The sequence below is a fragment of the Equus caballus genome, chromosome 27 (genome assembly GCF_041296265.1).
Source record: "Equus caballus isolate H_3958 breed thoroughbred chromosome 27, TB-T2T, whole genome shotgun sequence".
NCBI classification, from domain to species: domain Eukaryota; kingdom Metazoa; phylum Chordata; class Mammalia; order Perissodactyla; family Equidae; genus Equus; species Equus caballus.
The window spans coordinates 39,558,453-39,630,541 of record NC_091710.1 but is presented as its reverse complement, the minus strand read 5'-3'; positions in this window follow the sequence as shown (position 1 = coordinate 39,630,541).

Here is a 72,089-nt window from a genome sequence, read left to right as displayed (position 1 = left end):
AAGAGGACATTGATGATCGTATATTCTTTGAAAGAAGCTACTGTGTCAGGCGCACGATGCTGTTTCCCATGATCCTTATAATCCCAGTATTTGCCAAAGGTCTTACTTGAGATTTTAGCTCCATGATACATTTACGAGTATTGAAGGATTAAAAAAAGGATTTGGTGATGAAGTAAGTGTGGGAGGCAATCTATCAGTTAGGGCAGAGCTTCTCACACATCCACACTAGTAAGCCATGGATTATAGGAGAGTGACGAGATTTGGAATCCCTTAGCCGTTGGGGGCCCAAGTAAAGCATTGTGAGGCTAGAGACAGATATGAACAGCTCGACTTATGTATCCCAGAATGCGGAACAAATTGTGTTCCTTTCCATGAGTTCCAGAAAATGGCTGGAAACATTGAGGTTTTGGTTGCAAGAAGCAGACATTATCTCTTTATAAGCTGGTCAAAAAAGGGAATGTATTGTTGATAGTACCAGCAAAACTGCACATGATGGGCAAAAATACACATTTTCAAAGGGCATTGGAGTTGTTTTAAAAGGAATGAAGTCCAGGTGGTCATCAGCATCCAGGGTGGCACTGTTCTGTGTTAAAGAAAGGAAAACAGGATGTTGGATGGTTGTTGGTAGTGGTTTTGTTTCGATTTGATTAAGTTTGATTGTTTATTTTACTTAATTTTCTGAATTTTTAACCTGCATTATAAATCATATTAGAAACGTATATAGATTTTCTATACTTGACCAAAAGCAATAGGTCTACTGGACTTTTATTCACAACTCAATTTGAAGAACTAAAGCTCTACAAAACACATTTTGGTAAGTTTGTTTTATAGCTAAATTGACTTAAAAGACTTATTCTTACACATTTCAACTGCATCTAAATAAAATATAACAGAGAGATGTAGGAACACAGTTAATTTTGACAAGCAGTTGAAAATGATCGAGAGTGAAGTTGGTAATGATCACAACTTCATTTTTATATTAGTTAAGTTGTTTTTTTAACTCTGGTGAGAAATTAGAGTAAAAACGAAAAGAGATGAAAACCATAGGTGTTTTCTCTAAGCATAGTCACTGGTTAAAAATGGAATGATTTAAATCTTTTAATTATCTGAAAGACTACCAGAACTCAGATGCCACCTGTAACACCCAGCGTTTTGAACATATATGAAAGGTAAAGAACAAACACTAGTAAGGTGGAAACTTATTTGTGTTCGTTTATATTTCTCTCCTATTTTCCCATCCAGGCAAATGTTACCACCATCCTCCTAGTCGATCAATGGAATAAACATAATTTTGGCAGGTGCTCATCCCCCAAAATCAGTCCAAAATCAACTTCTGTTGATTCCACCTCCAATAACACTTTAAATTCATCCAATTCCCTCTATTTCCACTTCCCGTCCTGGTTCAAACCATTATCATCTGTTCTCCGCTTCTGTGATGGTCCATTCACCAGTCTCCCACTGCATCTTAAGTCTTATTTTACAGTAATCTCTAAACAGGAACCAAAATCAAAAAAGCAAATAATAGACTTAAATATCTAACTGCTGTAAAACTTTCAATACCATTCCAATACTTTTTAAAAATTAATATCAGGACTTCTTGCTATGACCTATAACACCTGTTGCAATCTGGTCCCTGTTCTATCTCCAGCTTCAACCTGTTGCCCTCTTCCCAGAAGACACAGCAAGTTCATTCCCACTTTAGGGCTTCTGCACATGTTCATTAGGGGTTTAGAAAGCTCTTCACCTGCTGCTTGCAAATCTTGCCTTTCTCCATCATCAGGTCTCAACTTCAATTACTCTTCATTTGAGAGTTTTGACCAAGAGTCAAAACAACTCTTTCGCTTCCTTCAGGCCCCCAATATTCTCCATTAAAGTACCTACTTTGTTTCCTTCATAGAATTTCAGAATATGTAGTTTATATAAATGATTTTTTATCACTTGTCTCCGATAGTAGATGATGCATTTTATGAAGGCAGATATTGTATTTGCTTTATTGATAACCGTGTACTCTGCACCTAGCTACTTGCCTTTCATCCATCAGGTCTCAGTACATATTTGTTAAAGGAATGATTATTGTGGGTTGTCCTTGTAGGGGAGGAGGACATTTCCTCTCCCCAAATGTGGGTTCGTCTGGCCGGAGAACGAATTAAATTCACATGAGACATAATAGCAAGAGAAAATTAAACAAAGCTTTAGGAGGAACCATGGCCCCGGGCCTTTCTTCCTGAAGGAAGAAAGGGCACCGAAGAAGTGGGGTGCACATAGTGGTTATATACCCCCAAACAGGGTGTTTCACATGTGATTGAAATGTCCCTCCCACGATAGTCACAAGATTGCCCTGTCGGCACAGCGCTTGATGGACACAGCAGGTAGTGGTCTGCTGTCTCGGTGGGCGTAGCAGGAGGCAAGTCTATGTCTGGAGCTGGGCGGTCACAGGTGAGCACAGCAATCAGTTCCTAGCCTAAGGAAAGATACTTAATCCTTAAAAAATGCCAACGTTGGGAGGGGGAGGGAAGTCAGTTACAGGAGGTTACCAGACAAGCACAATAAAATGCAGATTTTAAGTCCTTGCCTTTGGTATTGATTAAGAGATTTTAGAGAGAAAGTCATCTCCTTTCTTCTTCCTGGTACAGAGAGGGAGGCACATTTTACAGATAGAGATTTACCTTACAAATGTAAATGTGCCCTAACAAAGGGCAAGTTCCATTCCTCAGAGCCTCCTTCCCTGTCCCAGTTTATCAAAAGCAATCAGCCTCAAATAATCCTGATGCCAAAGAGACATATCTTGGGGTGGCCAATTCCAGGTCCCCACATCCTCACATTTATTCTTCAAAAGAGAGAGGGTCTTTCTGGGTTCCTGGACTCAATTCCAACATATGTGCACAGGAGTGGGCTTCCCCACACACCACCAAGCAATTCTTAGACACTAACAGGGCGTCCAAGAATTCAACTCAGTTCTGACACTATCTACCTGGAGATAGCATCGGGTTCCACAGGTTAAGGGCTTGTCCTACAAGACTACCCTCCGCCCTACTTCAGATGCCGGTCACAAGTCCAGGTTGTCACTATGCTTCAGACCAATTGACTACATGGGGCTGGCCCGGTGGCACAGCGGTTAAGAGCGCACGTTCTGCTTCCGCAGCCTGGGGTTCGCTGGTTTGGATCCCGGGTGCAGACATGGCACCACTTGGCAACCATGCTGTGGTAGGCATCCCACATATAAAGTAGAGGAAGATGGGCACAGATGTTAGTTCAGGGCCAGTCTTCCTCAGCAAAAAGAGGAGGATTGGCAGCAGAAGTTAGCTCAGGGCTAATCTGCCTCAAAAAACAAAAAAAAGACCAATTGACTATAAACCAGAGGTTCCCACAACCCCCTCCTCAAGTTTAATCAATCTGTTAGAGCAGCACACAGAACTCAGAGAAATATTTTACTTACTAGATTACTGGTTTAAGGTTATAACTTAGGAAAAGCCAGATGCAAGAGATGCATAAGGCAAGGTACTGGAACGGGGAAGGAGCTTCCATGCTCTTTCAGTGAGTGCCACTCTGTGTGTTCACCAACCTGGAAGCTCTCCAAACTCCATCCTTTTGGTTTTTTATGGAAGATTCATAACAGAGGTATGATTAAATCATTGGACATTGGCAATTAATTAGACCTCCAGCCCCTCTCCTCACTCAGAGGCAGTTGGGGGAGGCGCTAAAAGTCCCAACCCTCTAATCACATGCTACATAAACCTGGCATCCAGCCCTCACCCTTAGGTGATCTAGGGGCATTCCAAACGTCACTTCATTAACATAACAAACAACACCATTATCACTCTCATCACTTAAGAAATTTCAAGAGTTTCAGGAGCTCTGTGCCAGAAATGGGGATGAAGACCAAATATATACTTATTATTATAAATTGCAATATCACAGGGGGCTTCTTACCTTACTGCTGCTCCCTGTATCCCCTAAAGCAATGAAAAATCCTGACAAATGCCTGTTCTGATTGTATCACTGACTCAAATGAAGGCAAAGAGGATTTCTCACTAGGTGTTAAACTCCAGAGGAAAATGAGTTGTGTGTTTCTCCTCATGTTATGAGGTAGTAACAGTGGCCGAAAATACTTTGGTGCTCTCTTGATTTCACTGTTAGAAGTCATTTCCAAGGAGCAGTCCTCTAGGAAATTATCACTTTACTCTGCATTCAGGTCATATAAATGTTATGTTACAGCTACTTTAAAATATCTTATAGGAAAATATGGAATAAAAACCCAGTCCCTTTCTTGTCTTCCCTCTTGGAGTGATGTTGACTTTTACACCTTTGACAGCATGTTCTTTCTGCTTTCCAAACAGCCTACCACCATTCAATTAAGAAATCTTTCCAGCTGGCATAGCCATTAAGTATTTGCATTTTTCTAAATGTTTTTCCGGGATCTTTCTCCAGCCCCAAGGTCTCCAGTTTTTACAATATTGCAATTTAAATGTGAGTTTCTTTTGATAGCCTCGAGGTTAACAAAAGAAATAAAATGCGCATTTTTGTTTGAGATCACACTTTCAAAGAGTATGTGGAAAAAGAGCAAAGAATGTGTCTTGAAATTACTCAGTAATCATTTAAAAAAATGCTTATATTTAAATCACGGTTTTGGAAGACATTTATAAAAGAAATTCAATTAACTTTGGTTATAAATATTCACGTAAATTGTGAGATGTTGGTAAAATACAGAATACCATTTCAGTTTCCATTAGAATATAATAATAAAGTTTTGATATTTTACATAAATTTGATGCTGGGGACATCTCTTTTTTTTTTTAATTTTTTTTTTAAAGCTTGGCACCTGAGCTAACAACTGTTGCCAATCTTGTTTTTTCAATTTTTCTGCTTTTTCTCCCCGAATTCCCCCAGTACATAGTTGTATATTTTAGTTGTGGGTCCTTCTAGTTGTGGCATGTGGGATGCCGCCTCAGCATGGCTTGATGAGCGGTGCCATGTCCGCGCCCAGGATCCGAACCAGCGAAACCCCATGTTGCCAAAGCAGACCGTGCGAACTTAACCACTCGGCCAGCCCTGGGGACATCTCTTCCTATCTAGGAATCAAACATAGATGACAGAATAATATAAGAATGTTGAAACATGGAACAACTAGAAATTTTACTGCTCATTAATAAATAATACTCACCTTGATGATTTTATGAAATAATATTGAAACAGTTTTCTATAATGTTTATGAAACTCAAAGGTTTGATCATCTGGGGGCGCAGTAGTAAAATTACTATGAGAGGTGAAGATTTGTTGATACTTCTCTGTATAGCGTCCTGGGGCTGCTGTAACAAGTCACATGAACTGGGTGGCTTAAGCAACAAAAGCTTATTGTCTCACAGTTCTGGAGGCTGGAAGTCCAAGATCAAGGACTGTTGGGTGCTTCTGAGGCTGTGAGCGAGAATCTGTTCTGATGTGGATTAAGGCTGCCCCAGCTAGAGAAGCCCAAGGTGACCCGGCCTACATGCCAAACTATATGACCCAGTGGACTTTTTTTTATGGTACGAATTAGGACTGCCCCAGGGAGAGAAGCCCAGGGCATCCTCACCTACATGCCGATCTATATGGCCAGATTCGTATCTAAAGTTATATGACCGCACAATAACCAGACCCCATCTGCACTGAAATCATTTAATGACTTTTTACATCATCTTTTCTTTTCTCCAGTAAAAATAAGTCACGTACCCATGCCTTATAAAATTAGCCCTAACCCTCAACTCGGGGCAGCAGCAGGAGCTCTGCCTGCCCATGGGTCCTGTCCCCATGCCAGCGGGGGCAGCAGCAGCTGCTCTGCCTGCCCATGGGCCCTGTCCCCATGCCAGCGGGGGCAGCAGAAGAGGCAGCAGCAGAAGCTCTGACTGCCCATGGGTCCTGTCCCCATGCTATTCCACACTATTCTCTAAATAAAAGAGCACTACTGCCAGATCTTGAGAGTCTAAGAAATCTTTCTTTCGACTCCTCGGCTCACCGACCCCGCATCATGTTCCACGCCTCTTGTCCAGCTTCCAGAGGCTTGCTGGCAATCTGGCATTTCTGGGCTTGTAGAATCATGGCTGCGATCTTCACGTGCCTTCGTCTTCACATGGTGGTCTCCCTGAGTAAGTGTCTGCATGCACAAATGTCCCCGTTTTCACAAGAACTTCAGTCTTATTGGAGTAGGGCCCACCCTGACGACCTCATCTTAACTGCAGTTAAGGAATCAACTGCATTGGCCTGATTTCCAAATACCATAAGGTCACATTTTGAGGTATCAGGAATCAGACCTTCAGCATGTGAATTTTTATGGGGGCAAAATTTAACCCATAACCATTTACTATAGGTTAAGCACTCGCCTTTCATTACTTCATTTAATCCCTACACCAGCCCTACAGAGGTGTCATTATTTCCACTTTAGCGTAAACAGAGACTTCAATAGGTTAAATAAATTATCTTCAATAGGTTAAATTAATTTATCTGGCATAAATAAATTATGCCAGATTCAGGAGTCAAAACCAGACCTAACTGATTCCAAGCTCCGTGGCCTTAGAATGACATTTTGAAACTTCTAAACAAAATACTACTTTCAAACAAGTTTCATTAATGATGTATGTCTGAAAGTAGCAATTTATTCTCAAAAAGTCATTATTTAAAATGATGGTGGTGTTTATGATATTGTATACGGTGACAGTTTCACAGGTGTACACTATCTGCAAACTCATCAAGAAACAGACACTAAACATGTACAGCTTTTTGTATGTCAATCATACCTCATTAAAAAAATATTGTACTATGAGGGACAACAAACGAAAATAATTAATAGGAAAAAGAGGAAAAAATGACCAGCGTAGAGAAATGTCGTGTAGATATTTAAAAAGAAATGTTGCTATTTATCCCTCATATTTTTTCTGATGGTTTCTCTGCCACATAGCGATGAATAATAAGTAGAAAATAATATCCAAACTTGATTTCCCTAAGTCATAACTCAAAAGACACTTATGAAACAAAGACACAGGCTTATAAAACCCCACCTCTAATCCAGGTGGCTCTTCTGTGACTTCATCTTTGAAATTTTGGACAAGATGATATATTCCTTTGGGATCAACTTTCTGTGTGGAGCAATATCTAACATAACTCATTATAAAGCTTTTTCAAGTCATTAAGTTCTATTATAAATATATAGTATTCATGCCTTCCACTATGCATAACTTTGCTTGATAAAGATCATATTATGTGTGTATGCATATACAAATTTGATTTTTTTTTTTTTTTGGTGGGGAGGTTGCAAACAACATTTTGATTGCTTGATTTACTTTACCTATATTTTTTTCTCATTTTTTTAGTCCTCAAAAATCCAAACTAGGGCCAGCCCAGTGGTGTAGTGGTTAAGTTCACACTCCTCTTTGGTGGCCCAGGGTTCGCAGGTTCAGATCCCTAGTGTGGACCTAGCACGGCTCATCAAGCCACACTGTGGCAGCATCCCACATAAAATAGAGGAAGATTGGCACAGATGTTAGCTCAGCGACAATCTTCCTCACACACACACACAATATCCAAATTGGTAGCCTAACTCCGGAATGTTCCCTCAAGCTCATGGCTCTGAATATTAAACCAACATACTTCCCTGGCCCTATGTTAAAATTTACTGAAAACAAACCAAATTAAGCAAACTGCTTGCTCCAAGAGATACTTGCTCTTGAGAGAAAAGATTGAACCCACCAAAATAGCTTGCTTATCAAGACTAATGGCTGCTCTTCAAGACTCATTTCCAAACCCTTCCTTTACTGTGCCCACCAGTATAAGCTTTTATATCATGATTTCTATCCAATTCCAGTGATTTTCAAGTCTTTGAAGAACTGCTTTAAAAATCACACCTCAGACCTTTGAACAATGTAAATATCTTCTCCTGACTTTCCCCTTTGGAGACAGCCCCCACCGCCATGTCAGATTGGTGTTCTGTTTTACTGCAATACGTGTAATGAACTTAATCCTTTTGTTACCAAATTTTCTGGTAGTCTTTTGTAGAGCTGATAGTCCACAACTGAGAATAGAGCATCTGGAAATATGTAAACTTTGATTTGTAAGAATGGTGGTGGTGGTAGAAATAGTAGCCATGGTGGAACCAACTGTAGACAAAGAAACCATATTGGCAATAGTAAGTACTTCACATGCTCCCGTATCGAATGAGGATTATGGGACTCAGACAAGCCATGCAATTTTTCCAAAAGAAAAAAAATATTGATTTGATATATGTTTTCTGATTCTCAAAATATGATACATCCAATAATTTGAAATTTGTATTCATTCTTCTAGACTCTTAGGAGACTGTTACAATTAAACTAATGACAAAAATATATGTGGGTTCTTAAAGTATAGAGAAGTCTTTTATTTTCTTTCTTTGTTTTAAGATTCTTAGGAAAAAACTTGTGAAATAAGTAAACTTACGCCCATTTTAAAAACACAAAATGCAAGACTCAGAGGAATCAAACAAGTTCATTCAGGTCCTATGTGAATTAAATCCTTCAGATTCAAAAGCTCATGCTCGTTATCCCATGCCAGACGGTCCCTTCAGTACGACAGAGAAGCAGCAATTTACTGCCTGGAATGGTATGTTATTTAATGCACTGTAGCACTTTTTATAAAATAGAATAGCTCATTACCACCCTTGTACATTTCATTATATCTTAAGATAAGTGTAGCATTTTCGACATATTTTTATTAGCACTTATTTCATGGTGAGATCGTTTGTTTCTATGTTTGTTTCCTCAATCCCTGTGGATAGAGGTTGCATACCAGTCAGTTGTATATTTCTTTCACTGAACGATGTCTGGAAAATAGAGACACAATAGGGAGACATATATATCAGTTGAATGAATGAATGAGCAGGAGTTCTGAAACTCCAAGTGCTTAATTATATAGTTCATTTATTTTTTAAAAAGAGCTCTTTGAATATTTTATAAATGAAATACAATACTTACCTAATTAATTTTTTCAGATTGCTTTTCCTTCCAGTGAGCTCGTGTACTTTATTCGCTTTATCATGGAATGGTCTTTTGTGATGCACATCTTACTTGAAAGGAAACTAGGCCCAAGCAGGGGATCCGTAAAGCAAGTGTGTTATTCACTACAACAGAAGGGACATATCATAAATCGTAGTTCTGTTTTCTGCTGAAACCTTCAGAGCAGAGTACAGGAGTCCAGTTCATTTGTAAACTGAGCATAATGAAATATTCATGATGGTTCTAAAATTATTCTGTTTGTGAAGCAACTATCTCAACTCTTGTATGTTTCGTATGAACTTTACGGCATAATTCGGGACAAGAGCCTATAATATTAAACAACTGGAGTCTCTCGAATAATGAGAAATGTCATGTGTTCCTGTTGAAAAGTAGCCAGACACGAGAAGCGGCACCTTGCAATTGTTTTAATAACCAAAAGTGGCCTAAATCTCTGTCCTACAATTTTTCTGTCTGCCAATAGGAGGTCCAAAGAGTTTTATGGACTCTAACCAGTAAACCAGGCTCATTGTTAGACCACTCCAACTACTTACACCCTTTGGCATCCTTCCTGGCACAAGGGCACCATGCTGAGCCTCCTGTTGCCTCTGAGGGCCTGTAAAAGACTTTCTTGCTTAGTGGACCATGATTATACACACTAGTGTTTTTGTATCTCTTGAGTTCAATAAGGGACCAGAATCTTTCTTAACATTTTACTAATACTTATAAACTTGACTTGCCAAGCCCTGCCTGTTGAATCCTAGGCAAACGGGTGGTCTTGCTGATGTGTGCTGTTAAATAGTGCCAAAGCTCTACTTTGGCACTCTCTACTGGAGAGCCAGTTTCTTCCGAAAGTAAACTACTAGCTTAAGAAAGTGTTCCAATTTCTTCAGGTCACCACCTATAATTAACGCACTAATGGTGCCCAAGTGAAAGATTGAAAGCAACTGGCAACATGCTTAAGTAGCAACTTGGAATCCTAAAATAATACATAAAACCCTGCCTCTCTGAATCTCTTAAATCACTCTCAAAATATTTTCTACTTCTCTCGTATCTCACAAAAGTCATGTAAGACTCAGGAGGTAGATGATTATTTCATAAACGAGGACACTGAAACCCTTTTCCTAGTTGTAATCTTACATACAGTGTCTCGATTTATTTGTTGGGGGCAATTTTTATGATTATAAAATTCTTGCATGGACTTCAAATATTAGAAAAATAGTGAAAAAAAGAATAAAATAAAACCTTAATCAACCCAAAAAGAGATACACAGTAAACATGTTCATGCTTGTATATATTTATACATTTAAATATGAATTTTTAGTTGTATATACAACTACACTTAATAACATACCTTGAGCAATTTCTGAAATTCAAACTCATTTTTGAGAACTTGGTATTTAATAGATACAACATACTCTTACTTAATTCAAGCAATCTACTTTTAATTGATTTGCTGCAGGAATATTTTTGCAAAGAACTCTTTGTGCTTAACTATCACTATTTCTTCCTAATACTTTCCAGGGAGTAGAAATAGTGGGTAAAAGTTATGTACATGTAATATCAAGAGTCTTGATTTCATCCTTATATCCTTAGAAGATTATCCTTAGAAAGATTGAAAAAGTTACTCTTCCACTACAACTGTATGAGAATTCCTGTCACTGTGCATGTTGCCAGCTCTGTATATCCCCGTTCTTTTTAATCTTTGCCAGTCTCATAGGTAAATAACAGTAAATTGTTTAAATTTGCACATCTTTGATGATCTTTGAGATTGAACATTTCTTTTTAAGCATTTATTGGCCACTTATGTTTTTTTGATGTATTGTTTATTCACAGCCTTTAGTCATTTTACTTTAGAGCATTTGTATTTTTCTTGATGAGCTTGTCAAAATGCAGAAATATGGATTGTAGGTTTTCCCAATTAAGACTGTACTTTTAAGATTATTTCGGTTGTAATTTTCATATCTATGTTTGCAAATCCATCAGTATTTATTTTGATTATTCCTTTCTTTTGTGTTTATGTTTAGGAAATCTTTTCCAAGAGCAAATAAATGTTCACTTAGACATTTTTTTCATCACTTTTATGGTTTTACTTTTACATTAAGTGTATATTGGCTAATTGGACAGTTAAATATATTTAATATAATACAGAAACAATATAAACATGCTTGTCCAGAACTACTTATTAGTTGATTCATCATTTGAACATTCATTTAAAATGACATATGCATATTAAATGGTCTATACATGCATGGGACTCTTCCTAAATTTTTTCTGTGTTCCAAGTATTTTATGTGAATTCTTACACCATAAGCACGATTTTATAACTATCATAATTTTAAAATATCATACAGGATATTTCCCTTCATTCTATTCACTCTACATTTTATCTATTTTTCTATCCCACTGTTATTCCATGTGAATTTAGAATCATCTTATAATATTAAAAATAACAATTTATTGGAATTTCAATGGTATTAAACATATTCAGTATTCTATGAATTAATAGCTATGTGTGTTGGACTTTTAAATCTAATGTGGCAAATTGATCTCCAATTATTCCAATCTTATTTTTTTAATTTTGTAGTTAATTTTTTTAACAGTTTCATAATACCCTCATGTTCCTTATTAAGATTATTTTTAAGTATAGCTGAAGAACGTTCATCCAGTCTGTGGTTTTAAATAACATTTATATATTGATTTCATTTTGAGATGGTCTTCATCATTTAAAAAAGGTGCTTTGGACAACTCATTTATGAAGAATTTTAATCATAATGAATATTATCTTTCTCTTTAAACAAAAGCTTTTTTGGCATCTGTCTAGATAATCATAGTTTCTCTCATTTGACCTACTTTTGAGAGGGTTTGTGTTAATAGATATCTTAATCTGGAACCATTTTAAGATGAATTCAACTTCATCATGCAAATCATGTGAGCTTTCTTGTCAATGCTTCATTATCAGAATTGCACTAGTTTTATACGATAAATCAGGAATGTTTCCCTTCTTTTTCTACTTCAGAAGAGTTTATAAAATGGAAATTTTCCCTTTCAGTAGTAGAAAATTCATTATTCCTAGAAGAATGCTCAGCTCAGAAAATTTTTCAATAATATGTTGATTCATCTTTCAGTTTCTTTCCTTGGCATTGATCTATTGAAGCATTCTAACACTTCTTGAATTATTTTTAACAATTTTTATTGCCCATAAATTCATCCATTCTGTTAACATTTTCAAGTAGTTTTCTGGTAGATAGTATTCTTTCAAAATTTAAAGTAGTGCTGGAGATTTATTTTTTAGGATTTAGTGTTGGATGGTTGTACATTTATTTTCTGGATTAAATGTGTTTTATTTATTATTAAATTTTTCAGAAACAACCAATTCTTTAACTTATCAATTCCTCCATCTTCTCTTTTCTAATTTATTTACTTATGTATGTATGCATGTATGCGTGCCTGCACTTTTGGATATGTTGTATAGAGAGGCTGTAAGGAACACTGGAATGAGGCTGAGTTTGAGATGAGCAACATCACTTGTGAGCTATGTGACCTTGGGGGGTTGCTTAATCTTCCTATGCCACAGTTCCTTAATATGCAAAATAGAAGAATAATGTTGCTTATTTTATGAGGCTATTATGAGAAGTGCATGAGATAAGACATGCAAAGCAATTTGAATTTATCTGCCATAAAATAAATCGTCAAAAAACTTGCAATCATACTTACCTTACTCCTGTTTTTTAAAAAGTTATTTTTCTGACTTTTAAATTTGAAAACTTACTTCAATTTATCCTTTCTCATGTCTATTCCTTCTTAGTTTAGATCACTCTGTTGTGTCTTCTTTAAGGTCACCAACTCTAATCCAGCCCCTTACTGTCAGGTAGTGCTAAGCACTCATTTCTGTGCATCTTCATTATACAGTATTCATACTTGCATTGCACAAGTATGTGCAAAAGTTTATTCCCATTTTAGTAAAAAAGTTTATTCCTTTTAGCCTTTTAGTAACTAGAAATAAAATATTTTAGCAAGGGTTTTAGTTTATTCAATTTTATGGGACTAGAATTAAACCTAATTACTCATATATAGAAATACCCTGAATACACCCTTGGTTAAAGGACCAATGATTTGCCCTACTCATTTAAGATGCAAAAATAATACACAAAAGTGATATAGATATGAACAAAGTGTAATTATTTTATAACAAATTTACTATTTAACTAAATAAAATTAAGGTTATCAAGTTGAAATTTGGTATAATTTCCTGGTGAATATACAAATAGATGTTTTATGTTCTTTTAAGAGCCTTAATTTCAAAATGCATTAAGAAATACTGTTATATCCCATATCTCATCTTTTACTCATGTCAGAGCAAATGGCTATAAGTTAGGAAAATGATTTATGATGGTCCCTCTGTGTCTCTCAGAATGAGGTTCTCAATATTCCCCAGCCAGATTAATTATTTGTGTTTGGCCAAATATTTATACAATTCAATCTTGTCATTTTTTTCTCCAAATAATAAATTGGGCTTTTAATATTTGCTGGTGTATGTTTGGACAGCTGTCTGTTTGTAATTTTTTATTAATAGGAACATTGTCCAGAATGTTTAATATCTATGTTTTGATTTAGCTGAGCCTATGTTACAGAAATTAAATAATAAATCTTAGATAAAATTTTCAACCACTTATTTACATGTTTTTTTACCTAATTGCCACTGAAATGCAAATCAATAAAAACAGCTGTAACATAGTAAATAAATGCAGTGGTACGGATTAAGCTATTTATGGGTCATTGATGCTGGTCACTGAGTTCTGATGAAGTATTGATACCTTACTATCAGAGCAGATGGAAACTGGAATATGTATTGCCTAACTCCAAAAAATACTTTTAACTATGTACCTTTAAGATTATATCAATTATAATTGTTATCAATATATAACTAATATATATCAATATAACTTATAAATTATGTTATAAGCTCCAACTAGTTTAAGTCACTTTTCCTGTAGAAATATAGAGCTACTCATTTTGCATCCCAAAACACTAAGTGAAACTAATAAAATTCTCTCATATCCCACTGAATTTTTGGAAAGTTTTTATATAACAAAACAACCTACAATTATAAAACGCTACTTATTAGAACAAAACAAAAACATGGATGACTCATGTTTATAATATTGTACATGAAACAGTCAATGTCATATAATGACAAGATCATGAATTAGGAGATGTCTGGAGTATCAGTTAGGTTCATCTCTTCTTAGTCAGATTTATCTGTTTTCTAAGAAAAAGCAAAATTGGTTCATGGATATCTTCCTAGGACAGTAAGTGAACTCCCTCTAACAAGGTTCAGAATCCACATAGCTACTATATACTATTCTTATGGGTTGGGATAATAGATACTACGCTACCTCTGGTATATCTTTCCCCTTCTGTCAGAACAATACAAATCTCAGGACTTAGACTACATCTTGGATCTTTTAATTCCCCAAGGCAAGCTACTCACCCAAATTCTCTTTTGGCAAAATTTCATTCTAAGCACTTTCTGCAATCTCCTGCTCCACTCTCTTTGAGCTTTGTGTTCCACTGAATGTTAACAACATATTGTAGACTCTAAAAATATATAAAAATATAAAGTAGAAAACGGAATGATCCATTGTCACACCAACAAGATAAATCTTCTGTATCAGACAAGGTTCTTAGTTGCAAACAACAGCATTCGTTTTTATTCCTTCAAGTCAGATAGTAATTCATTAAAGAATTTTAGATAGTTCCCAGAGTCAGTGGGAGGACTGGAGAAACAGATTGGCAGCTCTGCTCTCAGTAAAAGTGATCAGAAGTACTCTGCAGAACCATCCTTTTGTGAAAACAATTACTATGACTGCAAACATCACAGGCCGCTAATGAGAGGAATTCTTTCTGCAACGACCTCTAGCACAGCATCAATGCCATTCTGTGTCAGGAACTTCATCTTGTAACCCCTGTTGCCCACTTCCCTTACCTGCTGGAGACAGGTAGTTTTGAGGCCACTCACAAAAGCAATGTGGAAGCTCTATTCAGAGCATGGTCCATCATTCTGCTCTTTCTAGTCATGACACAGAGGGCTATCTCAGTTTGTCTAATGACTGAATCCATCAAATGGTATATCATTATTTAATTGGCCCCCCTTACTCTTCCCAACTGTATTTTTGTGTGTGTGCCATTGAAAACTCTTGAAATAAACGTTGCTGAACATACATTTGGTGTATTTTCCGAACATATTTCAGTGTAAATTCTTAGCAGTGTAATTGGTAGGTCAATGGGCACATATATTTTAAATTTTGAGAGATATTGCTAAATGCTTTCCAAAGGTTACACCAATTAATATACACACAAAATTTATGATCATGGATGCTTTTTCATACTTACAAACGTTTGTGTTAATATGATATACAGACATGTTATTTATTTTTTCTAAAGACTCTTTATTTCTGATTTTTCTATTAGATTTATTAGCATTTTTCATGTATAATTGTTTAAATAAGGGAAATTAACTGTATATTTGTCATATATTTTCAGTTATTTCAGTTAAAGGAATTACCTATAATTTACTTTATGTAAAAAATGAAGTAGACTTCCAGTTTTACTTTTTTTCCTCCCAAAAGGATCGTCAATTATCCCAGTCTCATCCATCTATCACTGAATAATCTATGATCCCTTATGAATCTAAGATGACACATTTAAAATGCATTTTTCTGAATGCTATTTTTTTAGCTACCTGTATTTTTCTTTTCTGGTATCAACCTTTTATTGTTTTATAGCAAACTTTATTTTGTCATTATTGTCTATTCTCTATTATCTATCTTGGCCCATTTCCTCTACATTTACTGTGATTATCTCAAACCATTCCTCTCTCTTTTTTTTTTTAAACATGTACTTCTGCTTTCTTATATATATTATTTCTGCAGTGACGTTATTTTTCTTTCTCAGTTCCTAGCGCTATAATCCTCCATTTTCACCGTTACTTTGTCAGCATGTCGTTGATAATCTTTTTCTGCTGAATCTCTATCCACATGTATTTCATCTAAACTAAAATTCACTCGAGGTAAGATTCTTTTCCCTCTTCTCTTGGTTTGTTTTTTTTTCCAGATGGGTTTTCCCTCTTTATTTGACTATACTTTTCCTTTCCTCTTAATATTTTTGGCTATCTACAATTTCATTTTACTTCTTTTTTTTCACATTTAATGTGGAGAGCTCTTGTATTTTGTGTGACTGTAGGATGAACAAAGTTTCCCTCATTTCATTTCCATCTTTTCTATTTCATCCGAGAATTGCATTTCTTTTCCTTATGTTAAGGTATATGTATATTGTGTGTTTTTCATTTTTTTTTTTTTTTTTTTTTTTGTAGCTAGAGGGCTTAAATGTCCAAGTTGAAGAGCTCACCTGGGATACTGGAAGGTCTGGTTGACCATGTCTGGTTCTGGTCATTGTGTGATGACACAATGGAGGGCATGGTGGGTAGTCTATGGGAGCTAGGAAACACCGAGTTTCTTTTTCTTTCTTTGGCCACATTTTTCACAAGGTCGAACCCTTTATTTTCTTGATTATTAACATTTTTTCTTACTAAAATCTAATTTGGCTCAATTTAATTACATTTTAGGGAAGCAGATATTTTGACTTGACTTTAGATTCTTAACCAGTAAGTCTCTCTTACCTTTATTTTCAAAAACTACCACGCTACCATGAAAGGGGATTAACAATATGCAAAAATAATCTAGCATAAACAACTAATTTGTCTGGCGAGAGAAAACTAATGTGACTGTGCTATATGAGGTAGAAAAAGATCATCACTACATTACGTTTAAAACTATATGGTCCTTACACAGCTTCTTTGGACCATGACATAAATGTTCTTGAAGTAGTATTGTTTTGACATTCGCACAAAAAATGAACATAAATTTCTTTTTAATTAAACTGAGTTAAATAGCAGTTCGCAAACGAGGATATATTTGCAACAAGTATGAAAGTCAAAGAATTAGAATTTTTAATACTTGGGGAGTTCACTCCAATGGATAAGAGAAACACCAAAGGGTATGGGTAGACAATTTGGGAAGGAGGAAAAATAAAATCCTACAAATAACAGGGAGTGATGTTGGGTGGGTTCAAACTTATTAATAACCAAAGAAAGGCATGCTATTCATCTATTAAACCAGCAAAATAATGAACTTGTGATAAAGATGAAACATATTAAATGAAATAATAAAAATAATGAAATTGTAGACCTAAGAAATTGAAGCTGAAATAGACATTCCCAGGCACTGCAGGAGAGAATGGGAAATTGTACGAAGTGGGAGGAATCTATTGGTAAAATCAGCTACTATGACATGCTGGACACCAAGGATGGGGCAGTAAAGAACACAAACACTGTCCCTGATGTCATGGGGCTACTAGTGGGAAGACAGACATGAGGTAAATGTTAAAATAGGGGAAATGCATTGCAGATTAGAGGGCTGTAATCTAGTCTTTAACAATGTTCATATATTTTCACATAGCAATTAAAATTATAGTAATTTATCCCAATATAAACCTGCAAGCAAATAGATTTTTATGCATTAAGGGCTTTCATTGCACAGTTACTATTCACAAAGTGAAAAACTATGAAAAACCAAAATCTCCAACATCTGAAATAACTGCAAACTACACTCTAGTACAAATATACAAAGGAATAAGACATAAGAATTAAAAATAATGTATGCAATGCTGTAATGCTAATTTTTAGCAAAAGTAAAATTTTCAAGCACAATATTAGCTCTATCACTTAAAATATATATAAATAGAACAAAATAGCTGAATAAATATGAAGCATGTTGAAAGATGATGATGATACATCTTCGTTTGTATATACTTGCAAAGCACAAGATTCTTTTTATACAATAAAATTAGAATAAAATACAAGACAAACAAAATTACAGGCAATTTATTTTTATTTTCTCTTTATCATTTGGTTAAATTTAATTTTTTAAAAATAGGCACATATGAGATGATACATTATTTAAAAGACACACACTGATATACAGTGGAAAGAAGATGCTCTTGCCCAGTCTTCCAGCCACTTCGTTTGCCTTTGCGTTGGAAGGAACACTCTCCCTCCTCACCAGTTACTTGTGCATCTTTCCAGAGATATTCCTTGCATATATAAACCTATATCTCTAACATACGTGTATAACATTTACACATTGGTTGGTATTTGAATCAGCAGATCTCCATTATAAGAGGACACAGGGTTGTGCAAAGAGGAAAAGACACGGAATCAGCATACTCAGTTGTGTTAGTTCTACTACCTAGAACATTCACCAGAGTGTCAGATCCCTTCAGGTTTCATATTCCTTACATATAAATAAGGAAAATAGCCCCTTGCCTGCCGGTCTTACAGTATAAATAGATCTAATGAAGTATGGACAGTGGTGCAGAGCAGTGTTTCTGGAGCCATAGTACTTGAATTTACTGCATCCCACACATTTCCATTTACTATGTGGTTATTAGGATTATGTTGTTAATTTCCAAATGTTTAGGGAATCGTTTTTTAGATGTCATTATGAAAAAGACCTCTAGGTTGATCTTTTTTGTTCCTTCCAGCACTTTAAAGATGTTGTTCCATCATATTCTAGCTTGCATGGCTTTTGATGAGGCAACTATTGCTATTCTTATCTTTCTTTCCCTGTACTGAATGTCTTTTTATTTTTGGTTGATTTTAAGATTTTATCTTTATAAATAAATTTTAATCACTTTTATAGTATTCTTTGTTTTGCTTTTGTTTATTTTGTTAGGATTCCTTGAAGCTTCCTGGATCTGTGGGTTTATACCTTTCATCAAATTTGCAAATGTTTATATAGTCAAAATATTCTTAATATTTTTTCTAATTTGTACATTTTTCTATATTATTTCTCAAATATTTTATTTTTTTGACTCTATTTCTCTTTTTTCCTTCCAGAACTCCAGTTATCAGAGATTACTAATATTATCCCACAGATCACTTATGTTCTGCTTATTTTTGTTCAGTCTTTTTCTTCTCTCTGTGCCTCATTTTGCATAGTCTCTATTGCTGTATGTTCAAGTTCACTAATTTTTTTCTGTAATATCTGATTTGTTATTAACTTTAATAAAGTAAAAATTTTATTTCCCATATTTTACTTTTTATTCCCAGGGAATATTATTTTTTTCACATCTTTTATTTATCTTTTCATTATGATTATGTTTTCTTTTATATCTTTAAACATGTGCTTTTAAAAAAATTCTTGTCTCATCATTCTTCATCTTATCTTCTCAGTATTTGTTTTTACTTAATATTTTTGAAAAAATTTAGTAATATTTTCCTATTTCTTTTGATAACCAAAAATTATTGTTGGGATTCTGGACATTGTAAAATTTCATTGTTGAGTGGCGAATTTTAGTGCTTTTCTTTAGAGTTTTGGATAGGCTACTTGCAGATACTTTGTGTGTGTGCATGTGTGTGTTAATTTGAAGATGAGTCTAGAGTAGACTTTACTCTAGGGCTAGTTTAGCTCCACAGCTAAAACGTGATGCCTGGGGTCATTCTTAATGTTTCAGGTATTCATCAAGATAACCATACTCTAGAAGACAAAAGAAAATTGAATGATTCCCAGCCTTATGTGAGTTTCTGCAATGGTCCAATTTTAGCTTCCTGGCAATTGCACTTTCTCTTGCAGTAGCTCTTTTTCATATAGAGCTTTATTCTATACTTGTAGAGATTAGTATTCAGGTGCTCAACAAAGTCTTGAGAAGACCCTCAGACAGAGAAGTGGAGCAATTTCTCTCTTTTGCTTCTTCTTTTTTTTTTTCTTCTGGTACTAGGTTTCATACTTTCTGGCCACTATGTACTCCCAAGCATTGATCACTGCCTTCTTAATTTAGGAAAACTGCTGGACTCTTTTTGGAATGACCTTGTTTGCACTGCCATCTGGAAATAGCATTCAGAAAAAAAAAAAAAAAAAAACCTTTGTTGATGGTTGGGATTACCTTGCTAGTTTTCCTTTTATTAGGGATAGTAGCCCTGTGCTGCTCATTGTTCAATGTCTAAAAATTGTTGTTTTATACATTTTGTCCAGCTCTCTGTTTTCTGTTGTTGTTTTTAGTTCTTTTCTTAATGAGAGAATAAATTCTGCAGCAATTGCTTCTTCACGGGCAACTCCTACTGCCTAGATTTAAATCCTGACTTTGTCACTCAGCAGATGTATGAATAACCTGGGACAGATTATTTAACTTCTGGCATCTGTGTTTTCATCTGTAAAAGAGGACGCATAATAATACTTTACAGGATTGTGATGATTCAATGAGTTATTGTTTGCCAGTTTCTTAGAAAATGTCTGCTGTGTTGTAAACATTGCCCTCTATGGAAGGCAATAATTGAAGCTTTAGGTTGAGCAAATGCAGACGCTGTCACTGTCAACATGGAGCATCAAAGCTAATGTGAAAAATGCTACAGTGAAACATTCAACTGTGAAAAACGCAACAATGGAGAAGTATAATATGCTACTAGTGACCATAGTATGAAAGGCTTCCCTGAGGACTTGATATTTGAGGTGAAATCTCTGACAAATTGATATTTGAAGTGAAATTTGATATAACAAATTACCCTGATTCTCCCATTCTTTAAAACAGGATATTACAAACTGCTTTGCTTTTTTTAGTTCTGTATTGGATTTCAGTGGGTTATTCCCTGCAGTTTGAGAGTTAGATGCAGTTTATTAAAGTATAAAATAGAAGATATTCTTCTTGAAATGTTGTATATTTCCTCAACACATTTGGATGACATGAAGGGCAAAATATCTACATTCAAATAGTATTCAATGCTTTTTTTTCTCTAAAACATCAGCCTGGCAGCTAAGTTTTGTACTTTAAATTCTATGAACTTTTGTTTACTATAGGTAGCTTTTAAAATGTCTAGTAAGGACAATTTGATATTTTTTTTACAAACTGGAAGATACGTTTATACTCTGGTGGTTTACAAAATGATCATTCTGTCAGTCTTTATAAAAGCCTATAGGCATTTCCTTGAACTTTATAAAATGTTGGTAATTGTTGGTGCTTGTTCCCAACAGGTGAAAATTGAGTTGGTGCTGATTCATGGCAAATTTATTCATTGTCTCCATTTCCTAGACGTTTGATCAAGTAGGTGAAGGATTTGTTTAAGAAAGGAGTTAAGAAAATATGGGAAGGTGTATTACTGTTCATTTTGGATCTCGAAAACGATACATAGACCAAAAACCCTGTGGACTTACTAAAAGCGTGAGTAAAGAGAAGAGTATAATTTATATGTTTCTTCAAAAAAGTTTTATGTAACTTTTACAATGACTTTTATTTTTCTATCAGTTTCTAGTAAACGTTTTTTTAGTTTTCCAATAAGTGGTATCCAGACAATTGTTTAAAAATGCTTATGGAATCATGGGAAAAATAAAATCTTTACTTTGTCTTCTTGAAGAAGACACATTTTCTTTGAGGAATAATATGCTTTTGTCTCCATCAAAATCTTCACTGCCTATAAGATGTCTAAACAAACTTAATTACTGATCCGAGGGCATAATTTATTTTCCAATGAAGTAGATATGATTTTATTCTGTCTATAAATGAGTTAGTAAGATTACATCTATTTTAGTTCTATATAATTTTATATAACTGCTATATAACAAAAAGGAATGACATGACTTTTCCTTCTTCCTCATAAGTAACCACTGACCTCAGGGAGCTTGTTCATCTTCTCCACGAATATTCCTATTTTTTAAATTTTTATGTTTATATCCATAAACAAGTAGAAACTTTTCCACCTGGTTAACTTTTCTATAAAATCATCGTAGTATATGTGGCAATATTCAACTTGATTTTTTGGTTATTCAACTTTCTTTTTAAAACTTATCCTAATTCAATCCACGATTTACCCACTCTCATGTTACTTATTTTAAGATACTTTTAATTTTCACCAATATGAACAATGGTATAATAAATGTTCTTCTGGAAATGTTTAGAATTCCTCTGAGGAATAAATCTGGAAATGTAATTGTTGGATAACTACCGGGTTACAGATTATGAACATCTTCACTTTACTAGAAATGACCAAATTGCTCTCCAAAAGTTTTGTACCAATTGATGCTCTCATGAAGAGTTTGAGATTTTCTATTTCTCCATATTCTTGCCATCACTTGTTGTTACCAACATTTGCCAACCTGTCAAGTATAAAGTAAAATAACATTTCAAATGCATGCTCCTGTAGCTTTTCTATCTGGATGCTATTATGTGCTATTTATAAAAGTTGCAAATACCTTCTACTGAGGAATGGCCTTACTTTAACCATAGTATGGTATCTTATTTTAGTAACAAAGATATTAACTTTTAAATTTTACTCAAGATTTTTAGTTTTTATATCTTTTAAGAAGTATCCATTTATACCCAAGATCACAAAGATATTATTCCATATTTTCTTCTTAATTTTTTTGTAAAGTCATGTATCACATTTGGGTCTTCAGTCTGGCTAGAATCAGGCTGACTTTTAGAGTACTATAAGAATCTGGTTTTATGTCATTTTTCTCTGCATAACTAAATATGCCAAATTAATTACTTCCTTAATCTTCAATGCCATCTCTATTGTGTCATGTTTCCATAAATGCTTTCTGTTCCATTGGTCATTTGCTTATCCCTGTGCCAATACTACCCTGAAACAATTACCACCATATTTTAATGTCTTAATATCAAGTAGGAAAAGAAATCTATTAATTCAAATTGCCTTAATCATGTTTTATCTTCTACCCTAAATATCATTTTAAGATCAGTTTGGTGTGTGTGTGTGTGTATAATTTTATATTATGTTGGTAAGACTGACATATTTACAGTCTTAGTCTTCATGTTCTTTAATGTGGTACATCTGTACCCACATTCAGGTCGTATTCATTGCCTTCAATAATGCTTTGGAATATTTCCATAAAGATCTTGTCCATTTTGTTAGATTTATTCCTAGGTATATTATAACATTTTCTTTCATGATGAATAGGGTGTTTTCCAATGTATTTTCTAATCAGATTCTAGTGGTACATAGAAATGTTACTAGTTCTTATATATTCGTCTTGTATCTATCAATACATTTCCATGATTTCTAATACATACTCTTACACTCTTCCTCTGGAAAACTAGGTGGGTGTTCAACCTATATTTAAATGATCGATAGGAGGCGTAGGAGGCAATCAGGTTCTTTCTCAAAAAATCTGGGACACTGCAAACTGTTTACTGCCAATCCATATCTGGAGATTAAAATAAATGGTTGACTCTTAAATGATAGTTCCTCAGTTTCTAAAATATGGTAGATAGATAGATAGATAGATCAACTTTCTTTCTAACAAGCATTGCATTATATCTGTCTACACATGCAATGGAGTAATAAAATAATGAGACTGTGAGTGTTTGCTTCACAATGATGTCTGTAAACATTTATAACAGTAATGCCACCATTATGCAAAATATTCCTATAATTCATCTTTTAGAAATGCTTTTAGACAATTTGTAAGACATGAAAAAATCTATCTTACTAATACATAAACATAAATATTGCTTTTAATTATAAAGAAGGACAAAAATGTAAATAAATAGACATCTTTTTATCTCATCTGTTATTAAATTTCCTTGGTATACATAGAATATATCATCACTGTACAATGTTGATTAAAGATGAGTCTACACTTAATGAAAGCTTAAATTACATGAAGCAAAAACAAGCAAAACTTATCATTATAATGGTGAACTTGTCAAAAATCTCCTTGTGATAGTAACATATGTATATCATAAATAAATAAGTCAAGTAGAGGTATATTAGTAAAGATATAGAAAAATTGAAATTAAAATTTACAAGTATGGCTTACTTAGTGGCTATCAACACTTATGCCAAAGGTGAAAATGTTTTTTTTCTTTTCATGAAAACATGGAACATTTACAAAAAGTTAAGCAGAGATTTAGTCATAACAGAAGGGTCAACACATTTAATAGAATTGCTATAACACAGATCCTATTTTCTGATCAAAATGTAATTACTACAAAATCAGAAATTATAGTAAGAATCAATAATTAAAAAGATTACTGCACATACATTTTTAGAAACTAAAAATAAAAATGCACTCAAATTGACAGCATAAAGAAAATGGCAACATTGAAATTGTAAGAAATAGTAACTGAAAAGCAATGTAAATCTTACATGACAAAGTGAATGGATACAGTCAAAGCTGTACTGGGAGGTAAATTTATAGTTTTAAATTGAGGTTAAATATTCAATTCAAGATATTAGAAAAAGCACAGCAGAGTAAATCTGAGAAAATTGAAAGAATATTATAGAAATAAGACAGAATTTAAAAAGAAAAAAGAAGTAAACTTTGTACCTTTAGAATTGCTTATAAAATAGACAAACTTCTAGAAAGACTGATCAAGAAAAAGGGGGGAAAAATCCCAATAATTTATAGTATATGTGAAGAGAGTGGGAGAGAGAGAGAGAGTCTTGTCATGAGGAGGTGTTATCTGTGAGTGAAGGTAGGTATCTACATGCATTACCAAATGTTCTTAGAACTGTTCAGTCTAAATTAATTTAAAAGTATGTTGGAAGGACTCAGAAAGCCTCTGTGGTTGGAAAGAGTCATGATGACAGTAAGATACAAGTACTGAAGGTGGCAGATTCATAAGCCTGGAACCTGAGTGAGGGGGATTTGGAGGGAATTTTAATGAGTTGGAAAAGCTACTCCCTAAAAGATTTAATTTAGAAGATTGATGAGAATTTGTAATTGAGCACGATAGCTTGGAAGGCATATCACCCAAAGCTTCTGGCATTCACAGAGTTTTGGACTGGATAAATGCCTCTGGGACTTTTAACATTGGAGAGGAGGCAGAGAGATGGAGTCTCAAAGCCTCTACTTCCTACTAACAGGGCAATTTGGGATTCGGGAGTCACTGTAATCTAATTTTATATGAATAGGGTTGGCTAGTGGATGCTATTGGGCCCGGCTTAGCATTTTATTCCCATCTGCTGTGAGTGTCCTCTGATAATTTATAGCTATCCTCTTCTCTAGAAGATTGCCATTATCCCAAAGGGATCCATCTCACCTGCTTACCCACACACCCATCCCACTCCCACCTCCTGGACCAACTTTGGCCAATAACTGATTGCCGTGGGTGTGAAAGGTCAGCCCTCCTTCTTCAATTGTACTTTCTCTTCCACTGCATTGTAAGTGGCAAACTGAATTGGCATGTGCATAATTGTACTTAGGGGTTTCAAGCTGGAGTTAGGTGTGAGCTGAGACCACATCCTTTTTTAGTTTCCTGGCTTATCCTACTTCTTTCGCTCCCTTCTCCTGAAAGAACCTCACTCACTTGTGTAAGAATCCTATAATGTAGGTTTTGTTGTTTTGTATTTTAATGCAGTCTTGACACAATTTTGAGGCCCTGGCTAGAGGCCAGTAAGTTCTTCTTCTTGAGCAGCTGGTTCAGTCCACTCCCCAACCACCTCCGTTCTCGGGGTCTCGTAGTCGAGGCCACAATACACACCCCCTAATCACCCCAGGGCTAGGTACCAGACAACTGGGGATTGCTGCCTCTATGTTCCAGATCCAGCTGAAATTATTCAAACTCGCCAATCCTAAACCTGTTTACCCTGCCTTATCCTTTCCTTGCTGTAGAAACCACAGTAAAGGCTCTTGTCCTCAGTTCCCTTTTCTCCCTCTGCCTCATGACCAACCCGTGCTTCTCCTGAGTGGCCCCATGTGGCTGTGTTCTCCCATGGAACTGGGAGTAAGGTAATATGGTTAAAACCAACACCATCTCAGGTTCTGCTTCTAGGAAATACACCCAGGACAGGTGGAAAAGTCAGGGAATATCGAGATTTCATATACATTTTAGAAAAACCTAGAGCCTCAGAGATCATGAAATTCAGTGTTTTTCAGTGGGGGACTACACATGTGAATCACACACTGGATAATACTGTCTGTTTTAAAGTGTGGACGTCCATCTCCTGCTCCCAGAGATCCAGATTCAGTGAATCTGTGATGAAGCCACAAGTAACTGTATTTTTAAAAGTCTCCACAATTTTGTGATACAGTGCCAAGGTTCAAGACCACTGATTGACTCCCTCTTCTCCCATTTTATACTTGATACATCTATTTATAGATTCAGTATGTTGACGTACATTAGAGGCAAGCAAACTACAAGGCTTTTAATGATATTTTTCTTACCCTGAGAATTCCTTCTATCTTTTTCTTTTCTTTTTTATCTTAATCAAATTTTAGTTCTTTCACTCATTTATTTGACCTTGGGAAAATTACTTGACTACTCAAAATTATTTTGTCTTTCTTAATTAAGAAATTATTAATTTAATTAATAATTTAAAATTATTAAAGAAATTTATAAAAGAGATTATTTAATTTTAAATTAATTTTAGTAATTTAATAAAGAAATTAAGAAATTTAAATCATTAATTTAATTAAGAATTTTATTAAGTGATTACTAATAACAATAAATTAAGTTATTGCTATATAATCTGCAAAATCTTATAGAGCATAGAGAAAAAGTATGAAAAGTGAAAATGTCTAGACAGCAATTGTTACATGTTAAGAACTCAACATATTTCCTTCCTTCCTTCCCTCCTTCTTTCTTTTAAATTATCCTTGAGACCAGTTGAAGATATTTGGCCATGGGGTTTATGTGGCTAACTTGCCTTGATGTAACAGCTTGTGTAATACATACTCAAGTATCTATCATTTTGATGGAAGTTCCCTACTTTAGAAACACTTATCTTTGAATTATAATGAAACAACATGAGGCTAAATAATAAAGCCTTAGGGGAACCAAGACACATAAAGCCCAGAATTTTAAATAAATAAGGTTTATTGAACATTGAAAACAAATATATTGGCCTTTCCATGGAGAATACTTTATCCTTGGTTGCACTGATGATAAATATCAACAACACAAATAAGATGTAAATACACGTTCTTAGTCTGCAAAACACCAATTTTATTTGGCTTACAGCTTTGATGTTGCAATGCTAGTGTTCACTGACATTTAATTTTTGGTGTAATATTGTCCCAACCGCTGCCTGCCTTTACACTATATAATGCAGGCTTTTGTCGAAAGTGGCTTTGAGAAGTCTTTGGGGGCATTAGTTAATTTTATAGCATTTATAGGAAACAAAGCCTGGTGAATACAGAATGAATATAACTTATTTTTAAGTTTTCTTAGGAAAGATAATTTTGTGACACTTTCTGAAACTTTCTTACTCTCCACTCCCATGTATATTTACTGAAAAAAGTTTTGGGCAGGTTGGCCCAGTGGCTCAGTAGTTAAGTTTGCATGCTCCACTTTGGTGGGCCAGGGTTCACAGATTCAGATCCTGGGTGTGAACCTATGTATCACTCATCAAACCATGCTGTGGCAGCTTCCCATATACAAGAAAACAGAGGAAGATTGCCACAAATGTTAGCTCAGTGACAATCTTCCTTAAGGAAAAAGAGGAAGATTGTCAACAGATGTTAGCTAAGGGACAATCTTCCTCACATCAATAATTATGATAATTATAATTGATAATTTTTTTCCAAGAAGAGTACACTTATTTTATCAAGCTACAATTTCTTACCCAAATTGTATTTGTATTCTCTCTCTTTCTCAATGTGTTGCAACTGATTTGTAATTAACATGATGCATAATTTTAATATGCTGTGTCAGATTATATTTTCAGATGACAGTTGCAAGAATATCTGCCATCCAATATGCTCTTTGTAATGCGATCTTTCCACTAACCCACCAACAGGCGAAGTCTATTTCTTTATTCCCTGGAATCTGTGTAGACTCTGACTGCTTTGACTAACAGAATGAGGTGAAAGTGATGTGTGACATTTGAAGACAGATGATAAGAAGCCAGATCCTTGTATCTTCTCTCTGGGCCACTTAGAATGCTTACTCCTGGGAAATCCCCTCTTGGAATATAGCCTCCATGCTATGAGAAGCCCAAGCCACATGGAGAGGCCATCTATGGGCACTCAGGTTGACAGCCCTAGGTGAGCTTTGAGATGATAGCCAGCACCACCTGCCAGCAAGCCGAGTGAGTCTTCTTGGACATAGTCCAGCCTTGAGATGACTGCGGCCCTGACCAGCACCTATCTGCTCTTGTATAAGAGACCTCAAATGAGAACTACACAGGACTGCCCAATCAACCCAGAAACCTGACAGATGATAATAAGTTGGTTTATATTAATACATTTTGGGATGGTTTGTTAACCACAAGAGATAACAAACAGATGCTTAGAATAACCTATAAAATAGTCCAGGCAGAATCCATGATTGACTCACCCTTGCAGATGCCACCTTCTCCAACTCCCCAAACATGTCATTGTCACTAAAGAATTCTACAAAACGTTTTCATATAGTTTCTTGTTTATCATCTTATTTTCCTTTCACTACCTCTGTCAATATCATTGGAACTGATGACTTCATTTCTGATTTCAAATACTTAGGAGTCAACCCTATGACGTTCTCCATCCTTTCCTAGCTCTCCATTTTCTACCGCTGCAGTAACACCCAGAGGAAGGACGTCCGGTCTTCCTAGGAATGTGACGGTACTGCTTTATTTAATTGTGCTCCTAGTTTAGACTAGGAAGAACAAACAAACACAAAGCACTTGCTGGGGTGGTGGCGGGCAATCTCGAGAATACTTCTCAGAGGTTAGTCTGGCTTCTCTCTCTCTGCTCTGAAAGTAGGAGACATAGAAATTAACTTTTCCCTCTGTAGATTCTCCAAAGCACATTTGGTAGCCGTTTTGCAGTGGGAAGAATAAATGTGGAAAATCTTAACAGCCCCAAAAGTTTATAGTTCATTGGGAAGTGGCTACGTGAAAAGCCTACCCTACTCTACTAGAGGTTCTTTCAATGTGGTGTGATTGTAAATGAGAAAAATGAAATGAGACAATTCAAGCAACTATTTTATCACAATGTGAGAAAGCTGCACTTATAGCAATATCTATGAACAAAATGAAAAATGAAAAGATATAGGTTTCACTCAATTATCTTTTTTAAATTAAAAGTTTTTTTATATTTCTTTTTTGTTCATTTTTTAATAGATTGATAACAGTCGTTTATGCATAATACTCACCAATGATATGGGCAGTGTCTGTTACATGATCCTAACTATTTAGAATTCAAGATTATTTTCTGATATATGAGGAATTAATGAATGGAGAATGTACACAGAAATGGTATTTGAACAAAACGGGTCTTGCACATGTGCCTGTATTCTTTCTACTAAACTCTGTGGTAATTATTTTATTTTAAAATAATGATCTAGTCAAATTAAATAAAGGTTTTTTCCCAGACATCTTAAAATGTCATTAAAATAGTGCTTTATAGAATTTTAAGGTTGGAAGGAATATGATTGGCTGGATTTTTTGTCATGACGATGGTAGAAATATCTTTTGACTAGCTAAAGACTAAGTAATTGACATTTTTGAAAAATTAAAATTATACTAAAACATATTTGATCCATGGCTCTTAATTCCATCTTAACAAAGTGACAGCGTACTTGTATTAATTGGCACTTAACTTTGGTTAGAGAAAATACTTTTCCAATTCTCCCCTGTAGCAGCTCTGAGGATCTTATCTACACTTTTGTGAAGTTATCCGTCTGTTCAGTTAAACGCTGGATTCCTTCATTTACCTGAGGGACGCCTCCTAAGGGACCACTGAAAACTATTTCTCGAAATCCGGAAAGCATGGTGAGACACTGTGTCCATTTTCAAAACAACAAACAAAAAGTAAAGACAATGTGCTAAGTGTAATTATTGCTGCTGGGGAAAAAAAAGTCAGCTCCTCAGATGGGAATGAGAATGATTTCTGTGAAAGGATTCTGAGATTTTTTTTTTTCTGCTTCAGGTGTCAAATTATTTTCTTTTGTCCAATGTAGTTTGCTATATATAATGATTCATAGGTTAGTGGTCATTTGATCGACATATGTAAAAGATTATTCCATTATGCAAGTTAATTCTTCTTAGTGGAATATGTTTCAAGAAAAATCTATTCTCCTGTACTGCGTTGTAAATGGCAAACTGAATTGACAATAAAATTATGTGCATGTCAAATCTGGTCCCTCATTGCTTGACAGGGACACACTGGCTGACAAAGGTATCAAAAGCCTTACTCAAAATCTCGTTTTTCATTTTTAGTTACTCATGAAGACCAAAGTATGAGGATATGTCTTATATTAATTTAATCTTTCCCCTTTTGTAGGGGTTTTGTAATAAAATATAAAATTAAGCTGAATTGACTTATATCTGTCTTCAGAAGATATTTGGCATTAATGGAAATAATTACTCTATTCCTTGCCAGAATGTCTGGATAAATTGTGAATTGAGTATAATTTATCACAATGTTTTTTTTTTCCAGAAATGAGACAAAGAAGCACTATAATGCGTTCACTTTCTATTATGCCATTTTCTTCAGACATTTGCCACATTATGAGCTCCTACAGGGAAATCATTATCTTTCTTATAAGGAAAAAAAATGAGGCAAGTCACCATTTCACTACCTATATTTCAAAAAGTTAAATGATTTAAAATGTCTGCCCTGGGAGATCACTGTAGTGCTTGTCTCTGCTTTCACAGGCACTATTATCCTAAGCTATAATTCATTTTTGAAAGGCCAAAAACGATGTACAGTAATGTTTACCAGATTTAACCTTGTTCATTTTATGGTTAAAATAAGTCCATTGAATATGTGCAAAGGAGATGAAAGTGCCCATTTAGAAAAATACAATGAGTAGGTCTCATCTAGAGATTCATGTGTACGGTTAATAATATTTATTCAGATGAATTTGAAAGGCTAAAATGTTATGTTTCTCTATGATACACACTAAATGAATATACAAACAACAAAAATATATGTGCAATGATGGCATGTTGGCATAAGGCCTGTTTGAATGTGAGAGTTAATTCATCGCGACCTATTGGACCTTGGAGCAAAGCAAAAGCATGGTTCTAATCTTGTATCTGGCGCTGTGACCATGGGCAAGTTATTTACACTCTTATCATCAGTGCCATGAACTTTTGCTGTGCTACCCAAATTTCTTCTTTGGGTTTGATGTATTTTTTTCTCCCGGCAGCTCAGAAGGTTGTCCAGCAACTGATCTCAGCTCCTGGTCCTTTCCTGATTTATTCTCATCTGAACAGAACTGCCTTGCCCAAGGCCACACTATTCCCCTCTGTGCAGGCCACCACAGAGGAAGGAAACAAAATATCTGGTAGGTCCCTTTGTGTTCTGAAACTGACATATTTCATACTAGGGAATACTAATATGACCACACACAGGGTGATGCAAACACTATCAACATCAGATGGAGCCCAGAGCATGGACAGTCCAGGTTAAGGTGCAAGTGGTCCTGTCTCTTGGGTCAGATGACCTGTGTTATTAGATCTATCAGTAGTGGGAAAGGATGCCGTGTGGTGCTTCTGGCAAGCCCCAATGGGAAAATCACCATGCAAACTCCTGAGATTCTGGAGCAAGGCCATGCTGTCTTCAGGAGAATATTATATACCAACTAATGAAGGCAGAAGCCAAAGCTTGGTTCACAGATGTAGTGGCTCAGTATAGCCCTGGTTGTGGGTAGTCTTGAAAGACAATGGGGAGGAGAAATCCTCTTAATCAGCAGAGTTTTGGGTGGTGCATCAGTTATTTGCTTTGTGTAGAAAGGGAAGTGTCCCTTGGTTAGAATATATATTGACTAATGTGCAGTGGTGAGAAGCTAGGACATTTGATCAGAGACAGGATGGAATACTTGGAAACAGTGGGCTGATGGACCTATGGGAGTAGGCACAAGGTGTGAACACTATTGTTATTGTGTGTTAATGCCCATCAGAGAACATCCAGTAAGGAAGCATTACTAAATAACCTCAGCAGGATTACTTAGATAGATGATGTGTGCCAGCCTGTCATTAGCCATCCAGTGCTGACACACAGCCACATGATTGGAGGAGCCCAGGTGGCAGTGATGGACGCTATGCATGGGCCTAACAGAAGGGGCTCCTGCTCACTGAGCCTGAGCTATCAACTGCCGCTGATGAATGTCCAATGTGCCAGCAAGAGGTTACCTCTGAGCTTCCAACAGAGAACCATCTCAAGGAGAAGAACCAGATATTTAGCACTGACTCAGTGCACCTCTTCTATCCAGAAAGAGCAGTTTATACTCACCGGAATTGTCATATTCTGAACGTGGGTTCACCTTTCCTACCAGCAGAGCTTTAGTTGGCACCGTTATGCAAGGCCTTAAAGAGTTTTTGATTCACCAATCACGAGCCCATATGACATGAGACCAAAGGACCCACTTTGTAACAAGAAAGGCGACAGTGGTCAAGGGATGGGATGCTGGGCTCCTAACACGTATTGCACCATCCAGAAGCTGCTGGCCTCACAAAGTGATAGAGTAGCCTATTAAAGGTGCAGCTCATGCACAAGGGGTATCATCCTCCGAGCTAAGTATTCTCATTAAATCAGTGGCCATTGTATGGTGTTGAGTTCTCTAATAGGTAAAATGCTTAAGTCTGGGAATCCAGGGGTGGAAGAAGTGGCCTTGCATATGAAGAAAAGAATCCATTTGGTGATCCTGTGCTTGCTTTCTCTGGAACTTTGTGCTCCATGGGTTTTAAAAGTCCTGGCTCCCAAAGAGGGGACACTGCCACAGAATAGGTTGCAACGTTTATATCAAACATAAAGCTGCAGATGAAAGCCAAGGAGTTTAGGCTCTGCTTGCTAAAAGAACAAATAAGAAGAATCATCTTCCTGGGGCGAGGTTGGGGAGGATAATTGGCCCTGATCATCGTAAGGAGGTATGGCTGCTATTGTACACTGTGGGTGAGGAGGGTACCCCTAGCATCCATGTGATCCACTTGGGCATCCTTAACACTCATTTGTCCAATTTTGATGATAAATGGACAATTGCAGAAGCCGAAGCCTGAGAAAGCCATGAGAACCAAAAATTTAGACTTCTCAGGGATGAAGACCTGGGTAACCTCACCTAATAAGACACCCAGACCAGCAGAGGTTGTGGATGAGAAGAATTTAGAATAGATGGTAGAGGAGGGAGCTAATGAGTATCAGTTGCAGCTTTGTAAACAGTTACAGCAACAGAGGTTCCATTAACCTTCCTTTCATCAGTTTCTCCCAGGAGAAGAAATCCAGCAGAATCCTGAAGGAGTAAATTATAGCATTTATATGAAGCAAGTGAATCCTAGCAATGCACAGGATGCTGTTTTGTAACACTCAGACCCCTTGTAAGGTTGAAAGATTTAATTCCTTAACTCCTGAGGTTGCTGGTTGAGAGATTTCAGCTGTCAGCTCTGTCCGAGAATAATGTAGAGAGCCTCTTCACCTGCTTAAGGTCATACCACTTCTTCCAAGGGCAGCAACACCGAAGACTAGTTGATGCAATGACATAAGATGCAAACCCTTTGCCTCAACTCAGGATATCTCTGAATGGTCCATTCCAGCTGTGGGAGCTCCCTGGTATCAATCAAGGTCTGCGCTGCTGCCCAACTCCTCTGCCTGCCCAAGTCTACTTCTGTCCCTTCAACACAATTATTGAGCCCAGGAGCATCCCTTAATGCAATTCCTATACACTAATCCATGTTGCAGAGTTGGCTTCCTCCCATCCAGTGATACTCAGTTTACTAATCTGTAAATGTAGATAATCATATCTACACTTAGGTTGTGAAAATTAGATCAATTCATGGTTATAAAGCAGCATAACCAGCCCTTTATAAAAATTATTTCTATTCTCTGCTTCGTTTTCCTACTGAAGGCAACTAAATTAACACAGAAGTCATGTCAGCATTTTTCCAAGCTAATCGTACCTTTTCCAAAGATAGAAGAGCAGGAACATCTTGGCAGTATGCAATCTCAGCTGTGGGCTCCCCTGAGACCTCATGCACGGAGTTGCCTTTTAACAGACTCCCTTGAGTTTGCTCAGTCAACTCAAACTATTAGTCCAATACTTCTGTGATTTACCTTCTTTGTTTCCCTGTTCTTTCTTACTAGGACTTTGTTATCTTTATTTATATTTGTATTCTGAATTGCATGATGTATTTCTCCATACATGTAAAGTAATATATTTTTCAAAAAACTAACCGACTTTTTTTCACAAAGCCACTCATCAAGCAAGGATGTGAACACAAATCATAAGATGAAACTGAGTTTTTGTTTGATTGGAATTGAGGTGTTAATATTTGAAACTACAAAAGTTATGATAAGTCATTTTGGTTTCTTATCAGATTATTTTTACAGAGTAAATAAGTTCTTCCAAAGATATTTAACCAAAACTTTAAACTTAAAAAATTAGAAGCAGAAAAACAAGGGCTACTTTATGAAACATTTTAAATCCTCCCTACGCAGTTCTGATCGCACCCTCTCTGCGAAAGCAATTTGGTTCATTTGGAAATAAATCTTCTAAGAAATTTCCTGTGTGCTTATGAAGGTCAGGTCAATCTAAGGGTCAGAATTTGGGATTTTCAGTCCAAACATTCCTAACCCCACTTCCTATAATCTGCTGAAATCAAGATTGAGGTCAAGAAGTAGTTTATAAAAATAGCAAGAGATATTCAATTTTCCAATTGATAGATGAAATTTAAAAATATATCAAATTGAGGAAATAAATCATAGTCTATTCTGGAGGAGCAGGTTAATTTCTTTAAATAAATCAAGAAGTTTTTGTCAGAAATTCAAAACCAAATTAAAAAATAGATCCAACATTGGACAGCATGATAACATGGAAAAGAATATAGGATACTAAAGATAGAAGGCTTGGTTTTGACACCTGTCTGCTCTGTGCCATGCTAACTTGGCCTTTGGTAAATCTTTAACTTCTTCAGCCTCTTTCATTAAAACCTAAAATCATGCTATTATGTCCACAAAGTAGATCTCTGCCCATGAGCAAATCTTTGCAAGTTTCCTTATCTGCAAAATCAAAAAGTTGAATAATCTTTTAGTGCAATGTTTTAGAACTCCAATATTTGTCTCTTCTAGTTTACAGACCTGGTTTAAAGATTAGATAAGTAATGAATGTAAAGTGATTTATACATGGTAAATCCTATGCAAAGTCAAGTTATTGATAAACATGTAAACTTTTTTCCTACACGTAAACAGAATTAAATATGGAGTAAAAGCGTAGTAAACCAATTCTACACAAAATAACTACTATATGAAATATCAGTTATAGCGTCGTTAAAAAACAACCACCTATGATAATATGAAATGTAACTGCCATGTAAGACACAAAAATAAGAAAAATTAGACAGGTCATACAGTGTCTTTGCTGTAAGAACAAAGGGAACAGCTGTGTACATGAAGTTGACTTTGAGCTAGAAAGATGATAGCACAAATAAGACATCAAAAAACAGTAAAAAAAGATCTGTAGCTTGGAGTGAAAGTTTGCTTAAAGGAGCTAAGGAATAGAGACTCTTTCCAGTACTTTCTACACTAACTGAAGACTCACTTTGAAATTTTGAAATTCGCTGGGTTCCAAGTCCTAGAAACTCACTAGATTCTCTCCTTAAATTTTTTTTTCACCCCATTCATTGCTATCTAAATAAATTAATCATTTAAAAAATCCACTTGTATGTCATTTTGTAAGATCAACTCTGCTTCATGGAAATGGTCTCTAAAGATGGAGGGTTTTTTTCCCCCTTCCTTCAACTCATATCTATTCCTCAGAAATGCCTACCCAATGTAGAATTTCTAATATGAATCCCAAACTTCTCGGTAATTATTTTAAAATTGGCATGGTTACGTTCATTTCATTTCTTTTCTTTTCTTTTTTTTTTTTTGCTGGGGAAGATTTGCCTGGAGCCAGCATCTGTTACCAATCTTCCTCTTTTTTTTTTTTTCCTGAGGAAGAATAGCCCTGAGCTAACATCTGCCACCAATCCTCCTCCTTTTGCTGAGGAAGACTGGCCCTGAGCTAACATCTATGCCCATCTTCCTCTACTTCATATGTGGGACATCACCACAGCATGGCTTGACAGGTGATGTGTAGTTTTGCACGTGTGATCTGAACCAGCAAACCATGTGCTACTGAAGCAGAATGTACAACTTAATCACTATGCCACCAGTCTGGGTCCTCTCCCTCTTTTTTCATGTGAGCTGCGGCCACAGCACGGCCACTGACAAACGAGTGGTGTGGTTCTGCTCCCGGGAACCAAATATGGACCTACTGAGGTGGAGCACACCGAACTTTAACCACTAGGCCTTAGGGCTGGCCATCATTTCTTTCCTTAATAGTTAATATGAATCTTAGATTTATGTGAGAATACTCAACAAAACTGATTTACATGAACAATTTTTTCTCAAGTACAACACTCCAAATGAGGAAAGTAGGAATTAATCTCAGCAAATGTATGATTACTTATCACTTTCAGCTTCTGATAATTTTTTTCAGGATTGTTGCTCACCATTCTCTTTTGATGAACTTTGCTTGCCTCCTATTCTAATTTCCACTATAAAGAGACAAAAAGAATTTGTAAGTTCATATATAGATGTTGTTAGTGATTTCCTCTTAGGAGTAGGTATTTCAAAGTAGAATAAGATAAAAGCAAAATTTAACCCCCAGATAATGTCTGATGACGACATGGCAGCTATCAGTGACTAATGGGGTCTCTTACCGTCTTCATATTCTGCATATTCACCAACAAGACAGGCAATTGTTGAGGGCTGATCAGGTTTTTGAAAGAAGAAATGAACAGGATTCAACCAGACACAATTAATAGACACAATCCTATTGCCGCAAGGCCCAGATAGGATGCTTTGCTAAGTGTCAAATTTAACGATGCCCCAAACTAAATAATTAAGTTTTTCTCTCTTATTCCTCCAAATTCATAAGGAGTTTAGTTTTAGAAGGAAGGCAATATATGTTCATGATGAATTATAATAAAGTGAACACATATTTTCAAATGTGAAATACTAAGCCTAAAAAACATTCAAAATGCCTTCAGTCCTGTATGAGTTGATGATTTTTAGGAATCTAAGATGGCGAGGCTTATATCTCTTAATTTCCTGTAACTTGTCATCTTTTCTATAATTTACAAAATTCTACACACTAGAACTACCAGCAATCAATCATGTAAATAATTTCTCTTGATTCTGCAATATTGTCCCTGCAGATGTTGTAAGGGCTCCAGAGGTGCTATATTCTGAATAATATATTAGAGGGAGGAATAGTCTTTCTTGACTGTAAATCATTTCAATATCACATGCAATACAGGGAAAATAAAGATACAAATGCTTATCTCTAACAGCAGTGTCCACATAATTGACCCTTTAAAATCTCAAGTCTAGCAGGAGAGAAAGCTGAGGCTTACAAAATGTATCAAATTCAAAACTCCTGTGTCAAGTTAGGAGCAACCAAAAGCAACTCTCATTACAGTGACTTAGAGGAAGTGGGGGAAAAACTGATCCCCTAAAGAAACATGGTAAAGAAATAAAGACATTCCCTTGGGTACAGGGGAAAATAAAGTCTCCCTTATAATCTAACAGAAATTCTGACTCTCAAGTGGATTTAGGCTGGAATTTATAATTTGCCTCTACCAAGAAAAAAATGTAAACTGAGAATTAAATTTAAATCTGCCCTTTGCTGGTAATGTAAATTATTGCACCTGTAGCACAAAAAAGCAAATGCTTTCTAGATTAGAGGAATCCATTTTAAACTATTTCATAAAACATGAGTTTGAAATCAAAGTTATGAAGCACATGTTGAAACAAGTCAACATGAGTGAGAGCAGGAAAAAACCCCAGATAATGCAAGACTAGATATTGGAATGATATGATTAAAAATATGAAGTATGTCATTTTAGAATGTTTAAGGAAATATAAGTAGGTAATCAGAGTACAATGATGAGATAAGAAACTATAAAACTGCCTATGTCTATAGGAAACTAATAGGAAATAATTTTTAAAACTTCTGAAATTGAAAAATATAATTATTGACAAAAGAAATTCTGTGGACTAGTTAAGCATCAGATTAGGCGCAGTTAAAAAACAAATGAGTGAGGTAGAGGACACACATCTGAAGAAATAACCAGATGCAGCATAGAAAGATAATTATGTGAAAAAAAAAAGATGGATGAGCACAAATAGCCATGGAAATGGAAAAGTAAAGTCTAATATAAATTAGAGGACTCATTTGAAGAAATACTGTCTTAGAATGTTTGGGGGAGAAAACACATTAATTGTTGGATCTAGGAAGACAAAATAGCCCCAAAGAGATAGATACAAAGAAATCAGTACTCACATGCATTGTAGAGGAGCTATATAGAACATGAAACAACAGGGAAAGTTCCTACAAGAAGTCAAAGAGAAAGCAGTCTATCAACACACAGTGACTTTTAGGCAGACAGCTTATTTATCAACAATAAAAGCTAAACTATTAAAATGAGAGCATGATATCATCAATTGCTTAGACAAAAATAATGGTCTCCTTATCTCCCATCTTTTTGATGACAGCCATTCTAACAGGCATGAGGTGATCTCATTATGGTTTTGATTTGCATTTCCCTAATGGCTAGTGATATTGGCCACCTTTTCACGTACCTGTTGGCTTTTTGTATATCTTCTTTGGAGACGTGTCTATTGGTCAAGTCCTTTGCCCATTTTTTAATTCGGTTATTTGCATTTTTGCTATTGAGTTATATGAGTTCTTTGTATTTTGTATATTAACCCCTTATCAGATATATGGCTTGCAAACATGTTTTTCCCATTCTGTAGGTTGTCTTTTCACTTTGTTAACTGTTTCTTTTGCTGTTCAGAGGCTTTTTAGTTTGATGTAGTCCCACTTGTTTATTTTTGATTTTGTTGCTTGTGTTTTAGCTGTCATATCCAAAAAATCAATACCAAGACCCATGTCAAGAAGCTTTGTTCCTACATTTTCTTCTAGGAGTTTCAGGTCTTACACTTAAGCCTTTAATCCATTTTGAGTTAACTTTTGTGAGGGGTATAAGATATAGATCCAGTTAATTCTTTTACATGTGAATACCCAATTATCCCAGCACTATTTATCAAAGATACTGTCTTTTCTCCATTGAGTATTCTCGGCTCCCTTGTCAAATACTAGTTGACCATACATACTTAGGTTTATTGCTGGGCCCTTGGTTCTGTTCCATTGGTCTAATTATCTGTTTTATTGCAAGTGCCATACCGTTTTGATAACTGTATCTTTATAGTACAGCTTGAAATCAGGAAGTGTGATACCTCCTGCTTTGTTCTCCTTAGAATTTCTTTGGCTATCCAAGATCTTTTGTGTTTCCATAAAGAAAAGGCGGCCCTTTTGCACTGACTGTGGGGTTGTAAATTGGTACCACCATTATGGAAAACAGTATGGAGGACCCTCAAAAAATTAACAATAGAACTACCATGTGATCCAGCAATTCTACCTCTGGGAATATATCCAAAGGTAAAGAAAACACTTACTCAAAAAGATATTTGCACCCTCATGTTCATAGCAGCATTATTTACATCAGCCAAGACATAGAAACAATCTAAGTCTCCATCAATGGATACATGAATAAAGAAGTTGTAGTATATACATACAGTGGAATATTATTCAGCCATTAAAAGTGAGGAAATACTACCATTTGCAATGACATGGATGGAACTTGAAGGCATTATGTTAAGTGAAATAAGTCAGACAGAGAAAGACAAATCCTCTATGATCTCATTTATATGTGGAATATTGAAAAAAAAAACCCTCATAGCAAAACAGATCAGACTTGTGGTTACCAGAGGCAGGATCTTGGGGGAGAGGGAATTGGAGAAAAAGGGTCAAAAGGTACAAACTTCCACTTATAAGATCAATAAGTACTAGGGATGTAATATACAACATGATGCCTATAGCTAAGACTGCTGTATGGCATATAGGAAAGTTTTTAAGAGAGTAAATCCTAAGAGTTCTCATCACAAGGAGAAATTTTTTTTCTTCCTTTCTTCTTTTCTTCTTTCTTTTCTTTTTATTGATAGATGTTAGCTGAACCTATTGTGGTAATCATTTCACAATATATGTAAATCAAACTATCATGCTGTATGCCTTAAACTTATACAGTGATGTATGTCAATTATGTCTCAAAACTGGAAAAAAAACATCGTTAGTATTACACACCTAGTTGAACTATCTTTCAATATCAAGAGAAAATTAAAAACATATTAAGATAGTGTCAAAAAATTTACAAGAGGAACTTATAAATGACAGATTTCATGGGGCTGGCCCGGTGGTGCAGCAGTTGGGTTCGCATGTTCTGCCTCTTGGTGGCCTGGGGTTTGCCAGTCCGGACCCCAGAGACAGACATGGCACCGCTTGTCAAGCCATGCTGTGGTGAGTGTCCCATGTATAAAGTAGAAGAACATGGGCATGGATGTTAGCTCAGGGCCAGTCTTCCTCAGCAAAAAGAGGAGGATCGGCAGTAGTTAGCTCAGGGTTAATCTTCCTCAAAAAAAAAAAAAAGATAGATTTCAGGAAGAAGAGAAAATGAACTAGTGTGAAAGGGGGAAAGGAAATAAGAAGCAGTCAAACAAGAAAGTGATAAACGTGTAGGTAAATTGAAACAAACACTGATGTATCAAATAATGATGATATTGGAATAGCTATATTTATACCATACAACATAGGCTTTAAGCATTACTGGTTTTAAAGTCACTAATTATTAATAAAAGTTCAAATCACCTAGAATATATAGCAATGCTAAAATTACATGCACCTAATGGTATAATTTCACAATGGAAAAAAGTCAACACCAAAAGGGGAGATTTTAATACATAGCTTACAGTAATTGAAGACCAAGTACAGAAAAAAGTGTAAATAGAGAAATGAATTTTTTCAGGAACATCAGTGGGAGTATATGAAACATTGCATCCCAAAACTGGAGAATACACATTTCTTTCATGTACATATTCAAAAACAGAAACAAGAAGAAGCTCATTATTCATACATTGCTAAATATCAAATAATTAATATCATACAGGAAACATTTTCTATCAAAAAGGAAATTAAGTAAAAACATCATTAAATACCAAAAATATAACAAAAAATATAAAACTAGACATTTAGAATATTACACAAAACGCGACTTTAACCTTATTGGCGAAAGAAAAAAATGCTGGAAATTTGAAAATACCAAATTAAGTATTATTTGAACTGAATAATAATTACAATGCTACCATAGAATCAATATCTGGGATGTAGTGAATATGGCAGTTAGAGGAAAATTTATAATGTAAAGTATTATTTTAGAAAAAACGAAGCCAACATGAAGGAGTTAAATGTCTAAATTAAAAAGTAAGCAAAAACAGAAAAAAAAAAACACAAGAAGGTAGAGGAAATAACTAATAAAAATAAAACAAATCAAAAGTAAATGAGATTAAAACATGTCTGGACAATGAATCTCAAAATTATTTTGTGGAGGAAAATAATAAAACGGACAGATTTCTTTGGCAAGACTGATCTCAACTGAGAAACAGAGAGAGAGGGAAAAAAAGAATGAACAAAACATACCAAGAATGGAAAGGGAGATATAACTACACATGCAACAAGGGTGGATTAAAAAAACTAACCAAATATTTGGACAACTTCATGACAATAAATATTAAAAATTATATGAAATTGATAAATTGCAAAAAAATTTTAAAAACAACTTAAAATTTCAAAAGTAACCTGAAAAAAGGATAATTTGGGCAATCCTCTATCAATTAAAATATTTAGTAACTTCTTAGATACCTTCCCACAAAGGAAAGCATCAGGCCAAGGCAGATGTTCCACCCAACAGTATGGACCGGCTGGTTACAATATTACACAAATTTTTCCAGACAATTGAAAAAGAGGAAAAATATTTTCTGTCTCCACTATACCATAACACCAAACCCAGAATACTATAATCTAAGAAAGAAAATTACAGGTCTATACCCTTCCTTAACATAAAGGCAAAAATCCAAAGCAAACATTAAGAAATCTAACCAAGCAAAATATAGGTTGTGTGTATCTTGAAATGCCAAGGTAGTTCAATTTCAGCAAGACAATTAATATGATTCACCACATTACATTAATAGAAGTAAATTATATGATTATCCTGATAGACATGGAGAAAGCATTTAATAAAATCTAACCCCTTTCATAGTAAAGACTTGCAATAAACCAGGAATAGAAATGAACTTCTGGTACCCGTCCAGTGGCATAGTGGTTAAGATTGTGCACTCCATTTCAGGTGGCCCAGTGTTCATGGATTCTGATCTTGGGCATGGACCTAAACTACAAGCCATGCTGTGGTGGCATCCCATATACAAAAAATGGAGGAAGATTGGCACACATGCTAGCTCAGGGCCAATCTTCCTCACCAAAAAAAAAAAAAAAAAAAAAAAAACTTAATAAGGGATAGTTATAAAAACTCTAAAACAAGTAATGAAATAACCAAAACAACTCTCTTTTAAAAAATCATGATTATTACATGAAGGTTTATTTCAAAATTTTCAACAACTTAACAAGTACAATGGGATGAGGAAAAAAGGTAAAGGAATTAGAAAAGAAGAAATATTATTTGCGCATTTGCAAGTTATCCAGATAGCATCCCCCAATCTATATACAAATTACCAGAAATAATAGTTTACCAATTTTGCAAGATAGGAAACCAATTTTTATATACCAGCGCTAAATCAATCAAAAATGTAACTTATACAAGATGCTATCTTCATTAACAACAAAAAATAAACGACTTAGGACAAGCGAACAAAAAATGGACAACATCTTAATGGAGAAAATTATAAAGCTTTGTTCAATGACCTTTAAATATCCAAATAAATTGAGATATAACAAATTTATGAGTAAGAAGTTTGCACGTGTTAAAGATCTTAGTTATAATTATTTTGAGTTCTTGATTCAACACTATCCCGAGCGACATTGCAACAGAGCATTTCGTGGAAATTTACAAGATAATTGTGAAATTTATGTGGAAGACAAAATGTGCTAGGAATAAATGGGCCTGGGCTGTCCCATAAAGTAGCTGATAGCTCTATAAAATTAAAAGTTCAGTTTCTCAGTCGCACTAGCTACAGTTCAAGTGCTCAAGGGCCACACGTAGTTAGTGGTCACCGTATTGTACAGTGCAAATATGGAAGATTTCCATTTTCAGAAACATCTATTTGATACCTTCAGTCTAGACAATATTTTATGAAAGATTAAAGGAGATGGGCACCTTGCCAACGTTCAGTGTTTGTTTAAAATTTTTATTAATTAAGAGAGTGTTCTATTGGTTCAGGGTTAGAATAATAAATTAATGGAATAAAATCGGTTATAGAACCCTGAAACTGCCCAACACATTTTTAGAAACTTAATATTTGAAATTGTTAGCATTTGTCAAACAGATTAATGGTTCAATAAATGCACCTGGAAAAACCAGTTAATCATCTAGAAAAAAGTACAATCAGACCTCTACCGCATACCATACACAAAAATAAATTCCAGATGGATGAAAAACTTCAATTTTGATAATTTAAAAAAGAATATTAGAGAATACATTTATGACTTCAAGAAAAGAATTTCTTAAGACACACACACGCTGAAAAATAAATGTTAACTAATAAAGAAAAGTTAATTGGTAAATTATCATAAAATTAAGAATTTCCATTCATAGGACCCACAAACTCAGAGAAAATATCTGCTACACATACAGTAAAAAAGGGTTAGTGTCTAATATGTTTAATGAACTCACCAAAATACAAAAAGAAAATAAAATGAACTCACCAAAATACAAAAAGAAAATAAACCAAATAGAAAATAAAAACTGAATAGAAAAATCTTTGAGGAAGATATATGTCAAATAAACAGAAGAAAACGTGTACAACCTTATTATTAAAATCACAATAACCATTTTATACTGATAATTTGAGTTCTTTATTCAATGCTACCCCGAAGATTAAATTAACAAAAGATAGATTAGATCTTTATGAAGAAAATTATAAGGATTTATTGAAAGATTTTTAAATATCTAAATAAATGGAGTGATAATATATATGCAATAGATATCATGCATAATTATTACATAATAACAAGTGCTGGCAAGCACAGCAAACATGGGAACTTTTGCACATTTCTAGCAGGAGTATAAATTGCTATTACTGTGATATTTTTCACTTGCCATTCTGGATCCATTCTCCACTTTTCTCCATCCTTCTTTGAATGCCAAAACGGCGACTTTAATATTCCGCATTGAGGGTATTCCTTGCCCACTGTATTCCAGTTGGGTTTGGCCAATGGGAGATACGAGCAGATGATCAGAAGGTAAAAGGGAAGTAGAATCAGAGTTGTTATTTCCCTGGATCCCTTCCTGACAGGGCTCAGCGTTTGGTTGTGCCCCTCTGCAAGGTCACAAGTCCTGTGAGGCAGCTCTCTCCTACAGCTACCGACCGGTCTTTTAGCTGCTCCCTCCTCTAGGCCCTTCCCTCCCAGCGTCGTCTGAGTAATAGCTCCCAGAGGTTTGTAGCCCCTGGGTGCTTTGTCCTCCTCTTTTCTCTGCTGACAACTTTTCAAATATTTATTTATTAAGTTCTTTTCAATTATCCCTATTTAACTGTAACATATTTTCCTGCTGCTGCTAATTTGATACAACTGTTTTCAAAAACTATTTGGCATTATTCAGAAAAATTAAGACGTTTATTTCCAAAGGGTTCACAATTCATTCCTGGGAGTCATCTGGACATACTGATACCATGAATAGAGTATAGGTATGCCTGAGATCTTCTCCACCTCAGTTCTCCACGGTGGCGGGGCGGGGTGGGGGGGGAGGGAGGTGGGAGGAGGTGGGGACGCGGGGGAGGGATGGGAGCCCGGCAGGGCTGTGGGCAGCCAGAGTCCATGGGCTAGTTGCCTCCTCCTGTGAGCAGATCCGACTGTTGGTTCCAGTATGATAGATGAATATTTGTGCTTTATTTCATAATTTGGAGAACCATTTCCCTAGAGAAACATGCATGTGGCAATAGAAGGTTGCTATGAGAATGTTCAAAGCAGCATTGTTAGTAATGGCAACAAATTTCAAATAACCCACATGTCTATCAACAGAGTAAATTAATAATCTCATAACCACATAATCTGATGCTTTACAACAGGAATAATGAATGATATGAATGAGACATAGAATGGATCAAAATGGATAAATCTTAGGTCATTTTGGGGAAAAAAGGTTTGAAAATATATACAGTGATTGTATAGTTATACAATTCAAACACAAGTAAAACTAACCTATATTTTGTTAAAATATACATAAAAATGGATAAATTATAAAGAGAAGCAAAGGACAATGGGTACACAATTCAGGATGAGGATAGTAATTATGTCTAGGGTCATTACAGAGAAATATGATCTGGCAGAGGCACAAAGGGGGCTTCTGGTGATTGTCAGGTCCTATTTTTTAAGCCAGATGGTGGGTGCATGGGTGGCCATTTTATTCCTTATCAAGCTCAACATTTACAATGAAAATTCTCTTATTTTACATACGGTTTATTATATTATAAAGCATATACATGTCATGAACATAAAGGACTCTATTAAGCTCTACAAGGGTGCCACTTTTGGGGTATTCAATACATGAAATTTGGATACAAAAATAATAATATAGACAATTTTTAAAGATACACTGTTTTTGAGCAGAAATAACCCTAAGGGATATAAAATTCTGGACATAATCAAGTCCTAAAGACATACACTGATTCATATTTTACACTTTGCACCTTCTAGTACCATTGAAAATGTAATTGGTATAATTAATGAACAGTCAGCTAGGAGAAGCGGTTCCAGCCATAAAAGAAAATGGTTTCATGTACTCCCCTACAGCTTCTGAAAGGTCTATAAAAGTACCACTTGCCAAAAGGAGAGGAGAGGATGAACAACCCCTGGCCTTACCTAATGTCTGCACTTGATTGCTTTATAAAAATTACACCCCTGAGAAGGGCTTAAGGTAGTTGTAAAATCATAACCAAGCCCAAGGAATTCTAAAATTAAAACATAGTCCATTCCAGAAGCATAATTAAATTAGTGATAAACCATAGCTCTATAACTCGGTACTAAAGGTGGCTTCCAAGGACTGATTGAAAGGAATCCTGCTTAAAAGGATGTTCTGCTACTTCGAAATATTACTAGCGTAGGTTTCTGATTTTTGCCATAGAAGATCTAAATTGCTTCACTTTAGGGTGAGGAAGAGCTCATTTAGCGAATGTCTGTCCTTTGGAGATGGGGAACCTGGGAATATATACAGAGAAAGCAAATAGCAGCAAATGCAACTGTCACATCTTAATGCAGGAAACTACTCATCTTGGCTGTTCAACTTCAATCGATATACATTTGCTGAGGTGAAATTGAATTATTGTCCCCCTCCTCACTCTTATGGAAGCTTAATTTTTAAAAACTCATTATTATCAATGAATACCATTGCTATTAATTCTTCTCTCTTTTGAAAAATAATGTCTCCCGTTATTGCTTTCTTTTATCTTGTGTTAGACCGTGCCTGCCCTAGTTGTGGGAGTTTTGACAGCCTATTTAACCTTTCTGAGCTTCAGTTTCTTTATCTGACAATGTCTCATTTGCAAGAATTTTATGGTAGCAAAGAACAGGAAATCATTCAATCTTTCTCAAGCGAAACTTGTGAACAGATTGAGAAGGGAAATGTCATTATAAAGATACACATCTCATGTGATTCAATGAATATTTAAAAGTACTCAGACAACCTACGTGTCTGTAGGTGGATAAATGGATAAAGAAAATAATATATACATATACACACACACAATGGAATATTATTTAGTCTTAAAAAATAAGGAAATCCTTGCTAAGAGAGTAGAACTTAGTCTCGCTAAAACAAAACAAAACAAAAAAACGGAAATCTGTAGGTGATGGATGTGTTAATTAACTCAATGGGGGGAATCTTTGTGCAATGGATACATACATCGTCATCACATTGCACACTTTAAATAGCTTGCAATTTCATTTTTTTTAAAAAAAAATAGAGTATTCAGGGTGGTTAGAAACCAATTGGCTCCTGGGACATCTACATTAAGTGTTAATGGATCTGATTTCTAAGTGCTCTATCTTGTGTGTAACTCAGCTTATTTTCATGTCTTTGCACTGATTCTGATGTCTGAGTCTCCCTGAGACCCAATTCCACTTTCCTAGGAAGAAAGTCTGATTGGTTCAACTTGGTCATAGAAACCAGGAGCAAGAGGTCATTTATACCTACTTGACCTCTAGATGTTTAAACCTAAAGATGGGAGAGAATTTATCAGCATAGTAGAAAACAACACATGGACTTGGAAACCCCATGTGGTATTTTGGGTTAGTACTTAATTACCTTAGAGCATACAGCACCGGCTCAGAAAATGTTTGTTTCTCTCAATCACATGTTAGAATTCACTGAGTGAATTCCTCTGTTTACTCAATAGACACTTATCACTTCCTGCATTCAGTTGAAGTAATTGGAGTGAGAAGCATTTGTTGAGTTGCAAATAATGCTTTAGCCATTTACAATACCTTGCTATTGGGCTCATCTATGGAAGAGTGTTATTATTACTGAGTGTCTTCCTAATAGTAAACATGAGACTCTCTCATGTAATATTAAATATAAAATGTATTTTTAAAATATAAAGCAATATTCCAAGTTAGGAGTTACTATTACTCATAACAGACACTATGAGAAATATAGAATATATTCTATAAAATATAGAAATGAAAATCTCTGACCTTTAGGAAGTAAGTCATAAAGTTGAACTAGAAACCAGGTGTTAAGACTCCCTGCCCAGCATTTTCCAAGTAAACCATGCTACTTCAGGATAATTTAAAAACTAATAAAATAATTAAACAAGACGATATATGATATGTAGCGAAAGAAGCATGTCTCTTTTTATTTTCTAAATCTTCCTCTAGTTAAAGTATGGATTGGTTAAGCACTAAAAACTGCTTTAAAAAATTTGAGAAGTTTAAAAGTAACACAGAAAGTAAAGCAGTTTAGTGATATACAAAAGGGTCTTGAATTATTATTGTGTTCAAGTAAACATTTTCAAGTTTTATTAATGGTTTTCTAAGCATTCGTTGGCCATTTTTGTCTATGATATGAATATATCAAGAATATCTAGTGGTTTGGTGACATAGTAGTTTTGATGATTGACGGGTTCATAATTTATGGTGAGCAGACTCATAAAAATTATGAGTATAACTTATTTAGATTTTCTAAAACTCTAATACATATGGACACAATTGTGATGCATATGCTTCCCATATTAGCAGATAATAGAATATGAAATATTTTATCCAGAAAACTGATTTTTCAATCTCTCAAAAATGAAATACAAACTATTTTCTTATGACTTAGAAATTCACGTGACAGTTCAGTTGTTAGGAAGAAAATAAATCCCAGGAAAAAGAAAATAGGAACACAGATGTAAAACAGTAAAATCATCTAAATAAATCAGCAGCATGTTTTAAATAGCTTTTTCGTTTTTTAAAAAAAAAGACATTTAATGAAGGGAAAAAGAGATAAATTGTAAATTAGTTGGTTATTTATTGCTTGTGTGGTTAATTTTTATTTAATGTGCCCAGCTCTGTGTTAGGCATTGTACTTGATTTTGGTGATGCAAAAATGAATGGGACAAATGTCATGCCTTCCTCCATTATGATAGCACAGGAAAAGGAAGAAATGAGAATTGGTGCTAGTTTGTAATCGTTCTTAAGAATTTGAAGGATTCTGGTATCTTACCTTATTGCACTGTCCAGGACCTTCGCTACAATGTTACATAGAAATGATAAGAAGACACATTCTTTCAATGTTCTTGCTCTTGGGGAGAAGACATTCCATCTTGAACCACTAGTACATAATGTCTTGTAGCCATTCTCTTCTATTCCCTTCTATTCTAGGGGTTTTATTGTGAATGGACGTTAAATTTTATTCAATGCTTTATCCATATCTAGTGAAATAACCCCATGATCCTGTGTTGATATGTGTGTCGATATGGTGAGTTACATACATTGAGTTTTGAATGTTAAACCAACTTGCATTCCTGGGATAAACCTACAGGGTCGTGATGTATTACCCTTCTTATATATTACTGGTTTCAATTTGTTAACATTAAGGATTTTTCCATCTATGTTCATGAGGGATATTGATCTATATTTTTCTTTTTTGTGTAATATCTTTTTCTGTTTTGTAGGAGAGTAACACTGGTCTTTCAGAGTGGTTTCAAAAGTGTTCCTATATCTTCTATTTTCTGAAAGAGATTGTGCAAAATCAGTATTCATTTGAAAACTTTCCCAAAAAGTCTGGCCTAGACTTTTTTGTGTGGGGAGGTTTTGAACTAAGAGCTTAATTGTTCCAATAGATTTAGCATTATTGGGGTTATCTATTACTTCTTAAGTAAGCTTTGGTAGTTCATATGTTATCTTTCAAAGAATCAAAGCTATTTTCATCTAAGTTGTCAAATTTAGTAGCATAAGGCTGTTTTCTTAATATTGCCTTGCTGTCTTTTAGTGTCTGTAGTCGTGTGCTACATAATGATGTTTTGGTCAACAACAGACCACATATACGATGGTTGTCCCATAAGACTATAATGGAGCTGAAAAATTCATATTACCTAGTGATGTTGCAGCCGTCATGAAGTTGTATAGCACAACACTTTACTCACATTTGTAGTAATGTCCGTACCATTTTTAATCTTTTATACCATATTTTTACTGTACCTTTTCTATGTTTAGATATATTTAGGTACATAAATACTTACCATTGTGTTACAATTGCCTACGGTATTCAGTACAGTAGCATGCTGCACAGGCATACTTCAGAGAGAGTGCGGGTTCTGTTCCAGACCACCACAATAAAGCGAATATCAAAACAAAGCAAGTCACATGCATGTTTTGGTTTCCCGATTCATAGAAAAGATATGTTTACACTATACTGTAATCTATCAAGTATGCAATAGCATTATGTCTAAAAAAGCAATGTACATACGTTAATTAAAAAACACTTATCTCCTTCAGTGGTTGTAATCTTTTTGTTGGTGGAGGGTCTTATAAAAAACACAGGCTCTGTGAAGTGCAGTAAAGTCAAGCATAATAAAATGAGGTATGCCTGTACAGATCTGTAGCCTGGGAGCAAGAGGCCATACCATAGAACCTCGGTGTGTAGTAGGCAGTACCATCTAGGTTTGTGTAAATACACTCTACGATGGTCACACAATGAGGGAACCGCCTAACAACGCGTTTCTCAGAATGTGCCGCTGCGACTCAGCGATGCCTTACTGTGCTTGAACGGCAGTGCTGTGTTCTCTCTCATTCCTAACATAATTAACATGTGTCTTCTCTCTTTTATTCATGATCACTATTGCTGGAGGTTTATAATATTATTGATCTTTTCAAAGAACCAGGTTTAATTTTATTGATATTCTCTATTTTTTCCATTTTAAATTTTATTAATTTCTGCTATTACTATTATTTCCTTACTGCTGCTTGTCTTAGGTTTAATTTCTTCTTCTCTCTCTAATTTCTTAACATGAAAGATTAAATCATTCTTTTGAGCCTTTCCTTTTTTCTAAAATACATACTTCATACTATAAATTTCTCACTAAACAGTGTTTAGCTGAGACCCTCAAATTTTGATTTGTTCAATGAAGTTCAGTTATAAATATTTTCTAATTTCCTTTCTGATTTCTTTTTGATAAGTAGGTTATTAGAAGTGGACTAATTCAAAAGATTTGTTATATTTCAGATCTCTCTCTGTTACTGAGTTCTAGTTTAGTTCCATTTGGTCTGAGATAACACTTTGTCTGATATTTAATTATTTTAATTTTCAAAAATTCAGTTAGGGCTGAGGATATGGTCTATTTGGGGGAATATTCTAACTGTGCTTAAAAAGAAGATGTGCTCTGTTCTTAGTTGAGTGTCTTGTTTCCATCTTTATTTATTGATTTTTTTTCCTACTTGTACTATCAATAACCCAGAGAGAAATGTTGAAGTCTCCAGCTATACTTGTGCATTTGCCTATTTCTCTTTTCAGTTATTTCTGGTTTATTAAAGTTGTATTTTTGAAGCCCTGTTATTATGGGCATAAATATTTAAGATTATTAAATCTTCTTGATGAATTGACCCTTTTCTAGTTATATAATGCCTATCTTTCTTCTTGAAAAGCATATTTGTTCTAAGATCTACTTTGCTTTATATAAATACAACCATTAAAACTTTCTGATGATTAAAATTTGCATTATTTATTTATTCCATCCTTTAGTTTTCATTGAAATATGCCTTCATATTGAAATCAGTTTCTCATCAACAAAATAGACTTAGGTATTTGCTATATATCTAATATATATTATTGTATTTTTATCCAGTCTGATAATTACTGATGTTTAATTGTGTTTAGACTATTTATATTTAATGCAATTTTTGATGTTGCTGGATTTTTAAATTTGCCATCTCACTAGTTTCTACCCATTGCACCTGTTCTTTCTTCCTATTTCCCACTTCTCTGCCCTTATTTGGGATTGAATATTTTTTATTCTCCATTTAACTCATTATTTGTTTATTAGTTTTATTCCTTTTAAAAATATTTTCAGTTCTTGTCATGGGTTTACAATATGTATCTTTGACTTATAGTCTATCTTCGAATAATATTATACGACTTCATATGTAGTATAAGAATCTCACAGTGTGTATTTTTATTTCCACTATCCCATTCTCTGTGCTCTTTTTGACATATAGTCTTTGTGTATATATGTTCCAACCTTTGTTTTTATTTCTACTACAAGTAGTCAATTATCTTTTTATATTTACCTTCAATTTTTCTATTTCTCGTGTTTTTATTTCTTTGTGTTGATCCAGATTTTCATCGTATATCATATTCCTTCTGCCCAAAGAATTTCCTTTAACAGTTCTTGTAGTTCAGGTCTGCTGGCAATGAACTCTCAGCTTTTGTTTGTCTGAAAAAGTCTTATTTTACTTTCATTTTTGAAAGGCCTTTTCATTGGGTGAAGAATTCTGACATATTTATTTTTCTCTCAGTACTTCACAGTTGTCACTGTAGTCTTCCGGCATGCATAGTTTCTGACAACAAGTCTTTGTGTTCCTCAAATATGTATTCTGCCCCATTCTTCAAGAATTTATGAGAATTTAAGCTTTTTTCTTCTTCTCTGCTTTAATAGCGGCTGCCTCTTCCTCCCATGGTCTGCCACATGTGAGACAGTTCATGGTTTCTAACTCTTCCTGAGCAAGGTTCTCATTTTTTTGGAATTCAGTTTAGCTGATTATCTTGTGAAATATTCCGTGTGATGTGATCAAGAGTTCGTTCTAGGGACTGGCTCCGTGGCCGAGTGGTTAAGTTCTCGCGCTCCACTGTGGTGGCCCAGGGTTTGGATCCTGGGCACCGACATGGCACCACTCGTCAGGCCATGTTGAGGCATGGTCCCACGTCCCACAAGTAGAAGGAACTGCAACTAAGATATACAACTGTGTACGGGGGGTGGGGGGGGAGGTGGAGGTTGGGGAGATAAAGCAGGAAAAAAAAGATTGGCAACACTGTTAGCCCAAGTGCCAATCCTTAAAAAAAAAAAAAAGGAAGATTGGCAACAGCTGTTAGCCTAGGTGCCAATCTTTAAAAAAAAAAAAAAAGAGTTCATTCTAATTTTATAGATTATGCAGCTTTCTCTCATTGTTAAGGGGAGAGATATTCTCTTGCAGCTTTTTACTATAACTATAAGCAGAACCCTAGAAGCTCATGTTTGGTGGCTTTTAAAAAAATCTCTATAACTAAAAACCAAGGATGTCTGCTAAGAGTGAAGAGTCTGGTGGTGGGATGGAAAATTCTAAGAGCATAAAACAGGTTGGGTATAGCTATTGTGGATAAAGGAAGAAAAAACTAATTACAGAAATATGAAACTGTCAAATTAGAGTAAAGATGCGTTTGATGTTGGGTGCTGTAATTTGCCATGGCCCCAATCTTTCCCATTGTGAAGTCTTCTCTAGTATGACTATTTGGCAAAGCAAAAATAGGGAGAATGAGAGCAGTGGGAACAGTGAATTAGTTCATGGATAAAGGTCCAGTGTACAGAATAATGAGAGACAAAAGTTTGAGGATACTGGTTGAAGTAATTTAACAAAGGATAAGCTTGCTAAAGACAAATCAAAGATAAGAAATAGCTGATGAATTGGGAGAAAATATAACAGCCAATCAACGGCAGAAATAAAATGTGTTCCAAGATCATTAGAGTATGGGAGGCAAAGGAACTGGGTGACTAATATTAGATGAGTTCTCCATGTAGCTTATGTCTACCAGCTTGATGGCAAAACATAGAACACAGAGAAAGAATATGATACAAGAGATAAACTCAGTGAATGAGAGAAAGTGACAAGGGGGTACTATACTCAAAAAGGTATTTTGAGGGATATGGAATGTAGTGGTCTAGAAGTGTCTTGGGATCATGAAAGACGCGTATGCACATCCTAATGATGAGTTATGTGAGAAGTGGCAGAGTAGTCACATACACTGTGCCCTCAGTGCAAAGAGGTGAAGGAAACATTCTTCGAAGAGATTGAGGATTCCAGGGTGATCAGTAGAAAGTTTTAAGAGGGAGGATTGTAATTGATGTTTGAGTCAGAGAAGAATAAACATCTAGAACAGGATAAGAATGATTAAAAGAGCTTACATATTTGTTACAACCAACGACCACAGTGATGAGAGGTCTGAGGGGATTAGCAAGTTGTAAGTAGTTTTCCCAAAAAGTTTGTCACCGCATCCCCTTGTACATGAGAGTCATAGCCAACCTAGTCATAGGTCTCAGCTATTCTGAATGGTATTTGCTACAAATGAAGCCATTACCCACAGAAAACAGCAACATCAGTTAATTTGGTATCAGGTCTAACTACATATTGAAAGCAGCACCAGCATCTTGTATTTGTGGGAAAATTCCCCTTTTCTTGAAGGAGGTAATTGTGGCTTTTCATATAATCTTTGGGGTATAGAGAAAAGTGAAGTTTTCCTCATCTAGAAGCGTTCTCTTTCCTTCAGATGACTTTGCGTATTTCAGCTTTACTTTTAGAATTTTTTGATAACCAATGTTAACTATTAGAAGTTTGTATTATTCCTTTTCATTTTAAATTTTCATATCACATATTTGTCTTTACCACACTCCAATCCTCACTCCAGTTAATTTTCAAAGATAACTTCTTTTTTTATATTATCTGAAAAACTTCTCCAATTCATATAGTTCATCATATCTCCAATATTTATTTCTCTGGTATATGTAAAATGCTAGTCTATATATATGTGATGAAATTTGATTTCTGAGACACTGGATAATTTGTAGAGGCACCTGGGCCTACCAGCTCACATCACTTCCACCACTGTCAAATGATCATGTGGCCTTGATGATATTGAGTATGGCTCAAGAACATAGAGTGTTTCGTATATCTGTAAAAACTCAATATTAAGGCTATAAATTAGTGATATATCTTTCTAAATGGTGTGCTAGCCTTATATGTAATAAGGGTGTAGCACAGCAATTAATGAGCCGCTCAGATCTAGCAAGATTCTACTTCACAGAAATAATGTCACTGTGATTAAGAATTCTGGGGACCAGGTGTCAATTCTCCCAGACACATTTTATGGATTCAGTAAAATCTCCATGAAAATGCAAAGGATTTCATGTGAAAATAAGATAATTCTAAAGTTTTTAGAAAATCAAGACTAACCAAGGCAATTTGGAAGAAAAAAGAGAATGGACTCACCCAACCCAACAGGAAGATTTGTTATAAAGCTACCATATTAAAATAATCCTGGAAAGACAAGTAGACTAATGGATTACAATAGCGAAGTTAGAAATAGACCTATGTATAAATAGACATTTGAAACATGATAAAGGTAGAATTGTAACGTAGTCGAAACAGGAAGACTATTTTAATAAACTCAATGCAAGCTCTATCAAAATTCCAATGGCACTTTTCACAGAAATAGAAAAAAAATTCTAAAAAGTAACATAGGAAAATATAGTCATGACTTTGAGGTAGGAAAATTTTTCTTCTTCAAAGTACTTAAGTACTACCCACAAAAAATATTATAACTTGAAATTTATCATACTTAAGAACCTCAGAATATTAAAAGTATCCAGTCTGCTGAAAATACCCCTGAGAAAAGCGACCAAGGGCATGATCATTGGAACAAGGCATTGTTGTTCACAAGCCTGAGAGCAAGAACTCAGAAGGCAAAGGTCAGTCACAGACCTGGAGAAGATGTCTCAACACATGTAACTTACAAAAGACTTGTATTCAGAAATGAAAATACGAGCTTCTACAATTTGGTAAGAGAAAGAACATCAACAGAAATGTGAGAATAGATTGGAATGGGTGTTTCCCACTGAGGATATTCAAAAGGCAATATACATATGAAAAAATGTTCCAGCCCATTTGTGATTACAGAAATGCAAGTTACAACCAAGATAAGTACTTATACACATCCATCAGAATGATTAGAATTAAAAAGCATTCAAATCAAGTGGTAAAAATATGAAGCAAGGAAGTGAGTGTAAATTTATAAATCTACTTTATCAGCTAATGTTCAAAGTCTGCATATCCTATAGCCCTGGAATTCCACCCCCACATATATGTCCAACATAAATGTCTACATATGAGCCCAAAAGATATGTACAACATTGTTTTTAGTTAGCTGTCTTTTATGAAATTGCCCAAGTTGGAGACAACACAATGTTTTTTAATTAGAATAGATAAATAAATTATAGTACATTTATATAACATACTATACAGCAAAGAAAACGAATAACCTGCAACATGCAATGACATGGATAAATCTCACAAACGTGATATTGGGTGAAAGAAGTCATCTAGAAAAAAAAATAGAAAAAGTGGAAAATAGGAAGGAAGGAATGAAGGATGGATAGAAGGAAAGATGGAAGAAAGGAAGGAGAGAAAGAGGAAAATACTTACTGTATGCTTCTACATGTGTAAAATTCAAAATTGGCAAAACTAGTCCATGCTAGTAGTAGTTACTTTTGGGGAAGAAGGAGCTGAGGAGAAATAAACGAGGCTTCGGAATGCTGGTACTGTCCTATTTCTTGTCTTGGGTGGGGATTATACAGGTGTGTTTATTATGAAAAAGTCCATCCATGTATACACTTGTGACTTGCAAACTTTTCCTGACATTCCCTTTCAATAAAAGTTTAATTTAAAATATGCATTTCAGAATCATAAACTAAATTAAAATATGTGAAGGTCAGAGTTTAATTTCTGGAGAGGCACCTTTACATAATGCCAAACTACCCACTTTCTTCAGACATAGCTTAGATGGCTTATTACTTAGCTTTCATCAATAGTTTTAATTTTGTTCTTTTCTCTCCTGATTGAATGTAGACTCAACTGGCTTCAGGCCAGTCAGTGATTCATTATGGCCAAAGATTCTCTGTTCTCATTCTCTGTGCTGATTTACAACTCCTCCCACTTTTATGAAGTTTGTGACACTATTTTTATTAATTTTTACATAATTATAAAAGTGTAGTATAATATTTTAATATTTCTACAAACCTAGCTATAGATAATGCCACTGGCAAATCTGTATTGGTCATTGGGAGGCTGCACAAGTGTACAATAATACAAAATATCTTTGCCTTAGCTGATATGTAAAATTTTGCATATAAAAGTTATTATAATGATGTGTGTAATTTACGATAGTGTGAGTTATTCAAAAGCAGAATACATTAAAATTAAGGACCTCTAGTATATTGTAAGTTATTTTATAATAAATTTTATTTCAAATATGTACATGCACTATTTCCCTGACTCAATGCTTGGTCTATAGACATACTGTTTGTATATTTTGTTCAAATAAACTTAAAAAGATAGAGTTTTCTATGGCCATAATGAATAGGTGTTATTCTTGAAGCACAAAGAATATTGAGCTGTTTTTAGTTATTTTTCCCCTTCCCTCAAATTACTACACATTAATGTCTTCTCTTTTCCTAAATTTGGAGTGCCATGACCATTTAAACACAACTAGACATGTTACTGTGTTTCTCAATATCCAAACAGGAGAAGCAAGTTTATAAATTGTTTTGAACAATGCATGATCCATAACATTCCTCTATAAGTATTTGCTAGAATAAAACATTGGGTCTGGCCTGGTGGCATAGCAGTTAGGTTCGCACACTCTGCTTTGGCTGCCTGCGGTTCGCAGGTTCAGATCCCGGGCATGGACATAGCACTACTTGTCAAGCCATGCTGTGGTGGCATCCCACGTAAAAGAATAGAGGAAGATTGGCACAGATGTTAGCTCAGTGACAATCTTCCTCAAGCAAAAAGAGGAAAATTGGAAACAGATGTCAGCTCAGGGCCAACCTCCCTCACAAAAATAATTTTAAAAATTAAAATATAAAATAAACTAAAACATGATATAAGTAAGATAAAATAAAATCTTCCTTGATATGGTAATATTATAAGTTGGTTTTGGCCTGTCTGGGCCTAGCAAATGTTAAACCTGACTCCCTGTCTCATGAGTTTCTTGGGCTTTCCATTTTGTTAACACTGTTTTGACTATTAGGATTTTTTCTATAGTCATTTATTTTCATCTCTTTCATTATGATTTCTTCTTTAGTTCTATATTTTAAAAAATCATTCTATCTCCTTTCCACAAACACACACATGTCCATTTAGAGTAAATATTTATTTATTTCTAATTTTAGGTTTGAATCTTTTCTGGCTACATTCTTGTTGGGATCTGTGAGGAGATGGGCCAGTAAATTATTTCACTGTTACCTAACAAATTATTCCAGCAATATTTTTGCAGGCCGTCCTTCCACCCTTATTTTAAAATGCCACACTTACATAAAATACAGATACTTCTTTCTGCCTCTAGGATTTTGGACCTGTTTCTACTGAGCTGCTTACTTGTGTTCAAGAACTATACTAATTTTAATTATTTTTGCTTTGAATTAAATTTTAATATTCTCCTTTACTCTTTGTAGTATTCAAAGGCTTCTAAACTATTTTTCCACCTGTTTTTTGATGATTTTGAGAATCATCTGATATGAGTATTTTAGGAGGAGTAAGAATGACTGGATGAAGATGGCAAAGTTCACGTCGGGCACAGGGAGCTGCGTGTGCAAAGGCTCCAATGAAGGACACCATGGAACTTTCTGTGACTTGCAAATGGTACAGTATGTTTGGACTGAATAGTTTAACAAGGTGAGTGGCACAAGGTGGTACTGGATAGATGACCAGGTGCAGGTCATATAAAAATTTGTACAGATTTTATTCTGAAGATAATAAAAGGTTTTAAGCTGGGAGGAGACATGAAGAGAGGAGTAGTTTTAGAAAGATCACCTTGATCATATCAGAAAGAGAATCAAAAGCAATGAGACTGAGATGCTGCTATAATCAACACAAGAAATGATAAAGGCCTGAACTAAGGCTGTGGGGTTGGAGAGGAGAGTATAGGGGATTCGAAAAATGCAACAAGCAAACGACTCAGGAGGTGCAAAAGAGATGCTTTTAGTAACAAGTGTAGTCAGAGGTGAGACGGGCAAAGACCGGAAGAGTCAAGAATTACTTCCAAGTTTGTTGCTTGAGATAGTGGGGAGAGCTGTGTTTATTAACGTGGAGACTGTTGACAGAGGTACATAAGTGAAGAGAAATTTTGAATTGAAGGCATCCAGCGGAATATGCCAATAGCTAGTTGTAAATGCATGTCAGGTGCTCAGGAGAATTATTGAGAGTGGTGGTCTACATTTAGAGATTATCTCACGTAAATTGAGATTGTGGGATTACATAAGATTACTCTGAGAAAGCACGAAAAAGTGACTAGAAGGCTGAGGATGAAATCACAAAACCACCCACATTTAAAGAGTAACTGGCAGAAGAATCACAAATAAAGGCAGTGAGGAGAAGGAGAGTGAGCCGTCAGAGAAGTAGGAAGAATAGTAAGAAATTAGTGCCCCGGAATACATGGATAACTGTTCAAGGAGTGAAAGAAAGTTATACTTTAAAATATTGCAGAGGACAAATGAGACAAGACACATATCTGCTGGATACCACATCTAGGACTTCATTGCCAACTTTCATGAGAAGAACTTCAGAGAAGTGAGGGAAGGAGAGGAAGTCACAATGTTTTGGAGAGAACTGATGTAATTCCAATCAAGTGTTCATTCTTTCAGTGGATATTTTGGGCGAGGACTGCTACATGTCAACACTGTGGTGGACATGGGCCTATTGCAGTGAACACATCAAATAAATTCTCTGGCCAGTGGAGCCTACCTTCTCCTTTTGGAAGAGATAAAACATAAAAAAAAAAAAATAAAGAGACAAAACCTTAATACAAACAGAGAAAGCTTCACTGCAGAGGTGTTTGAGGACAAAACTGAATGCAGGGACAGGAAAGCACTGTGAAGAAGAGAATTGTGGGAAGAGGTAAGAGCTCAGCCGCTCCCAGCCAGGCCCATGTTTAGTAGGTTGGGGGAATGATACAGAGCTCAGGGTGGCTGAAGGGGAATGGAGATAGGGAAGTGTGTGAGAAGATGAGGTACGTGAGGTAGAAAAGAGCTGGCTCAAGTAGAGCCTTGAAGAGAACGTGGTAGGGAACTTTGAATATATTCTAAGTATGTTGGGGAGACTTTGGAAGGCTTTGAACAGATGAATAAACTAATCTGACATCTTTTAAAAGAATCCTTCTATTGCTCTTTGGAGAACAAATTGAGGAAGCAATGCAATAGACAGAGCAATGGTAAAATTCTTGTACAAGTAGCTTCGTAGAAGGAAGGGAATAGACTAAGTGATCGCTGGATTACAATGAAGGGAAGAGAGCAGAATTGTCCTTCATCTTTAAAGATGAGAGACAGGAGTGTCTTATGTGGTCTAGAGAAGGAGGAATGTGTGGTGAGAGAGGTGAAGCTACAGCTAAGAAAGTGTGATTGATGAGGGAAAATTTTAAGGTGCAAGGAGGGTTACATTTAGGCCCAAAAGAAGAATAACTCTTCCACTGAATTAGAAAGAAAGGAAAAAAAGGAGAGCCAATATAGCTAATTTTATATTGGACTCTCAAGAAGTTGAAAAATTCTCTGTCTATTGGCCTGTATTTTGTCCATAAATAGGCAGGAAGACCAGTAGGAAAAGGAAAAAAGGCAGGAATCAATTTTGGAAAATGAAAACATTGAGATTAGAGACACACTGAGTGATTGCCAAGCAGAATTGGGGCCCAGCCGAAAATGGAGGTAATGTATTTTATGACAGAAGGATAAACTTCTCACTCAGTGTAATTACTTACTGCTGTGTGTTTCTATCCTTATGCTGAGACTTAAAATATTTTTCTGACAATAAATATGTTTGATAGGCATGCCCACAAAACACTGTGTATTGGTCATACTATCATACAATCATTTTCAGTTAATTTTATTTACTTCCCTAAAACATTATTTATTTAAAAGATTGATTTAATGGGACAATGGTAATAATTATTAATAAATGTTTCACATCTGTCACAGAAAAAATGTTATTTATAGAGAAGGAAAGATAAATGTCCTATCTTTAGATGTCATGTCAAATCTTGTGATGGAAAACATTTTCATAAAAAGTCTCATTGTACACAAGCTATTGCTGATAAATTACAATGAATGCCTGAATTTAATCTATATTGCATTAGGGACTTAAGGACTAAATATAAATGTTTCATTGCTGGTAAGGGAATTACAGTTACACATTGAACAAATGACTGACATAGCCAGAAATAATCCCAAGACATCTACACTTCAAGAGCCAGCGTTCACAAAACAAACATACTGGGCACTGTGCTCATTTTAGAAAAAAAAAAAGTTCTTTCACATTTATTCTATTACTTTAGAATTTTCTCAGAAAAAAGTATTATATTGTAAAATTTAATGGAATAATGGAAAAAGACCTGACTTTTGACTGAAATACATTTCATTATAATAATATATTACACTTAGGATATATTTTGATTTCAAAAGGCAAGTATATAAGAAAATATCTAACCTAATTATTCCTAAATGTGTACTTGTAATTTTTGCAATATTCTCTGCATTAGCTTAGTGCAGAAATTATTGTTAATTAGGTACATAACTATGCCTCACTCAAACTTAGGAACATTTTTTTCCAAATTTCCCATCAACTAAACAAATGCCATTAGCATGAAGATCTCAAGAGCTTTCTCACTCCAAGATCATTTGATCTGTTTCACGGGTATGCACTTAAGCTTATATGTAAAGCAGGGGGAGTGTCTGCTTTCTGGGAAGAATAAAATGATTTGTGAAAGATATAATGCAAGAGCAGCATTTCATTTCATAAAAGTATCAATGCAGACAGGCCTCTAGGCTTACAGATATCATGTTCTAGAATACACTGTGTGAATTAAAATTTGGATTGCATAGTTTCCTCTGGTATTTTCCCATTGTCCTCAGTCATACTCCTTCTACAGCTTTGGCAGCATGTAAAAAAGTGAGGTCACCCCAATACCAGTTAGCACCACCCAGGCTGAGAACATGGCTTCTAGATGTTCAAGACTAGAATTAACTGCTAAGGTAATAGGTAAAAAGGGATGTCTCATGCAGCCTGGGAAGCCAGGGAATAACAGATGAAAAGGAAATCCAGAAGTATGTGGTTTCACACAGATTATTTTCCATAGTCTACCTATGACAGTATAAATAAGTATATCCTACCTGAGGGCCATCTGTGAACACTATCTTACCCAAATATGTAACACACCAAAGTGTGTACAAGTGTGTGAGTAAAGGAAATGTGAAGGACGCTCGTCTCTGCGCAAACGTGGTGATTTGGGAGTGAAGGAATGCGAATGGCAGAATTATCTTGCATGGCCGTTAAATTCCTCTGACTGACTCCTGCAACATCACTGTTTGCCAACTCAGAAATTCTACCCAGGTTTTGGCACAGCAACTTTGGAACCCTAATTTATCCATTCTCCCTACAATTGAACATTTGCAGCTACCCCAAGTCTTCTTATTAAGAAGAGCATAAATAGGTTTTACATTTTTTCAGAAATTACTCTATTGAAGGTTGTGGGAGTCTGTAGAAAATCTGCAGCTCTATTCTACTTACTGTTGAATCCTCTGCCCAGAGGAAGGAGATGACCACAGAACACCAGGTCATATTTCTCTACACCTGATCCCCAAACTGGACAAACACAGTGATTGAAAAGTCTCAGTGGAGCATCTATCTCTGTTATTGACAAGAATTTTTTAACATCTTGTTTCAAACTTTACCTTTTAACTATAAAAATTCAAGGGGTACATAGGAACTATTAACAATAATATTTATTTTAAAATTTTATTTCTAACAAATTTCCATTTACTATAATATTTTCTTATAATGCAGTTCCCAACTTCTAGAAATATAGCAATAAATTTTGAGTATTGATTTAACATAATTAATTTGTTCCATATTGAAATGTAGAAAAATATGGTTTTAGATTCTTTTCCTTCCTTCCTTCCTTTCTTCCTTCCTCTCTTTCCTTTTCTGTCCTTCCTTCCTTCCTTCCTATCTTTTGGTTTTTCTTTCCTTTTTTCCCTCCTCCCTTCCTTCCTTACTTCATTTATTCCTTTGCATCAGAGCTACCAAAACAGATCAAGTAACTTTTCAGACACAGTATAGTCCTGCCAAGCCCACGTAACACTGAGAAAACCCAGTCACTCACCTAGTTCACAACTTAGTACATCATTGCCTTTCTCTCTACTTGGAAATTTGCTGAAAAGTCATGCACACACTAGTTGTATAAATGCTCATTTCATTAAAAAGAATGTAGCAACGGCCATAAAAGTCTTCTCTGTCTTGTCCAGGATGCATGATTAGGTTATAAATTTTAGACACTCTAAGTAATGATTATCGCTCCTCCCATCCCTGCTTCCATTGTGATCCAAAGTGAGTAGGATGTTAAACTATAAAATAAGAGGAGTGAAGCCATCCAGGTTCAAATTTTTCTCATGATGACTATTTTGATGTTCTTTGTATTTTGGATATAGAAGTTTCTTTAAAAAGTGTCTAGTTTTTGTAATGGTTACACTTGTGCTGCTGGTACCCTAAGCATGTTGAGTGTTGAGACCACATGTTGAGTTATCTAACATGGTTACCATTCTTTCAACATAATTGGTTTCTAGGCAAAGAGTAGGTTTTATACATATGAATCTCTGCCTCCTCCCAGATAAGCCACTTCTTTTTTGCTCAGAATTATCTGTAGACCAATTAGCACGTGTTTGTCAAGCATCCAGTAAGAGAAACACACTGCAATAGCTGCTACAGGCAGAACAACGATAACAAAAAAGGCAAAACGATTCCTTTCCCTTAGATTTTTTTTTAAATTAAGTCCGTGAAATGATGAAGGAGCATGAGAAAATTAAGCAGAGTGCTAACAGTTCAGGGACGAATAAGCCAGGTGAGAAATGAATGATAACGGCTTAAAAAGTGTATAGAACTCACTCTGGATTTTGTTTCTCATGGAGAAATTCAGACTTGATCCATCTTGAAAGATAATTAAGGTATTTTATAGGCAAAGAAAAATGGGCCAAATGTTCATGGTATCTAAAAAGCATGGGCAAAGAGAATGTATAAATCATTCTTGAAGGCTGGTAAATGATTAGCTGAAGTGAAGGCTTTTAATAGGTGGATAGTGGGAGATAAGCATATTAAATAGGTTGGTTCACATTATAAAGGGCCTCAAGTACGCTGCCAAGGAATTTGATATAAATGAGGAGCCACTGAAGTCTTTTAGCGAGAGAATGACATAATGGAAACAGTGTTTCCAGATTGGCTTGGCAGTAATGTGCAATGCTTATTGGAGTCAGAAGATTGGGCTATTGTACCATCCTCATTATTTAGCATTATCTATATTACAAAGTTTTGGAACAAGTCTAAAGCTCCCTTTAGATACCCCTTGATAGTGTGAGAGCTCCCGATCTCATCTAGCACAGCATTATACTTCTCAACAACATGAACTCCTCTTGACAGCAGATGTCAGATCAGGAAACTTTCCCCAAAGCTATTCCACATGTTCACAACACACCCATCTCTGAATGAGCTAGCCACACCCGGGACGCTAAAGAAGATGCTTATCCAAGAGTAGAGGTTGGCAATTTCAAGTTATTTTCCTTTTAAGCTTATCCCTTGAGTTATATGAAAATGTCCTTGATTTATAAGATTTCATACTATGATTAGTTCCTTTCTGGAGTCAGTAGAAGGCCCCATGCTCATTTTCCACAATGTTCTTAAAGGATATTGCTTTCTGCTATGTATTATCATAGAAGCCAGGTACTTTATGTGTTTCTCAAATTCATTCCACCTGGCTTTTAAATAACAATCAATTACATGCATCTGTAATGGATAAAGAACAATTAAAGCGACTATTCTTCTCTCAATTATGTTGTCTATAATTTTAAGAAGATTCTAGCCTGCTAAGAGTTCATGGACTTACCGAATGGTGTTACTTAGTGTAGTGGATGCTGTTAACTGCTCTCCAAAATTTCCTCATCTTCCTAGGTACTCAATTCCACTTATTTTCAAGTCTACCTTGAAGTTAGATGTTGTCATGGAACCAAGTTAAAACCAATAGAATGTGATTAGAAGTAATGTGACATTTGAGCCTAGTCCTTAAAATTCTAATATGTACTGGTCATATTCTTCACCCCTATGGCAACCTAAGCTGGAATGGAAATAATCCTTAGGTTGCTTCCTAAATTACATACAGAGGATAACAGAATTTTTTACTAACCCAGATCCCTAATGACTTCCAGGAGACAATCTTACTGAAGTGTCTACCCACCCACTACTGGTACATGAGTGAAAAATCAACTTCTATTGTTACAGAAGTTCTATTCTATTCTATTGTATATTGGACAATTATACATCTTGGGAAATATCTACTATACAGCAGTTAGTCTACCATAAACATACAGAGCCAACATTTGGTTTGCTCTATTATGAAAAACAAAAATTGTTTTAAAAAGACATAAATTCATGGAAAATTAATTTTTAGTAATAAATCTCATGATCAACAAAGCTTAAAAATTATGGAAATTAAAGATAGGTCTAGTTACGTGACGATTTAAATGTTTGGCATATATACAACATAATTGGGCATATTTAGATTACTAATCACTGTCAAGGATTCTTAATTAATATTTAGTTAAAAATAACTATTTAAATATTTATGTATCATCAACACCATTTCTTACCACTATAATTTCTGAAAGCTAAGTAAATTCTAGGAAAGAATTCTAGTAAATTCTAGTAAAGAATTTCTTACCACATTTAAGGGCAAAAATATTTTGAAGAAACTTTCTTAATCATGGTTTTAAAATATATTTTCATATATTAATTTATAGATACCTGGCTATATCAGTTAACCAGGATTGCTTCAAATATATAAGGAACATGTTGCGTATATCACATAGTTACTTAATTGGTAAGTACCCTTTGTAAATCTGTTAAAAAAGAAAAAAAGAAAATGTCCAAGATGTTGAAGGAATAGTTAGGACTATAGTATATTTCAAAGCTGCCTCAATCTCTTTAAATATTAAGGTAAAAACGTAAATAGTGTTACACAATGATGTTGCATTCACCCTTTCAGTCATTAAATTTAATTAAGCACCTATTTGGGAACTATTTTATAGCTCCCTATTTTCATCTCATAGTGCTTTGATGGTTTTGAAAACACACATTTCTCTCTCTCTTTTTCTTTCTTCTGTGTACAGGTGATGGACATAATGTAGAGCGGACCTTTTGTTCAGAGAGGCATCAGATTTTCGTAAGGTCTTTGATAACTGGAATCCAATAATATCTTTTCTAAGGCATTTTATATTGCTAAAAATAAGTTTAGAGCCAGCCTCACTTAAGTTGGTTCTTTGTTACTGTTGGTGAATTTTTTGTTTTGTTTTGTTTTGGTCGATAATCAGAGATCACAGATGACGAACTCAGTGGTCTGCCATATTTTAGGATCCTGCCTTGGGACACAGGTCTGGTATGTAAAATTACATTTTGAAACTGCAGCCAATTAAAATTTTAACATCAATTACAAATGCAATAATAGTCCCAACATATGCTTTATTCTAAGATTTTAACGATAAATTCCCCTGAATGATTTATTTAATTATTTCAATTGACTTTCATTTCAAGGATTTTAGTATGACTTCCCCAGTATTTATTTCTGAGAAGTGTTTTACATGCATTTCTTCGGGAATTTTTAAATTTTCTTGCTATTATACCTTCTTTGTACTAATATTGATTAGACAAGTGATCCAACTAAATTTACATCATAATTGCATTCTAATTTCTTACATATTGCTGAAGACACATCTGTAATGCATTGTTCAAAACACATTTCCAAATTCTAACAGTGAAGTCATTTTAAATGTGACATGCCATACTCCTATTCATGTCACCTGAATCATTTTAATGGATTCTTATATACAGCACCATCGGTAGTGAATCTAAACCACTTGTTGACATTTGATTCTAAAGCATTAAAAAAAAAAAATTGAGCATAACCAAGCGATGAATCATTTAACCACTGCTGTGATTCCAGCCTTCAGTGCTCAACGATAGAAATATAATTGTTCTTCCTCAGCCCAGTATTCCTGATAATAAATATGAATTCCCTATTTCTTCTTTCTTTTTCTTCTGTTGTTCAGTATTGTCATTAAAAAAAGAAAATGCAAAAATATTTTAATTCTCTGTTGAGGTTTTTATGCTAGGAGAGAGATTTTAGATGGCAGGATGGAATAAAATCATCTTGGAAGAACATCAAATATTTTTGCAATCAAACCAAAGCGTTATTTTGATCATTATTATTTCTACTAATAATTCACATAAATCGCATAGATTAGGTACTATAAAGAAATTAACTGATATCTTTTCAAGTTAGTGTTTTCATGTTCTTTGGATAAATATCCAGTAGAGGGATAGCTGGATCATATGGTATTTCTATTCTTAATTTTTTGAGGAATCTCCATGGCTTCACCAGTTTATATTCCCACCTGCAGCATGTGAGGCTTCCCTTTTCTTCACATCCTCTCCAACACTTGTTATTTCTTGTCCTTTTAATAATAGCCATTCTGAGGGGTATGGGGTGATACCTCATTGTGGTTTTGATTTGCATTTCCCTAATGATTAGTGATGTTGAACATCTTTTCATGTGCTTGCTGCCCATCCGTATATCTTCTTTGGAAAAATGTCTGTTCAGATCCTTTGCTAATTTTTTAATTGATTTGTTTTTTTGCTGTTGTTGAATTGTATGAGTTGTTTATATATTTTGAATATTAACCCCTTAATGGATATATGATTTGCAAATATCTTCTCCCAATTGTTAGGTTGTCTTTTCATTTTGTTGGTGGTTTCCTTCGCCATACAGAAGCTTTTTAGTTTGATGTAGTCCATATATAAGAAAGAAATTAACTAGTAATAATTTTTTCATTTTTATTTATTTTAGATTTTAAATTAAACACACACTCTATGATGTTTATTGTGTCAGATTTTAAATGCTTCTGTGTGCAGTACATATTTTAATTTTTTTAAGTCCTCATAACAACTCTCTAGGTTAAATAGTATGATCATCTCCATGTTAATATGAGAAATCTAAGCCCTGTGAGATTAGGTGCCATGTACAAGAGTATGTGGTCATTAAATAGCTGAGCCAGGATTCGAATGTAGACAGTCTGAGCGGACATCGGGCTTGAACCTATGTGTTGTGCTGACTCTTCACACATTCAAACTGTAGTTCTTTCTTAATCATGAATAAATAAATAAATATACTGTGCCATTAGCTCTGGTTTCTCTACTTTCTTTCCAGCTGGCAGCTTTGCTAACCTTCGTTTCTTTAAAAACCAAATCAGGCAAAATTAAAGAAACTTGTCCTTCCATTTGCTCTCAGAATCAGACTTGATTTTTCCATTGTAACTACTTTGTTTATTTAATTAATTAATTTTTTGAGAAAGATTAGCCCTGAGCTAATATCTACCACCAATCCTCCTCTTTTTTGCTGAATAAGACTGGCCCTGAGCTAACATCCTTGCCTGTCTTCCTCTTCTTTTTACATGGGGGACCCCTGCTACAGCATGGCTTGACAAGTGGTGCGTAGGTCCACACCCCGGGATCCGAACCAGCAAACCCTGGGCAGCCGAAGTGGAACATTCGACCTTAACCACTGTGCCACTAGGTCAAGCCCTATTTTGTTTATTTTTTATTTGTTTGTTTCTTGTTGGGCTTTTTTGTGTTTATTTTTTAAAGTTTTTAATTGCGGTAAAGTGCACATAATATAAAATTTACCATCTCAACCATTTTTACGTGTATAGTTCAGTACTGGTAACTACATTCACATTGCTGTGCAACCAATCTCCAGAAATCTTTTCACCTTCCAAAACTAAACCTGTCCATTTCTCCCTCCCTACAACCCCTGGCAACCACCATTCTACTCTTACTCTAGGTACCTCACATAAGTGAAATCATACAGTATTTGTCTTTTCATGATTGGCTCAATTCATTTAGCATAATGTCCTCAAGTTTCATCCATATTATCACATAATATCAGAATTTCCTTCCTTTTTAAGGCTGAATAATAATCTATTGCATATATTTGTTACATTTTGTTTCTCCATTCATTCTTCAATGGACACGAGTTATTTCCTGTTATTTGTTTTTTAAAGAATTTTACATCCCTTGTGCCTCGGCTGATGCATGAAAATCTCTTGGAATATAAAATTTCGCCACTAATCATATGTCCCCAATTTGGAATCTCGCAATACACTGAACAATCTGGGGTCAATGGGAATTGAGAGTTTTATGATTTACTGATATTTAGTAATAATTTTAAAAGTCAAATGGATGCATAATTTAAGATTTGGAAAAAGAAAAGAAAATTACACCATCTTTAGTATAGTTCAGCAATAATGGTTTGGTGACATATTTTTCTGTCCGGTTAAACAATAAGAAAGAAATTCACATAAACCATAAATAGACTTCCTAGTGATAAAACTGAATAGGGAATAGTAGGAGCTTAAGTTCCAATTCTGTAAATTCTCAAGGTAAATGAGTTGGAAAAAAAGCCTAACCATCTATTTCCTCCTTTGTAAAAAGGGAGGTTGGACTAAAGCCTCCTTTTGGCTCTCTTACTTCATGAATTGCCAATGGTCATTCCCTTGCTTAAAATATATATACATTGAGGTTTACAGTGTTTCTCCCAAGGGCTGAAACTCACCTAACATCTATTCTCTTGGAAAACAGATTTTGGCTTGGCAAAACAAAGTTCTAAATCAGAGAGAACTTCTTCAATATAAATTTGCATTTAGAAAATAAGTATATGCAAACAGGAAAGATGAGGCAATGATTAGAAAATGAAGAGTCATCTTGATACCTCAATGTAAAAGGGCGTATCCTCCAAGCTGAAAGAAAAGTATATTTTTAAGTCCAGCCCAGAGCTCACCACCTCTACTTTGAGTCGGCACTCCTTTCCCAGGTGTATCCTTTCTTCAAAGGCCACGTATATATGTTTTGGACACAGTCACTGGGTCATAATTTTCTCTGTAATTCTAAACTTTATTTCCAAAATGGAAATTTTCAAGGGAGCAACTTGTGCACAGTATGCTTTTGGAAAGTTCTAAAGGTTATGTACAGTATAAAAAAATTTTAAAGCCAAAGGACCTCTGAGTTGCCCCAAAGTGTCTATTTATCATAAGCCTATCATACGACCCCAGGGCTCCAATTAAACATATTGCATATAAAAAAATAATTTCTTTTTCTAGCTTTGTCCTCCTAGGACCTAGTCAAAACTCTGTACAGTATTTCCAAGAAACACACTTTCTTCTCCTATGTCATCCAGTTTCACATTTTCATTTGTGTTACTCCTTGCAGTACAGAGATAATCGTTTCAAAATTGGAAATTCAAAACAAGCTTCTTCTAAAATCCCAGGGGCCAGTCCCATGGCCGAGTGGTTAAGTTCGCATGCTCCACTTCAGCAGCCCAGGGTTTCGCTGGTTCGGATCCTGGGCGCCGACCTGGCACCGCTCGTCAGGTCATGCTGAGGCAGCGTCCCACATGCCATAACTAGAAGGACCCACAACTAAAATGCACAACTATGTACTGAGGGGATTTGGGGAGAAAAAGCAGAAAAGAAAAAGAGGATTGGCAACAGTTGTTAGCTCAGGTGCCAATCTTTAAAAAATAAATAAATAAATAAATAAATAAATAAATAAAATCCCTACTTCTTTAGTCCATTTTATACCAAGTTCGTAAGAACATGCCAGACCTGCGTGTGTTGTGTGCATGTCAGCAACATTTCTAGCCCACTAGATTAACCCAGTCAGATCAAGTCTGAAAGAAAGTCAGGTTGTCTTGGAAGCAAACAAATAAGAGTAGCTAACCTTACATTTCCTGTGCATTGAAGGCCTTCCAGGCTACTTGCATATTTCTAGCAAATAATTTGTGAGTATTTAGTGACTGGATTTGAGTTTTCAAATTTATTCATATCACTAAGTATACTGTTTAAGTTCAAATGTTATCATGTGACATTTTAGTCCTGTCAAATGAAAATTTCATTTCTCAAAGCATAGATTTACTATCACCAAATCTGACTTTTCTTCTTGCTGCTTCTTCTCTTTGGAATGACTCTCATTTTTCTTCCCTGGATCTTTGTGGCTCTTCCTGTCCCTCAAAATCACACTTATAAAAGAAAAACTATTTAAAATACATTTCTGGGGGCTGGCCAGGTGGTATAGTGGTGAAATTCGTGCACTCTGCTTTGGCAGCCCGGGGTTCACTGATTTGGATCCTAGGCATGGACCTGCACACAGCTCATCAAGCCATGCTGTGGCAGCATCCCACATAAAAGAATGAGAAGGACTTCCAATTAGGATATGCAACTATGTACTGGGGCTTTGGGGAGAAAATAAAAAAAGAGGAAGATAAGCAAAAGATGTTAGCTCAGGGCCAATCTTCTCATGAATAGAAAAAAGAAACGAGATATATAAATCAAATGCATTAAAAAATAAAATACATTTCTAAGTACTCACTTGCCTATAGTCACACCATTTTCCTGGATGATTTTCATCATATTTCTTCACTAAAGAATCCTCTTTGACATTGTCTTCTCCTTGGTCTGCTGTTGCATAGGTTATGATAAAATTGTAACATTGCTTTCATTACACATCAGTATTCTCTCAACCCACTTGCACAATGACCCAGCATCTGCAATACAATAGAGTCAAACACGGCAAAAAATGTGATGTGCCCAATATAGCAGAATCCCCATGTCCCTTCTGCCCAAACCAGGATCTCCCTAGAGAGGTTCCTATATGCAGAGGGTTACTTCACCACCAAATCCATGCACAGGCTCTCTGGATACCAACCGGATTATGAAAGGTTTGAATGGAAAATTTTCCAAGTTTAATAAATATTTGTCTTCTAGGTTTAATAGCGAGGTAACTTGCCATAACCTGACTCTATCTTGAAGGATGCTAAGGATCAAAGATCTTTCTGAAGCCAGCTGAGCTTCCTGTGGTACTTTTACAAATGGAGTCCTAATAAGGTAGCTGTGGGATAATTCAGTACTTCATTGAACTGAAAGGCGTTTCAGTCAATTCCAGATCTACATCAGGAAGAGAGATCAAGTAAGGCTTTACAAAACAGTGGCATTCAAATAGCTGCACTGCTTTAACAAACCATATATTTTTAAAGCTATTGTTAAAGAAAACAAGAAAATGCCAGTGATTAGCCTGGAGGTTAATGTACTGTGTTGATTTCAAGACCCGCCATTAGCTGGGAGTATTGCTATCCCACAATTCCTTGGGAGTGATTTGGCGAAAGGATCATCAGAAATCACTTTAAACATACTTTGAGTGACAGTGCCTCACATTAGTCCTTGTTATCAACAAACGTTCCCTAAATACTAACTGAATAGGTGTGCAGTACTGTGCTGGGCTTGCCATTAGCTGTTTCCACCCACAGCCATTTCCAAAACAAATCCTCATTGACTGATGATGCCCCCAGGAAGAAATGAACAT